We start from the raw sequence: 72,089 nt of genomic DNA, 5'->3' as shown, positions 1-72,089 counted from the left end.
GAGTGGGTCTACTAGATACCACCTTAATTCTTTGAAATATCTTAATAAAGTTTTAATAGCCACATCTTGATATGATCTTCAGTCTCAGACTGCCTTCACTTGAAAGATTTTTACTGGCTAAAGGGATTAGAGATGAGAAGCAGTTTTATTTTCTGTAAATTCCCTCCAGATTCTTTCCTTAGCTCTTTTCTTTCTTTCTAGGCAGCTAAATAAAACCAATCAACACTTTCAACATTTTGCCAGGAAGTCATCTTGCAAGGTCTCTAAATTCATTAAGAAAAAAAATATCTATTTAATCTTCTAAGTTACTACGAGCAACCCTTTGCCAATTGCTTTTAACTACATGATACATGTTGCCATTTTTTTTCTGGCCAGCTATAGCAATTTCCTCGCCTTTTTTTTTCAGCAACCACTAATAGTTTACTCACACTTTTCCTCATTTTTGCTAGTGGATTCTTAATTTTTTTTTTCAGTCTCTGCCCAATTTAGGGACCCAAGGCCACATGTTTTAGGTGTTTGGGGTTTTTTTTTTTACAACAATAACCCACTTTTAGGTACTAATTTCTATATCAGTTTTTACTGTGGAACTAGCCACTTCAAATCTTAGTTGCTTAAAACAATATTTATTTATTTATATTTATTTATTTATTTATTTGTTTATTAGCTCTTGATGCTGTGGGTTGACATTTTGGACTCATTCTTCTGTTGCTCTCAGGTATCCTTAATTATGCTTTCCTGTTCAGCTGGCAGTCAGTGGCCTCACATATCTGGTGGGTTAGCTGGCTTTCATCTGGATACTGGGCCACATATCATCATCCAGCAGGCTACCACAGGCTCATTTATGTGCCAGTAGCTGGAGGGTCCCTAAGAGCAGCAAGGGAACAAGCCCCGGTGTACAACTACTTTTGAAGCCTTTGCTTGTGTAATTTTTCCCACTATCTCTTTGTCTACATGGTCATGTCCAGATTCAAGGCACAGAAGAATAAACTTTACCTCTTCTTATGAGTAGCTGCCATAGTCACATTGCAAAGGGATGAATAGAATTTGTGGCCATTTTTTCAATCTTGCAATAAAATGAAATAAAAATTAAATATTTTTACAATGGTAGTGTTTTGTTTTTTATATTAACCATACATCATAATAATGCGTATAAATTGTTTATTGCAGCATTATTTATAATAGCAAAATTATGGAAGCAGCCCAAGGGTCCATGGATAGATGAATACATAATATATATATAATATATATAATGGAATATTATTCAGCCATAAAAATGAAATCTTGCCATTTGCAACAACATGGATGGAGCTAAAGAGTATAATTTTAAGTGAAGTAAGTTTGTCAGAGAAAGAGAAATGCCATATGATCTCATTCATATGTGGAATTTAAGAAACAAATGAACAAAGGGGAAAAAAAAGAGACAAACCAAGAAAGACTCTAACTATAAAGAACAAACTGATGTTACCAGAGGGAGGTAGATGGAAGGAGGTGCATGATACAGGTGATGGAGATTAAAGAGTACACTTATCATGGTGAGCAATGAGTAATGTATAGAATTGTTGATTCGCTGGGCGCCCGGATGGCTCAATCAGTTAAGCCTCTGACTCTTGATTTTGGCTGTCATGATCTCATCGTTCATAAGTTTGAGCACCCCCTCGGGCTCTGCACTGACAGTGCAGAGGCTGCTTGGAATTCTGATTCTCTGTCTCCCTCTCACTTTGCCCCTCCCCCACTTGCTCTCTCTCAAAATAAATAAAAATTAAAAAAATTTTTTTAAAGAATTGTTGTATCACTATAATGTACACCAATAAGTCATATAACACTGTATGTTAACTACACTGGAATTTAAAAAAAACAATATAAGTGAAACAATTAAGAAGTTTTTAAAAAATAAACACAAATAAACTCTAAAAAGTAAATAAATTGATATTTCAATAATATTCCTGCTGATTTGTAATATGTCCGACAAGAGCCTGTGGTAGGAATAGGAGTGAGGCTCTGCGGTTTTCTGGTTGTTCGTTTGTGCACTATTAGTGCCTTCAGTTCGTTGCCAGAATACGTTTTTTTAAGCACCTATTCATTTTGTGAGAGTTAGTTAGGTTGAAAATAGAGCTAGAATATGTAAATCCACTTAACTAGGCACGGTCTGCCATGTGTGGCAAACCAATCAGGAAGGATGCCAATGTCAGTCAAATTGTCTACCCTCCACTCATCCCTTAGGCTCTCTTTCATACTGTATATGGCAAATGACTAGTAGATAATCACAAGGGCAAGTGTCAATGTGAATATTTAATTTTGTATTTTATTTTAAATTAAAACTACATAGAAAGAGAATGAATATATTCTAGTATTTTCTACCTGCATCTCCATGGATTGTCTGGTTTCCCTTCTGGAAAGTATTTGCCGAAGTGCTTTAGATAATTTCTCATCACCAGGGTTACTCACAACATTCTGTGGAAATCCCACCACTCTAATTAAATCATTTGCACATAATTTTGTAGGCGTAGTCTGTCATCCTCCATCTGAAAAGCAAAGATATCTGCATGTTTTGCCTAGTCTGCCCTATTCCCAGCTCTGGTTTACGTAGAATGTGGACCTACTTTTTTTTTTTTAATTGAGGTAAAAGTGGTATATAGCATTATGTAAGTTTCAGGTGTACATCGTTATAATCTGTATACACCACAAAGTGATCACTACCATTACCATCCATCACCATACAGTTGAGTCCCAACACCTGTTCCACCCACTTCCCAACCCCCTGCCCCTCTGGTAACTACCAATCTGTTCTCCATAAGTTTTGTTTGTTTTGTATTTTAGATTCCATATGTAAGTGAATATATGGTATTATTCTTTCTCCATCTGACTTATTTCATTTAGCATAATACCCTGTAGGTCCATCCACATTGCTGAAAATGGCAAATTTTCCTTTTTTTTTTTTTTTATGGCTGAGTAGTGTGTATACACACACACACACACACACACACACACACGTTTATATGTCTTTAATCAAATATAGATAGATCACATGTTCTTTATCTATTCATGAATGGACACTCAGTTTGTTTCCATATTTCCATATCTTGGCTGTTACAAATAATGCTGTGATGAACATAGGGGTGCATGTGTCTTTCTGAGTTAGTGTTTTCACATTCTTCAACTAAATTCCCAAAAGTGGAATACTGAAAAGTGGGTAGCTATGGTAGTTTTATTTTTAATTTTTTGAGGAACCTCCATATTGTTTTCCATAGTGGATTGCACCAATTTACATTCCCACCAACAGTGTATAAGGGTTCCCTTTTCTCCACATCCTTGCCAACACTTGTTATTGCTTGTCTGTTTGATAACAGTCATTCTAACAGGTATGAGGTGATATCTCATTGTGGTTTTGATTTCATTTCCCTGATACTTAGTGATATTGAACATCTTTTCAATGTGCCCGTTAGGTATCTGTATGTCTTCTTTTCATTTGTTTACTTATTTATTTGGAGATAGAGAGCATGAGCAGGGGAGGGGCTGAGAGAAAGGGAGAGAGAGAATCCCAAGCAGGCTCTGCACTGGCAGCATGGAGCCCAACATGGGGCTTGAACTCACAAACCGTGAGATCATGACCTGAACCAAAACCAAGAACCGGACACTTAACCAACTGAACCACCAGGCACCCCTACATCTATATGTCTTCTTTAGAAAAATGACTATTCAGATCTTCTGCCTATATTTTAGAGTATTTGGGGATTTTTTTTGTGGGGAAGGACTTTTTATTGTTGACTTGTATGAGTTTTTTATATAGTTTGGATATTAATCCCTTATTGGATATATAATTTGCAAATATCTTCTCCCATTCGGTAGATTGCTTTTTCATTTTGTTGATAGTTTCCTTCACTGTACAGAAGCTTTTTAGTTTGATGTAGCTCTATTTGTTTATTTTTGCTTTTGTTTCCCTTGCCTGTGGAGTCAGATCCAAAAAATATTGCCAAGACCAATGTCAAGCAGTTTATTTACCACCTATGTTTTCTGCTAGGAATCTTATGGCTTCAAGTCTTGCATCCAAATCTTTAATCCATTTTTGAGTTAATTTTTGTGTATGGTGTAAAATAGTGGTCTAGTTTCATTCTTTTGCATGTGGTTCTCCAGTTTTCCTAACACCATTTAATGAAGAGATGGTCCTTTCCCCATTGTATATTCTTGCCTCTGTCATAAACTAATTGTCCTTATACGTGTGGGTTTATTTCTGGGTTCTCTATTTTATTCCATTGATCTATGCATCTGTTTTTATGCCAACACCATACTATTTTTTATTACTATGGCTTGGTAGTATACTTTGAAACCCGAGATTGTGATACCTCCAGGTTTATTCTTATTACTCAAGAGTGCTGTAGCTATTCAGTCTTTTGTGGTTCCATACAAATGTTAGAATTATTTTTTCTAGTTCTGAAAAAAATACCACTGAAATTTAATAGGCATTGCATCAAAACTGTAGATTTTGGGGGGGTAGTATGGACATTTTAACAATGTTAATTCTTCCAATTCATGAGCACAGAATATCTTTCCATTTATTTGTGCCTTCTTCGATTTCTTCTATCAGTGTCTTATAGTCTTCAGTGTACAGGTCTTCCAACTCAAATTTATTTCTAGTTATTTTATTTTTTGATAGTAATTGTAAATGAGATTGTTTTCCTCTTTAAATTTTTTTTTTAATATTTATTTATTTTTGAGAGAGAAAGACATAGACAAAGTGCGAGCAGGGGAAGGGCAGAGAGAGAGAAAGGGAGACACAGAATCAGAAGCCGGTTCCAGGCTCTGAGCTGTCAGGACAGAGCCTGACAAGAGGCTGGAACCCACAAAGAGCGAGATCATGAAGTTGGACGCTTAACCAACTGAGCCACCCAGGTGTCCCTTGAGATTGTTTTCCTTTTAATATCTCTTTCTGATAGTTTATTATTAGTGTATAGAAATGCAGATTTCTGTAGATTGATTTTATATTCTACAATTTTACTTGAATTCACTGATCAGTTCTAATAGCTTTTCGATAGTCTTCAGAGTTTTCCAGAGATAGCCTCTTGTCATCTGCAAATAGAGACAGTTTTACTCTCCCTTTCCAATTTGGATGCTTTTTTTTTTCCTCACCCAATTGCGGTGGCTAGGATTTCAACTATAGGCACATCTTGTTTTTATTGTGTTTCACTTTATTGCATCTTGCAGATATTCTGTTTTATACAAATTGAATGTTTGTGGCAACCCTATGTTTAACAGGTCTATGAGAGCCATTTTTCCATCAGTATTTGCTCACTTCATGTCTCTGTGTCACATTTTGGTAATTCTCACAGTATTTCAAACTTTTCATTATTAATATTACATTTGCTATGGTGATCTGTGATCAGTGATTATGGCTCACTGAAAACTCAGATGATGGCTAGCATTTTTTAGCAATAAAGTATTTTTTTAAGTTTATTTATTTATTTTGAGAGAGAGAGATAGTGTGAGCGGGGGAGAGTCAGAGAAAGTGGGAGAGAGAAAGAATCCCAAGCAAGTTCCATGTTACCAGCTGTGGAGCCTGAAGTAGGAATCGAACTCATGAACCATGAGATCATGACCTGAGCCAAAGTCAGACGCTTAACCAAGTGAGCCATCCAGGTACCCCTACATCATTTTTTAATTTGGGTATTATGTTGTTTTATTAGCCATAATGCTAATGCACACTTAATAGATTATGGTGTAAATGTAAATTTCATATGCACTGGGAAACCAAAAAATTTATTTGAATCACTTTTTTGTGATATTGATTTTATTGTGGTGGTCTGGAACCAAACCTGCAATATCTCTGAGGTATGCCTGTGCTATGTTGAATAAAAATGGAGACAGTGGGCATCCCTGTGTTGTTCCTGATCTTACAGGAAAAGCTTTCAACTTTTCACTGTTGAGTATGATGTTTGGTATGGGTTTGTCATATATTGCCTTTATCGTATATTTTAATTAATTTTTTAATGTTTATTTATTTTGAGAGAGAGAGTACAAGTGGTGGTGGGGGGGGGGGGGTGGGCAGAGAGAGAGGGAGACACAGAATCCAAATCAGGCTCCAGGCTCTGAGCTGTCAGCACAGAGCCTGAGGCAGGGCTCGAAACCATGAACCATGAGATCATGACCTGAGCTGAAGTCGGACGCTTAACTGACTGAGCCACCCAGGCGGCCCTTGCCTTTATCGGACTGAGGTATGTTCCCTTTATACCCATCTTGTTGAGAGTTTTTATCATAAATGGATGTTGAATTTTGTCAAATGCTTTTTCTGCATCTATTGAAATGATCATATGATGTTCATCCTTCATTTAGTTAATGTGTTATCTCATTGATTGATTTGCATATGCAGACCCATCCTTGTATCCTTGGAGTAAATTCCAGTTGATTATGCTGTATGATCCCTTTAATGTATTAATGATTTTGATTAGCTAATATTTTCTTGGGAGTTGTTGCATTTATGTTCATTAGGGATATTAACCTGATACTTCTTTTTTGTGTTGTGTCATTGTCTGGTTTTGGTGTCAGGGTAATGGAGGCTTCATAAAAGGACTCTAAAAGCATCTCCTCTTCAATTTTTTGTTTGTCCTACTTCTTAGTCTCAGATAGGTAAATAAGTGGATAGGTATTTATATGAAGAAATGTATCCTTTAGCTGGAAGATCTCAATTAATTTGATTTTTGTTTGCCTTGCCCTCAGGCTTTAAGATGGGGACATTTATATTTACTCCATAGGACTGTTAGGAGAATTAAATGAGTTAATTATAAAATGTTTTGAACAGTGTCTGGCACATAGTAGGCAGAGTACATGCGAGTTACTTTATTCTTTTCTTTAATTTTGACTGCGTTTATTTGGTTCTTGTCCAGATAATACTTTTTGTCTTTCTCCCACACTTATTACTTTGTCTGATTCTTGAGAGCAAGAGCATCTTTGTGTGGCAAAAGAATTGGCCAGAGATATATGGAAGAGTCGATTCTATAGACATGGTAAATAACACCCTGGGTTTGTACTAGAAGGCCAAGAAGAAAGATGATGCATGAATCATATTAAAGTCCTTTTACAAATGCAAATGTTTTTTATCGATTGCTTTAAAGGTAAAAGACGATGATGAAAAGTCTAAAAGATGTATATTTTTCCCCACGGAATTTTGATCCCAGGAACAGTTCCAAAGGGGGATTTGCATGTTTTTATATATAATTTTTGGTATTTGGTAGACTATCTGCTTTTTTGGTGAAAGGGAGTAGGAGGGAGCTTGGGGATTCTTACTTATTTCATCCATTTTTGATGGATTCTTTTATTGAATACAAATAAGCATGGGAGAATTTACCTATATAAAATGTTTTTATTTTATAATCATCATGATAGGCACAAAGTGGCAGTAAAGCAGATTATAAGAGGGTCAGAAGGAGAGGTTAATTTTAACATGGACTCTTAAGAGGATTTTTTCTGTTTTTGGAAGAGATTTTGGGCAAATCCTCAGAGGATTAATAGAACTTTGTCTGATGTGCCCCTAAAAGTGTTATCAAGTATATCTGTCAGTCTATTTTTATATAGAAAAATAAAAATTAATATTTTTATATAATTAACTTTAACTCAGACTTATTTGTTACTCCACAGAATGTGTACAAGATGCTAGAAGAGGGAAGGGCTACATGAAAGAAAACTTTAGTCCATTTTCATTTTATTTTTTCTTGACAATTACTGTTCAGTAATTAGAACCACATGTTACACAATTGATTACTTGATTAAATTGTGAACTTCTATTGTTCCCTTATTGTGATTTAAGATTATATCCCTACCTAGATTGGAAGTTCTTTGAAAGTCATAATGTTTTAATACTTCAGTGCATTTGGTGATTGATTGAAAAACTTAAAAAAAAAATCTGTGTTCTCTTGGGCTGATGGGTTAAAGAGAGAGGAAAGGGAACTAATATTTCAATCATTCTATGCCTTACACTCCATAAACATCCTCTCTCATAATTCTTAACATCCCTCTGAAGTAGATATCATCACCTTCATTTTAGTGATGAACAATTTGAGTGATGCTTGAAAAGTTAGCCAACTGGTCCTATGTTACTGTGCTTCGAATGAAAACCAGATCTGTATTTATCCGGTCTATTCTTTTTCTTTTTATAAACTTGTGAAATTTACTTATGAATCTTATATAATACATAATTATAAAATGTACTCATAATATATTCCAATAAGATCTATTTTTCATATATAAAAGTATATAGTGTATGATTATATATATTATGATATATATATACAATGTTATATGATACATATTATATATGATTATATAATATAATCTTAATATATACATATAGTATATCCCAATAAGATTTATTTTTCACACCTTTGTTTACTCACCATTTTTCTCTGGTCTCAAATAAAACCCAGACTTGTGGCACTGGATTATTAATAAGGTACCAGTGGGAATTTTAGTAATCTAGAATGGAGAAAAGGTAGGGACAACATTTTATTCTTGGTTAGTCACTAAGATTAAACTGAAACAAATTTATGAATTCCCTTCTCTTTCCAGAGGCTTGTATCAGGGTGGGGCAAAGAACCACAATGAAGCCTACTCTCACAAATTATCTTGGTCTGGCCAGACAGACTGGGAACTTTCTGGTTTATTGGCCCTAGAGCAGCCCTGATAACTGGGGCAGAGGGTGAAGCAGGGAGGCTCTGAGTGTTCCCTGCTCTCTAAAGGACTGATTTCCCATCTGCCATTCGGTCAACATGTTTTAGTGTTTGGCCTCACAGGGAAAGCTGCCAGCATCGTTTCCTATCTGGCTCTGCTGTGTCAAGTCCAGAGGAAACCTGTTTCAGTCACTGTTCTCCTGGAACCACCCACATCATTAGGCAGGAAGGGCAGGGGGAGCGTGGAAGTAAGATGTGAAGACGTGTCATTGAAAAGAGGTGGTGTTTGGGAAAACACTTTGGGGCGTGTCCTGGTTACGAAAACAAAGAAGGCTAGGCCCAAAACGCCTGGAACTGGGAGGGAGTTTGTTGTAATCAAGAGCCCAGTCTCTGGAAGAGGATGGGAGGAGGGTATGTCCTCAGAGAAGGTAACCCGTCGGGATTCCATCAGTGACAGCAGTTGAGTTTGGCTTAGTCTCTGCTAGTCCTTTCGGCTGGCCAGAAACATTTGCTCTGTGCTCTTTTTCAGTCTGCCCTAGCATTTATCCTATCACAGCAGAATTGACAGTCATTATAGCTCTGTCCATTTTTCCCTTCTCCTGCCCTATATATTCATTTTTTTTATTCCTTCTTTCCTTGCTTTACTCCCCCCTATTATTGTGTTTGTTTGTTTTTATTCATGTATTCAATTTAACTGCTGACACCTATAGATACTATATGGCTTTCTTAATATCTTCAGAACACAAAGACTAATGGTCACTTGTTTGAGGATATGGACAAAAGCATATTTGTAGTAAATACCATGTGTGTAGTTTATAAGGTTTATAGAATGTTCTTTTGGCTAAAGGGATTATTTTGCCATATGGGAGTTGAATCAGGAGCTTTTTATTGCTGGTGCTTTGAGGAACTGAACTTAATCTAACCTTACCGAGGAATGTTGAAGAATGTGACTAATTGTATATGCTGGTTACACTGTCAGGGGCAACTGTAGGAAGTACTGATAAAGAATCACGAAGAACAAAATGAGAATAAGCTGGCTCAAGAATTATGAAAAACAGGATGTCAGAGTTCACTTGATGGAACTACTGATGCAAACTGAATAACTACTGATGGTTTATGAAAAGTAGGACAACGAATTGTAACTTCAAGTCCGTATTAATAGAGCCTAATATCCATTATAGCTTTGTAGCCACTTGCTGGCTGCCAGCATGAATTCAGGTTTTTGTTTGGTTTAGTTTGGTTTGTTTGGTTTTGCTCAATAGTAAACTTACCTAATTTATATTTATGAATTGGCCCATTCATTTGGACTTCAATTTCTTTTCTCTCCCGCCAACAATGTTGAATAAATATCATTGTGTTGGCTGGTTTGGGCCTGACCTCAAGTTCCCTTTTCTGCAGTTTACCAGCAGGAATATCAGTAAGCTGCTGGTAAGAGGCGTCCTCATTTGCAAATTTGGAATGATAATAGCTACATTGCAGGAATGTTGTAAAGATTAGAGGCACTTATGTAAAGCCTCTGGTATATAGTGGGTAATACCCAGTAAGTATTCTGTAAATGAAAGAAATACTGCTTATGACAAATTAAATAAATTATGAATATTTCTTTGCATGGAATATTATGTCATCATGTAAAATAAAATTTCCAAAGACTATATTACTGTGGGACAAATGCTTATGGTAAAATATAAAGTATAAAGGTCGGCCACCAAACCTGACACATGGTATGATTTAAACAGTACAGATAAAAATTCTGCAAAGAAGAAATATTTGGAAGGACATAGACCAAAATGTAAAAGTGTGTGCGTTGGCTGTGTCCCCCCTTTTCCATGTTGGCAAAGCATGGCTTTTATGAAATGGAAATAGCAGGTACTGCTTCGTTAGACCTGTTGCATGCACCTGTGGCAGGGACACCAGTTCTGGGCAGCGGAAAATATAAGAAAGGATTTTCTGAGAAAGGGTTTTCCTCTCTAACAAAAAGCAACACACGGGAGCCCATTTGGGGGCCCCAAATATTGTCATATTTACACATGGTACCTAGTATGGGAGTGCCATCTTGTAAGCATGATGGTTATCAAGTCAATATAGCAGGTATGGCAGACAGAGTCCTGCCACCTGATGAAATTGTGGAGTTGCTCTAGCAAATCTGGAAATATTTTCCTCCAGAGTTTTTGGTTGTAAAGTAACAAAACCCTATTTTTTAAGCGTCTTTCAGCAGTGTGTTCTGTTACTTGAAGATGAATATTCACTAACTGATTTGAAAATATAGCTATTTAAATTTTTAACTAAAATTTTTTTCTCAACTTTTTCACTTTTCCAGATTTCTAAATCTTTAAATTAGGAAAAAGTATCTTAGGTAGCAAGTTATTGGATGTTCACATAGTAATATATTGGTGTTATTTGACCTTAACTGAAGGATGGTTTCTAAGAGCTCTTGAATAACCAACCATTTCCTCTCTTTCCTTCACACCCTCCTGACTCCTCAAAATACTTTAAATGTCACCCCAGTAATTGCTACCATGCAGATCAAAAGAATGCATGAAAGTCTCTTTTGATTATTTCCATTTTGACCAAATTGTTGGCTCTCGCATATATTATACAAAATATTACAAAATAATAAAGATGAATAGCATTCACCAACTTGGCATTTATGGATGGCTATTTTTTTTTTTTTTTTATGAAAGCTCTACACCCAGTGTGGGGCTTCAACACATGAACCTGAGATCAAGAGTCACATGCTCTACCAACTGAGCCAGTCAGGCACCCCTATTTTGTTTCTTTTGTTCAGTATAATCACCTACCATTACTATGTCTCTTATCATTTATGGTACCAAGTAAAAGTCAACAATCATGATTTAACATGTGATTTTTTTTTTCCAGCAAAGTGTTATTAGAAACCTTAAAATATTTATTTTAAAGTTCCTGTGACCTAATTCTTATCACAGGAGAATTCCCTGCCTTATTTTTTTATATGCTATACAGTTATAGGGATTTTTGCAAACATATTACCTAAGCCTTCATTTTATAGACCAGAAAACTAAGGCTCAGAGAAGTTAGGGGCTGGGGCAAAGATTGCACAGTTGACCAAGCAGGAACCTAATGACCCATACTCTGTGACTACCGACCAAGAACTCTTTTAGCTAAATATTACAAAAAGTAAAAACTTCACAGTAGCTACTTTTCCCATTTAGCTTTTTTTTTTTTTTTTTTTTTTTTTTTTTTTGTGAAACATTTTCTTATTAAATGAGGGATGACACAGATGCCAGGTATTATAGTCACAGTATTAAAATTCTGGGGCCAAACAGATTTATTTAATTTGGTGCTTTTCAAAAAAAAAGTGTTTTGTGATTTTTCTCTTTATACCTTAGTAAAATTTTATATATAATACATTTGCAAATATAGTGTCTTAAAGTTAATGATTTCATTTTTAGTTTAGAAAATATGGACATGGTATTAATGTTAGGGCTCAGCATTTCTCTTCATATTAAGTTGTTCTCAACCTTATTAAACCTCCTTGCTTTCACAGATTGATAGGAAATAATGACAATATAGAGGACATCAAACAAGGGGAAGATATTTTGGCTTTTTATTTGATACTCCAGGAAGATCTGATGTCATATCCCTAAAAGGACAAATCAGACCAAAGTGAGGCTCCAAGACGACTGGGCTTTTTGGACATAATCTTATCAACACACGATCTGGGGAAAAATTACTTCCACCCTGAAAACCTTAGTTTTCTCATGTGTTAAATAGGGACAATCAAATACCAATTTCTGAAGACTGTTCTAATAATTAAATGAGACATTCCTTATAAAACACTTAGCAGAACACCTGGCAAATGTAAGTAACATTGATTGATCTTTGTAAATGCCACTCTCCCATTAGTCACTTTCATTTTATCTTCTCCTTTTCTCTTTCCTCCAATTAATTTTACATCCTTTCCAACTTTTTCCTGTCCTTTCCATTTCTGCCATCTTTCCGTTCTTCCACTCTTCCTTTTCTCAGAATCTTCTTCTCTAGATATTTATATTTTTTTCATTCTTTTCTGTGCAGATTGTAACCATAGCTAAGTAGTGGTGGCACTCACAGAGTTGCTGACTTTCAGTCTCTTCTATTCCTCTGCCTAATGGTTATCATAGATCTTTTTTCTCTGTCTCAATCATACTTCACTTTAAAAAAAAAAAAAAGAGGCATACCTCCTTAGTAGATCTTTTGGTTCCTTGGTAGATCTGTATGTTCTCTTTAAGACCCCAAATATAGATATTTAAAATTTGCAGTTTGCGAAAAAGATGAATTTAATTTCCTATGTAGTAAACACAATAACTAACATTTATTTAGAGCAGACTATGTACCAAGTTCTGTTCTGTGCATTTCATGTTTATTAACTGATTTAATCACCCAGAAGGGCACAACACAAATATTGTACCTAGAAGAGCCCACCATCTGACAGTTTTTATTTTGTATTTCTTTAAACATTTAATTTTTTAATTTTCAATTTCTTTTATTCTTTTTTTTTTTAGAGAGAGAGAGAGAGAGAGAGAGCATGCGTCTGAGCAGGAGAGGGACAGGGGGAGAGAGAGAGAGAGAGAGAGTGAGAGAGAGAGAGAAAGAGAGAATCCTAAGCAGGCTCCTTGCCCAGCATGGAGTCCAAGGTGGGGCTGGATCTCACAAGCGTGAGATCATGACCTGAACCAAAATCCATAGTGAGATGCTTAACCGACTGAGCCACCCGGGAGCTCCTAACAGGTTTTTTTAATTAAATATTTTTAGAATAAAACTGTATGCCCACTATATAAAATTATGACAATATTAATAAGTGCATAGAAAGTAGATTGCTCCTATAATTTCATGATCCTGATATAGTCAGTTACCATTTTAGTATATATCTTCACACATGCATATATGTTTTGTAGACATACATATCATATAAATGAGATTGTGATAAAGTATTTTGTGATAAATATTTTGTGATAAAGTATTTCTTGATGTTGAGGTAGGGACTGTAGATTAGGTTCTAGCAGGGAAGCACAGTGATGCATATTCCCTTTACTGATGAAAGGTCTTCTTCCCTTTGGAAAAGTCAACATTTCCCAGTCACCACACATATTCAAATTACAGTGGCAAGGATGACGTATGGTGGTGACAAATGACAGATTGGGAGGAAGTAAAGAAAGGTTACTACTCTACAATCTCTGTGGGAACTTATTGTTATCTTGGAGAAAGCTAGTGAGGCATCTCTGGATCTCCATGATCTTTATCAATCAGCATGCACCTATTACCATTCTCTAAAAGGTGATTTTTATAAGAGAGGCATCACAGATGTTCTGAGAAGATAGCAAGTGGAAGATAGGTCTCTTCTTTAGAACTCCTAATAGAGTTCCTTCCATTGATGCTTTGTGTTTCATATTACATAAAAATACAGAACTGATAGAGTAGTAAGCTTCCATAAGGAGGTTTCACTAAGAACTATTATCTTTGGCCTAAAACTTCAGGGTTCACCTAGGTCAGCAATGTTGCAGAACAACAGGTAGGGAGATTCTGAAATTCTTACAATAGGTCACAAGGAGTTGACTCACAGACTAGGTTAGACCAGAGGTAGGTTTATAGCTGGAAAGAGGAAGGAGAGAGAATTCTTGAAGTAATCAGGATTAAACCAATTGTGAACCTTCTGCTTTGGGAATGATGTAACTGGCAAATTTTGTGCCCTTCTTTTATGGCCCCACCCATGATTAGTGCTTAAGTCAAGATGGGAATTTCTATTAGATGAGTGATACAGTCAGTGGATTAATCTGAGAAAATCAAGGGCAGTTTGACATTGAAAATATTGACTGAACTTGTCAGAGAAGTCAATTTATAAGTGAGAGGTGATTTATATCTACAAGTGAGGACCTGACATCTTGGTGTCCCACTAATTTTACTGTAAGTCTAGTGTCAACTAATTTATTTATATTTGGGGTAAACATTTTATATCACTATAATAAGATCTTGAAGAGATAGTGTTTTGTTTTGTTTTCTTTTCTTTTCCAGTAACACGGAGTTGCTGGTTACAGACCAAACCTTCCCTTGAGAATGTGACATGCTGGACAACATATAAAGCCATCAATCTGAAGGCAATGGGGAATTCTGAAGCCACAAGGTAGGTCACGATTCCTGGGAGAAAGTGCATTGGACAAACTGAGGAACCTTCCCAAATCTTCTAGGGCCTAACTGTCTTCCAGGTCCTCAAACTTACTGTGGATCTAAGGTCACCACCACTTCATCCATAGATCCACAGACTGCCTCAGCCTCTGCCCAGGTGAGGCTAATCTCCAGCATGGAAACCTTTGTGCTTGATGTGGTCTGAGCTGCTGCAGCTATGGCAGGAGGCCCCACTATACCCAGCAAGTATCTGATTTCTGTCACTAGTTCAGGAATTGGATGAAGCAACATGCTGCAGGCTATAGAATTTTGTTTCCACAGTAGGTCTGAAGAGGGCAGTTGAAAAACTTGGGAATGCAGAGAAGTTAATGCCTTGTGGGGTAAATTTTGACCAATGAAAGAAGTCATTCAGTGGAGGAAGCCCCTGAATAAATTCCTCTTCCTTTCTCCAACAGACTATTCCAAGACAGGCTGCATCCAAGCAGTGAGCTGCGTCTCTTTGTGAAGCTGTGGTCATCTGCGATATTGCACTAGTTTGTATTTGCCCTTCCTTCTTTTTTGCCCAACTTTCTTTTCCCTTTACTTTGGTGTCTCAGAGTTATACCTCCCATTTTTTTCTAGGGAACTTAGGCTAAGACAGAATGAAAGTACAGAGAAGTGAGCCCAATTTAGCTCTGTAGACATTTGTCTATGTGTAAGCAGAAAGCAAGAGGCTGAGATGCTGAGCAGAGTTTCCAACAGTCTTACAGTGTTGATAAGAAAAAAATGGACTTAAGGACCAAGGAGGAGAGGCCCAGGCAAACACTCCAGTTCTAGCTTGTAACTCCAGAAGGGACAGACATTACCTCAAAAATAATGAAGCTGGAATTAAATCAACTAAATCTTTGATGGAATGAAAATTAATCTGCTCTTATCCAACTGCCAAACAAAAATATATTCTCTCTGGAAGATGGTATTGTCTAGAGTCTTAAAATATCTGTATAATTTATCACTTGTATTGTCTTGTGTGGCTGCAAATAAACAATTACTATGTTTATCAGGAGATGAGACCATATGACAGAAAAATAAGAGAAAACCATATTATAGAAACATACTCACTGGAAATCCAAGTATTGGATAAAATTTTAGCATAAAACAGGAAAATATTAAAATTCTTCAAATATAAATTCTATAAATTTATAGAATCTATAAATTGAACTAAAATCTATAAATTGATTGAAGCAGATTAGGTATAATTAAAAGAGAGCATTAGTAAATTGGAACACAGACTGGGAGAAAATATCTACTACAAAGCACAGAGAGAAAAGAAAATGGAAAATACACACACAAAAAAGAGGAAACATACAAGATCTATGGGAATGGTGAAATATTTAACATGTATGTAATTGAAATCTACCAAAAAGAAAAAAGAATAAACAGATGAGAAAATGAAGCAGACAGAAAATTTGAAAATCAAAATGACAGGACTTAACAAAATGTCAAGCCACAAATTCAGGAACTTATAAACACCATTCAAATTAAGTACAGATAAAACAAATATGGGTATATCATAGTAAAAGTGTTCAAAAGAACAAAGACAAAGGCAAAATATTAATACAATCCAGAGGAAAAAGATATCTGATCTTCAAAATAGCAGCAATTAGACAGATTTTGAATTCTCAAAAAAAGAAGGTAGGCCACAAACATAAAATGACATCTTCTATCAGAGCTAGAGGAAATTAACTATACTAGAATTTGATAACCACAGAAAATGTCTTTTTAAAGTGAAAGCAAAATAAAGATATTTTCAAATAAAAAAAACAGAGAATTATTCACCAATTTATACTAAGGAAATACTAATGGGAGTTCTTTAGTAAGAAGGTAAATTATTCCAGACAGAAAGCATAATGAAATTGGAAGAAATAAAGAACAACAGAAAAGATAAATACATGGGTAAATCTAAACGAATGTGTAATGTATAGAATAATAATAATATCTGGAAGTGTTTGAGTTCTATACAGAAGTAAAATCCATGACAACAATAGCACAAAATGTAGGGAAAGGGTAAATGGTGTTAAACTGTTCCATGAGCCTCGTGTGGCTTGTGAAGTAATTTATAGTTTTTAAAAAATATTTATTTATTAATTTCGAGAGAGAAAGCATGAGTGAGGGAGGGGTAGAGAGAGAATCCCAAGCAGGCTTCTCACTGTCTGTCCTAAGCCTTAGGAGGGGCTCGATCTAATGAACTGTGAGATCATAACCTGAGCCTAAATCAAGAGTTGAAGCCTTAACCAACTGAGCCACCCAGGCACCCCTGGGAAGTAATTTAAATATTACTTTTTGTCAGACTTTAACAAGTCAAGGATGCATGTAGCATTTTCCAGAGTAAAAGCTAAAAGAATAGTGAAAATGTATAATTAGCAAGCAATCCAGGTGAAATATATAATAAATAAAAGCCTAATTCAAATCACTGCAGACAAGAGGGAGGAAAAGAAAGGGAGTGGCAGAGAAACAGCAAGAAAATCAAACATTAAATTTGAACTTCTAAACATAAGTAATTGTGTCAAATGTAAACAGGCTAATATTCTAATTAAAAGACAATAATTATTAGACTTGATAATAAAAATATTATGTTCTGCTTGCAAGAGATACATCTTAAATATAAGAATGCACAAAGATTAAAGTAAAAGGACAGAATGTGTAAACCATACGGACACAAAACAATACAGGGCTGATACACTAATATCAGATAATGTAGGTTAAAAACATTTACTTAGGGATGAATAGGACATTTCAAATGATAAAAAGTTTAATTCATCAGGAAAATATAGTATTCTAAATTCAAATGACTTAACAAGAAACTTTTGAAATATATAAAGTAAAACCATACATACAAAACCGCAAGAGAAGAAATAGGCAATCACGGTGGGAAAATTTTAACACAAATCTCTGAATAACTGATGGAGCAAGCCAAAAGAGGAAGGGGGAGGAAGAGGAGGAGGGAGAGGGGGAAGATGAGGAGAAAGATCAGTAGACCTTCAATAGATCTGAACAGGACAATTAACAAAATTTACCTAATTCACATATATATAAATCATTGTAATCAGCAACTGTTGCATGTGCATTCTTTCTAGATACACATAGAACATTTGCCAAAATTGATTATATGGTGAGCCCCAAATAAAGTGTCAATAAATTCCAAAAGATTGAAATGTGGTCATTCTATGATGACAGTTCAATTAATCAAGAGATCAATAAGCAAAAGATAATTAGGGTTAAAAAAAAAAAAAAAGCCTCAACAGTTACCTCCCTCCATAGACAAAAATTAACTCAGAATGGACTATATACCTAAATATAAAGGAAGAAAATATACAAATCTCCCATAAAACATGTAAATCCTTTGTGACCATTGGTAGGCAAAATTCCCTAAAATGGGACACACACACACAAAAAACAAAAAGCGCTAGCCATATATATACATATATGTAAACATATGTATATATGTTTACATATATATACATATATGTATATATGACATATATATGTATATATATGTTATATATATGTATGTATATATACGTATATATACATACATATATATAACATATATATATACATATATGTATATATATGAATGAATTGGGATTGATAAAAATAAAAAATTTCTGCTCTTTAAAATACCCCATTAAGAAAGTAAGACAATATAAAAAGTATATCTGCAACTGAATAATAAGAGAGAACAAAAACCCAGTTTCAAAATGCAAGCACAGGGGCACCTGGGTGGCTCAGTTGGTTAAGCGTCCACCTCTGGATTTTGGCTCAGGTCATGATGTCACAGTTGTGACATGGAGCCCTGTGTCAGGCTCCACACTGGGCATGGAGCCTGCTTAAGATTCTCTCTCTCTCTCTCTCTCTCTCTCTCTCTCTCCCTCTCTCTCTGCCCCTCCCATGCTTGTTCTTGCTCTTTCCCTCAGTATCAAAACAAATAATAAAATATAAGCCTAAAATTTGAACAAATATAGATCTAGAAATGACAAACAAGTACATACAAAATGCTTACCATTATTAGTTATCAGAAGAAATATAAATTAGAAGCATAATGAGATACCACTACAAACCTATAACAACTAAAAGTAAAACGGTTGACAATACAAAGGGTTGGTGAGGATGCAGAGTAACGGAAACTCATAAAGTGGGAATATAAAATGATACAACTCATTCAGAACATGGTTTGGTAGTTACTTATCAAGTACCATTTTACCCAGCAATTTCACATTAGGAAAGACAGGAGGACATATGAGCATACATATTCAAAAATACTTGTAACAGCTTTTTAAAAAAATGTTTTATTTATTTTTGAGAGAGCATAAGTGGGGAGGGGCAGAGAGCGGGGGACTGAGGATCTGAGGTGGGCCCTACGCTGATGGCAGTGAGCTTGATGAGGGTCTTCAACTCAAGAACAGTGAGATCATGACCTGAGCCAAAGTCAGGCTCAACCAGGTGCCCCAATACTTACATCAGCTTTACTCAAAACAGCCCCAAACCAGAAAAAATGCAAATGCCATCAACAGGTGAACGGATTCATAAACTGTAGTATTCATACAATGAAATACTTCTCAGCAGTGAATGGGAACAAACTACCAATGCATGCCACAAAACCACTACGTTGACAAAATAAGCCACAAAATAGAAGATTACATTCTCTATGATTCCATTTATATGAAGTTATACAATAGGAAAATCGTAATCTATAGAGAAAGCACAATAGTGGTTTCGTAGGTCAGGGATGTGGGAAAATTGACTACTGAAGAGCAGGAGGAAACTTTACGGGACATGAATTTGTTCTTGAATTTGTTGGACGTTACACAGGTGCATACTTGGTCAAGATATACTGAACTATATAAGTAAGTATAATTTAATAGTACTTACATTATAATTCAATAAAGTCAGTTTATAAAAAAAGAGACTTGACATATAAATAAAGTAGAAAATTTCCAAATGTTTGGAAATTAAGCAGAATAGTTCTAAATGATGAATAAGGCTTAAAAAATGACAATAAAAATTAGCAAATATTTAAAGTGAATTGATAGTGAATATGCAGAATATCCAGACTTGCTAACCAAACAAAAATAATGCTTAAAGAGGAAATTTATAGCCTTAAGTGCAAATATTAAACTGACTCTAAATTAATTATTTACATACCCAGATAACTAAATCTCTAATTTCAAGGGGTTATGAAAAGAACTGCAAATTAGGGGCACCTGGGTGGCTCAGTCAATTGAGCGTTCAACTCTTTATTTTGGCTCAGGTCATGATCCCAGGGTCGTGGGATTAAGCCCCACATCAGGTTCTGTGCTCAGCGTGCTTAAGATTCTCTCTCTCTCTTTCTCTCTCTCCCTCTCCCTCTGTCCCTCTCTCCTGCTTGCTCTCTCTCTCTAACATAAAAAAAACTAAAATTTAAGTTAAAAATAAAGCTGCAAATTTATAGAAGTGATCAATTAACTCAAAGGTTGGTTCTTTGAAAAGAATTAATACATTGATGAAGTCCTGATAAGACTGATCTAGAAAAAAGAAAGAAGGCATAGGTAATATCAGCAATGAAAAAGGAGACATCACTACAGATTCTATGAATATTAGAAACATTATAAGAGGATATTTTATACAACTTTAAGCCAATAAATTTGAAAACTTAAATAAAATAGATTAATTTCTAGAAAATCAAAACTGATTGCAATGGAAACAATAAGAAATAGAGAGTACAAATAATCCTATGTCTATTTAAAAAAATTAGATCTTTGAGGGGCGCCTGGGTGGCTCAGTTGGTTAAGTATCCGGCTTCAGATCAAGTCATGATCTCATGGTTTGCAAGTTTGAGCCCTGCATTGAGCTCTGTGCGGACAGCTCAGAGCCTAAGCCTGCTTCAGATTCTCTATCTCCCTCTCTCTCTGCTTTCACTCTCTCTACCTCTCTCTCAAAAATAATAAACATTAAAAAAATTTAAAAGTGAGATCTTTGAATCTGTGATTAAAATCCTTCCTGAAAAATATAAAATTCTAGGCCCACAGGGCTTTAGTAGGAAATTCTTCCCAATAAAGAAGAAATAAGACCATTTAAACTCTTCTGGAGAGTAAAAAAGAGGTAACTCTTCCCGATTCACTTTATAAGATCAGTAGAATTTTAATATCAAAACTGAGTAAGACTTACAAAAATAATAAAGGATAATCTTGCTTATGGTCCTAGTTGCAAAAATCTTAATTAAAATATTAGCAAAAAGATGCATAAAAGGACAATACATCATGAGTAGGTACAGCTGTATTCCAAGAACTCAAGTTTAGTTCAACAAAGAAAATCTACCCATGGATTTCACTACATTAACCGAATAGAGAAGGGAGATCATATAATCATTTTTATAGAGACAAAAAATGCAAGAGATTAAATTCAATGTTATTCATAAAAATTCTTTATAAGCTAGTAATAGAAGGGAATGTACTTTATGTGATAAAAATTATCTCTAAAGAAACTTATAGCAAATATCATGCTTAATGGTAAAATATTGAAACATCTTCCCTAAGTTCATAAATAAAATAAGAATCCCTGCTACCATTACTTCTGTTAAACATTATTCTTGAGGTACTAGCTTATACAGCATGTCAAGAAAAAAGTAATAAGCATTGGAATGGAAGAGATAAATAAATGGTAGTGTATGTAAAGAAACCCACAATCTACAGGAGAACTGTTAAAATTAATGAATGCAATAAGTGTAGTAAGATTACTGGATACTGGCCAATATACCCAAATTGCTATTTCTTTTTTGTTTTGTTTTTAGCTTTTATTTAAATTCCAGTTAGTTAAGGGGCGCCTGGGTGGCTCAGTCGATTAAGCGTCTGGCTTCGGCTCAGGTCGTGATCTCACGGTTTGTGAGTTCGAGCCCCACGTCAGGCTCTGTGCTGACAGCTCAGAGCCTGGAGGCTGCTTCGGATTCTGTGTCTCCCTCTCTCTCTGCCCCTCCCCCGCTCATGTTCTGTCTCTCTGTCTCTTAAAAATAAATAAACATTAAAAAAATTCCAGTTAGTTAATACACAGTGTATTAGTTTCAGTGTACAATTTAGTGATTCAACACTTACATACAACACATAGTGCTCATCACAAAACGTACACTCTTTAATCCCCAGCACCTATTTAACCCATGCCCCCACCGACCTCCTCTCTGGTAACCATTGGTTTGTTCTCTATAATTAAGAGTCTGTTTCTTGGTTTGCCTGTCTCTTTTTTTCCCCTATGATCATTTGTTTTGTTTCTTAATTTCCACATATGAGTGATATCATATGGTATTTATTTTCTCTGACTGCCCTATTTTGCTTAGCATATTACTCTCTAGTTCCATCCATGTTGTTGCAAATGGCAAGATTTCATTCTTTTCGATGACTAACATTCCATTACATAGCTACATATATTATATATATTGTGTGTTTGTGTGTGTGTGTGTGTGTGTGCATAATGGATATATATATACCACCTCTTCTTTATCCATTCATCAGTTTATGGACATTTGGGCTCTTTCCACAATTTGGCCATTGTTGATAATGCTGCTATAAACATTGGGGGTGCATATATCACTTTGAATCAGTATTTTTGTATTCTTTGGGTAAATACCTAGTAATGCAGTTGCTGGGTCGTAGGGTAGTTCTATTTTTAGCTTTTTGAGGAAGCTCCATACTGTTTTCGAGTTCTGCACCTGTTCGCATTCCCACTAACAGTGTAAGAAGGTTCCCGTTTCTCTGCATCCTCGCCAACACCTACTGTTTCCTGTGTTGTTAATTTTTAGCCATTCTGACAGGTGTGAGGTGATGTATAATTTACTGTAGGGTTTATTTTTTAAGATTTTATTTTTGAGTGATTTCTACATCCAACATGGGGCTCAAACTCCTAATTCTGAGATCAAGAGTTGTACGCTCCATCAATTGAGCCAGCCAGGTGCTCTTCATTGCAGTTTTGATTCGTATTTCCCTGATGATGAGTTATGTTGAGCATCTTTTCATGCGTCTGTTAGCCATCTGGATGTCTTCTTTGGAAAAAATGCCTTCATGTCTTCTGCCTATTTTTAAACTGGATAATTTGTTTTTTGGGTGTTGAATTTTAGAAGTTCTTTATATATTTTGGATACTAATTCTTTATCAGATATGTCATTTGAAAATATCTTCTCCCATTCCGAAGGTTGCCTTTTAGTTTCATTGTTTCCTTTGCTATGCAGGAGCTTTTTATTTCAATGAAGTCTCAATAGTTTATTTTTGCTTTTGTTTCCCTTGTCTCAGGAAATGTGTCTAGTAAGAAGTTGATACAGCAGATGTCAAAGAGGTTTTGTTTCCTCTCTCATGTTAGGTCCTTCACCCATTTTGAATTTATTTTTGTGTATGATGTAAGAAAATAGTCCAGTTTCATTCTTCTGCATGTTACTATCCAGCTTTCCCAACACCATTTGCCTTTTTTCCATTGGATATTCTTTCTTGCTTTGTCAAAAATTAATTGGCTTTGTAGTTGTGGGCTCATTTCTGGGTTTTCTATTCTGTTCTATTGATCTACTTCTCTATTTTTATGCCAGTCCCATACTGTCTTAATCACCACAGCTTTGTAATATAACTTGAAGTCTGGAATTATGATGCCTACAAGCTTTGCTTCTCAAGGTTACTTCAGCTATTTGGGTCTTTTCTGGTTCCATACACATTTTAGGATTTTTTTTTCTGGCTCTGTGAAAAATAAATGGTGGTATTTTGATAGGGATTGCCTTAAATGTGTAGATTACTTTGGGTAGTATAAACCAAATCTATGTTTCTTAATACTGAGAACAAATAAAAATTTGAGAAGTTAAAATTTCCAAAAGCATCATAATAGTAAAATCTAGCTAAAAATAACGAAAGCTATAATCTCTCTCTATAAAACTACAAAACATTATTGATAATAAAGAAGATACAAACAAATGGAAGAAACACAGTATTCATGGTTTGGAGACTCAACATACTAAATATGTAAAATACTGCCTAAACTAACCTATAGATTTAATGCAATTCCAATGAAAGCCCAAGACGTTTTGTGAAAAAATTGGCAGGCTAAAATGCATATGGCAGTGCAAGGGCCAAGAAGAGGTAAGATAATCCTGAAGAAAAGGAAAATAACTGGAACACTTATAATACTTACTATAATATTAGAATAGTTAAGAATAGGCAGTTGACAACTGGAACAGACTTAGAGAATCCAGACACACACACGCCCAATAGATTGGTAAGAAAAGTGGCTCTGCAGAACAGTGAGAAAGAATATTTTTTTACAAATATATGGTGCTGACTCAATTGGATATATGTATGTAGGAAAAAAGTGAATCTTAATCTCTGTTTCAAATCACACACACACACAAAAAAACAGTTTCCAGGTAGCTTTAGACCAATATGAAAGTCACAAAAATAATAACACTTCTAAAAGAAAGCATAGGAAAATATCTGCATAGTTTTTGGGGTAGGAAACAATTTCTTTAGCATCATGAAAGCATTAACTAGAAAGGATGAGACTGACATACATTAGGCTTTAAAACTTGTTTTCATCAGAGACACCATTAATACTGCAAATAGGCTAAAAGACTGTATATAAAGAACTACTAAACAAATTTATGGGTAGAAAGACAACCCAATACAAAAATGCTCAAAAAGACTTTTAAACAAGCACTTCACAAAAAAGGATAGCCAAATGGTCAGCAAATGTGTGAAAAGGTGTTCAGCTTCAGTAGTTGTCAGGGAAGTGTCCACAGCAAGATAACAATCTATCCCACACAGAATGGCTAAATTAAAAAAGAAGCAGCTGTCAATACCAAGTGCAGAGATGTAGAACAATGGGAAATCTCATACTGCTTTTGAGGTAGAAAATTGTCACAGTCTCTTTGGAAAACTGGCAGGATATTCACATATTCAGATGCTGTTCATATAGATACATTATGGCCCAACAATCTGACCCTTATGTATACTCCCAACAGAAATGCATGCCCGTCAGTACAAATTACCACAACGCTATTCACAATGACCCCAACCTGGAAACAACACAAACGCTCACCAGAATAAGAATGGATATGATGTGGTATATTCAAACAATGGAAAAACTCTGTAGCAATGAACAGGAAAAAACTTCCATTTAATGCAAACTATGAATGAATTTTATCAATGTAAGTGAAAGAATGCTGATACATACTCTATGGTTCAATATCTATTACATTAAAAATCAGACCAAACTAAATGATGGTTTGTTTAATCAATAGGCAAAATGTGTCAGTTAAGCAAGATATGTAGGTTCCAGAGATCCACTACAGCATTGTATCTATAGCCAACAATGTCCACTTAAAATTTAAGAGGATATATCTCATGTTGTGTCCTTATCACAATAAAATCTAAATCAAACAAATGAGAAACTAAATGATAGCGTTCGAGGTAAGGTAGTGGCTATATTATGGGAGGAGGTAGAGGAAATAACAACTGGGATTGGACAGGAGAGGCTTCCCTGACCCTAGTTGTGTTCTATTTCTTAATCTCATGGTGATTTTATGCATGTGTTCCTGCTGTTATAATTCATCAAGCTCTATGCTTGTGGTGTACTTTTCTTATATGTCAATAAACTTATTTAAAAATAAAGGCAATCATAAAGAAGCCAATTGTGGTTAGAGTAGAGGATAAATGAGCATTTATTTAAGGACTTGTGCTTTTAAGTGTGCATTCATTTTCTTTTTCACCATAACCAGATGGAAAATATTCTCAATATCATTATTTTATAGATCAAAATGCTGAGCCTGAGAGGAAGTAAGCAAATTGTCCATGGTCTCACAGCTTGTTTTTCTGCCTCCAAAGGTCTTGTTTTCTGCACTATGTTTATATCGCCTCTTGTAGTTTTTTTCAGAATTCACAAATAGCCTGGGTGGCTCAGTTAGTTAAGCGTCCGACTTTGGCTCAGGTCAAGATCTCACCATTCATGGGTTTGAGCCCTGCATAGGACTCTGTGCTGACAGCTCAGAGCCTGGAGCCTGCTTCAGATTCTGTGTCCCCCCACCCCCACCCCCTTTCTCTCTGTTCCTCCCCTGCTCGCTCTCTTATTCTCTCTCTCTCTCAAAATAAATAAACATAAAAAAAATTTAGGGGCTCCTGGGTGGCTCAGTTTGTTAAGCATCTGACTTCAGCTCAGGTCATGATCTCTTGGTCCGTGAGTTCAAGCCCCGTGTTAGGCTCTGTGCTGACAGCTGAGGGCCTGGAGCCTGCATCAGATTCTGTGTCTCCCTCTCTCTCTGCCCCTACCTCCCCACTCATACTCTGTCTCTCTCTCTCCTTCAAAATTAAGCATTAAAAAAATTTTAAATACAAATGTAAAAAGATAATCCATTGTATATAAATTTGTCTTTGCTTTCCAGATCATCCCTTTAGAATGTAACTTTTCAAGGTAGCAGAAGTTACCAGAACTTCTCAATAATTAGCCTAAGATAGTTGCTAGAGCCTTGAAAGTCAAATGTAGCTGAAATAGGAAAGTAACCATGATTTACTCCATTCATTCAAAGTGAAAGAAATGTAACTTTTAAACATTTTTTCTAAATTAAATCAATGTGTTCTCCCACACACCCATCAAGTTTAGAAGAAAATCCAATTTTTGTCTGACAGAAAATCTAATTTTATTCATGGAGTGAGTGGGTGGGACCCCTTTTCTATTTCAGGGTTCCATAAGGAATTATGGGGCCTAGTGGAAATTTGAGATGGGCTTCTGACCTTGATCTCACTGTCAAATGTTCTCTGTCCAAGTTGAACAATGGATTCTACACGAAACTTCACAGTTAGGAATCTCACTATTGCTTGATCATGCAGGTCTCCCATGAGACAACTGGGCAGCCCCTCCCACTTGCAAATTCTTTTCTGCCACCTGCTTCTCTCAAGTCCAGGCACCCTACTCTCTTTCCACTCTTAGAACTCTGACCTTTTCAGACAATTCAGTCCCTGGACTCCATTCTGGGAAAACTATGGATCTATAGCCAAAATGCCTTAGGCAGCACTTTGGAAACATCTCAAAAATGTCCGGGTAAATGCAAGCATAAGCAGGTGTGTGTGTGGAAATTTCCAGAAAAAAATATTGATAGGGCTCCTGCCAAGGCAGTAGAAGTTTAACTTTATTCTATAGTCACAGACTTGTGTGCCTGGGTATTCCCCCAAGGAACAATACCAGCCTTTAGAATTTCCCAAAAGCTGTGGTTTAGGAAAAGCAGAACCATATGCTTGGGATAAGGATGGAACTTTGTTGGGGCAGGTCATCAGTGGTAGAGGAAGATTTGTGTCTGTAGATGGAGATCAGCTCCAAGGATGTGCATGTACGCATGCATGTGCAGAAGGAGGAGGTGGTGGGGCTCCCCTCCTTTCTAGAATGTAAACAGCCTGAGTGGTGGTGCAAGGAAGGTCCTCGGAAAATGGGGCATTGAAATGATTCCTTGGGAATAACTCATCCCCTTAATTGGTTTTCTCAGCATTGGTGTGGTCTGAGAAACAAGACTTGCACGTATGTTGGTCTAAGCTAACATAATAGGATTAATAATTATAATAATTACAGCAGTGAGTGAGCCTCATCATCATTCCACCTACAGTGCTAAGTGCTTTAGATCCATCATGCTGGTTACCACCCTGAAAGTGAGTACTATTAGCCAAGCGAGCTTCCGAGTAGTTAACAAATAGCAGAGCTGGGATTCAAATCCAAAGTCTAGATCCAAAGGTTGTGTGTTTACCATTATTGCACATTTATTTTTGAGAATATACCCAATGTATATGATGTTATTCCCTTCTTCTTACCAAAGCTCTGGGCCCCCAAATTGATAGCAGACATGGTGTCTTTGAACTGGTAGGCCTGGTTGGGAGAGAATACAAACCTTATGTGAGCTGGCAAATAAAGAGGTAAATTACTGCCAGCAATGAATTTGAACTTTGTTTTTTTTTTAGGTTAGTAGTGTTCTTTTTTCTTTTTAATTGTATATTTGACATGTAATGATAGATTAGTTTCAGGTGTACAACATAGTCATTCAACAAGTTTCTATATTATATTGTACTCACAAATGTAACTACCATCTGTCACCATACTATGCTATTACAATATCACTGGCTATATCCCCTTTATGATATACCTTTTATTCCATAACTAGAGGCCTATATCTCCTATTCCCCTTCATCCGTTTTCCAATCTGCCCACCCACTTCTCTCTGGCAACCATCTGGATTTGATTTTTTTTAAGTTTATTTATTTATTTTGAGAGATAGAAAGAGAGTAAATGGGGAAGCGGCAGAGGGAGGGAGACAGAATCCCAAGCAGGCTCTGTGCTGTCAGTGCAGAGCTCAGTGTGGGGTTTGAACCCACGAGCCGTGAGATCATGACCTGCATGGAGATCAAGATTTGGACACCTAACAGACTGAATCACCCACACGCACCTGGAATTGAATTTTTTAAAAATCTTGTTGGATAGACTGGACATCTATTTGGATACTAGGCAGAAATTATGTTCATTGCATGGATGGAATGGCAATGATATGAAATATTGTTCTTAACAAATTAGAGTGTGACTCCTTTTTTTTTTATTGGTCCCAGGCAATTAGATCTACTGATCTCTTGCCTCATCTTAAAAGAAAAATAGGAGGGGCGCCTTGGTGGCTCAGTCGGTTAAGCGGCCGACTTTGGCTCAGGTCATGATCTCACGGTCCGTGAGTTCGAGCCCCGCATCGGGCTCTGTGCTGACAGCTCAGAGCCTGGAGCCTGTTTCAGATTCTGTGTCTCCCTCTCTCTGACCCTCCCCCGTTCATGCTCTGTCTCTCTCTGTCTCAAAAATAAATAAATGTTAAAAAAAAAAGAAAAATAGGAAAAGTTCAGTGTGTATATATATATATATATATATATATATATATATAAAGTACTCTATAAATGAACTAAAAACCATTGTATTGTACACTTTAAACAGATGAGTTTTTTTTAAAGAGGAATAAAAATGTTTTAATTATTGAAATACCCTGGTAAGTTGAGTAATCTACATTGCCGTACTAAATGGCTATACATGGTCATCATCAAATTAAGAACTTTCTAGATACCCCATCCACAGGTCCTTGAAAATAGTATAGGATTAACTTGATAAGATGCTGTGATCACACAAAGGAGAATGGGAGAATCAATGGCTATGAAGGATTGCTGGTGATGTAGTTCTTTCAACTAAAGAAACTATAGAAAATTAATCAGAAATGTGCAGAGGGCATGCAAATTTCAGTGGCTTATTTTTAAATATTGTAATGTATACACAGTTCCTAACAAAAGAAATTCTCTGACACTTAAATAAATCCGTGTATCGTTTACCCAATTCCTTTCTAGCACCACAACATTCAACATGTTCCTATGGTTTCAACTACAGACTTAAGAATTTGGGTGGGGAGGGGAGGCAGACTAGTCAACTGTTTATATGTGCATGCTACGATGTCCACAGAGTGAAATTCCTCCCCAATCTTAATGAACAAGGTTTTGATTATTGAGGCATGATATTTTCTTTTTTTTTAAATTTTTTTTGAGTTTTTTAAATTTATTTTTGAGACAGAGAGAGACAGAGCATGAGCAGGGGAGGGGCAGAGAGACAGGCAGACACAGAATCTGAAGCGGGCTCCAGGCTCTGAGCTGTCAGCACAGAGCCCGACACGGGGCTCGAACTCACGGACCGTGAGATCATGACCTGAGCTGAAGTCGCACACTTAATCGACTGAGACACCCAGGCGCCCCGAGGCATGATATTTTCTTTTAATTTTTCTGTGCAGTGTTTGATTGGATACCATATTGACAGCTTCAGATATTAGACCTACATATAATCGTCCACAGTTTCTCCTCTTGTCCTCTACCCTTATCGATTCTTCTTTTAGCATCTTTAGCTGTTCCTGCGGGCCACTGTGGAGTTCCTGCAGCCCATAGAGCCACTGGCCGGGGAAGCTCAGCTCGGGAGCTGGCGGCAAAGAGGGGAGCGGGCAGGTGCAGCCCAGGGTGGAAAACCCTAAATAGAGGAGTTTTATGGTAAGTAACTCATATCTCCCTACACTGTTAAACGTAAAAGTATACTTTCATATTAAAGAATTATTTATATCTGTAGATAGCTTCTTCAGTTATATTTATGCATGCATTGACTTTATTGTGTCATAATTACCTTATGGTTGTTTGTACTAAGATAGTTTTGCATTCACTTTTCTCCAGTCGTGTATTTGTATTGTTAATAGTTGCATAGATTCCCTCATATCATTTGTCATTGTTCAGGCACCCATTGCATGCTGCTGCACAACTGAGCATTTCCAGGGCTTTGCTATTATAAATGCTACTGTTTTACAGAAGTATGTATATATAGCTTTTCCTTTTTTTTTTAAGATAAATTCCTAATAGTGGAATCACTGGGTCAAAAGCTATGACTCTTTCAGGGTTCTTGTTATATGTTGCTAGAAATAGTGCAGTTTTAACACCACTGCCAACTTGGAGTTCACACATATCTTGCTGGTCTTTCCAGCCTCTTCCTTGATTTGATATCTTTGAGTAGCTAATATCATGATGCACTTTATAATATTGGAAAAGTTCAACAAGTTTTCCTTATTTCTCCCCTGTCTGCTAAGAAATTTTTCTGTGAGTAAATATTTTAAGGATGAGGTATTGCTAACTCTCAATCAAACTAAAAATAAAATCCATTTTTATAAGCTTTCTAGTATTGAAAAAATGAATAAAAATAGTAAACATTTTTTTACTTTTCTTCCTTACTTGTTTTCCTGTGTCACTCTTTCCTTGTCATTATAAAGATGTCCATAGCATCTGCGAGCACTTAAGACAATACTGAAGACTTAAAAGTATAAGCATTCCCCACCTCCTCCCTAAAATAAACACTAAAAATAAAAGTATGAGCATCCCATTTCCTAAAGGAGGTTATAAATGATAGAGAATGTTGCTGTAAATGCCCATCTTTGTTGTTATTTAGCTATTATCTTCATCTTATGTACCTAAATCAGGATTAGGTTTTAAAAATGGGGAGTGGGAAAGAAGTTATTAATGTTTTTTTTGCATTAGGTACTGAAGAATTTTAGACTCCAGGGTAAGTTGTGGCACTCAGATTATGAGAAATTTAAAGGCTAAAATAATGTCTTCTTCGTATCTTGAATCTTTCCAAGTCTACAGTAAGTGCTTAATAGGTTCTCATTAAATAACATTAACTTTTCCCTTCTGAGAAATTTCCCATGATTCCAATCAGTAGGAAGAAATTTCAGGTGTGGCCTGAAGGTTGGTTTTACCTATATTAAGAATAAGCATCTGCTCTTGAGGTGCAAAATAATAGGGAATTGTCTAAATAGCATTTTACCATCCAATAACAATATATTTGTCATTAAGAAGTTACTAGCCCCTGTGTGAATTGAACAAAGCAGAAAAACATTTACCTTTGTATTATAGTTTGCTGAACAAAGGTATAAAATAAAAATTTCAGAGGAAAATGAATAGTTTCCAGGTACATAAAAATACTTAAATGCTCATTAAAAATGAACCTTCTTTATTCATTAAATCAAGAATGCATTGTTAGAATTAAGAATTACTATTACCATGGTGCCTGGCTGGCTCAGTTGGTTAAGCATTCAACTCTTGATAGGGGCTCAGGTCATGATTTTGCAATCTCACAATCAAGCCCTGCATCAGGCTGCATACTGGGCATGGAGGTTGCTTGCGATTCTCTCTCTGCCCCTTGCCCTAGTCATGCTCTCCTCTCTCCCTCTCTCAAAATAAGTAAATAAACATTAAAAAAAAGACTCTTGACCTTAAAAAAAAGAGAATTGCTATTATTGTATTTCTGTGATGAAATGACATTTCTTAAAAAAAAAAAAAGTCACTAGCGCAACCCCATCAAAATAACACCAGCATTCTTCACAGAGGTAGAACAAACAATCCTCAAATTTGTAAGGAACCTGAAAAGATCCCAAATAGCCCAAAAAATCTGGAAAAAGAACACCAACATTGGACGCATCACAATCCCAGACTTGAAACTGTATTACAAAACTGTAATCATCAAGACAGTATGGTACTGGCACAAAAACAGACACTCAGATCAATGGAACAGAATAGAGAACCCAGAAAAGGACCCACAAATGTATGGCCAACTAATGTTTGACAAAGCAGGCAAGAATATCCAGTGGAATAAGACAGTCTCTTCAGCAAAAGGTGCTGGGAAAACTGGACAACGACATGCAGAAAAATGAACCTGGACCACTTTCTTACACCATACACAAAAATAAACTCAAAATGGATGAAAGACCTAAATGTAAGACAGGAAGCCATCACAATCCTCGAGGAGAAAGCAAGCAAAAACCTCTTTGATCTTGACCGCAGCAACTTCTTACTCAACACGTCTCCGGAGGCAAGGGAAACAAAAACAAAAATGAACTACTAGGAACTCATCAAAATAAAAACCTTTTGCACAGCGAACGAAACAATCAGCAAAACCAAAAGGCAACCGACAGAATGGGAGAAGATATTTGCAAATGACATATCAGATAAAGGGTTAGTATGCAAAATCTATAAAGAACTTATCAAACTCAACACCTAAAAACAGATAATCCAGTGAAGAAATGGGCAAAAGACATGAATAGACACTTCTCCAAAGAAGACATCCAGATGGCCAACAGACACATGAAAAAATGCTCAACATCACTCATCATCAGGGAAATACAAATCAAAACCACAATGAGATACCACCTCACACCTGTCAGAATGACTAACATTAACAACTCAGGCAACAAAAGACGTTGGCGAGGATGCGGAGAGAGAGGATCTCTTTTGCACTGCTGGTGCAATTGCACCACTAGGTATTTATCCAAGGGATACAGGTGTGCTGTTTCGAAGGGGCACATGCACCCCAGTGTTTATAGCAGCACTATTGACAATAGCCAAAGTATAAAAAAGAGCCCAAATGTCCATCGATGGATGAATGGATAAAGAAGATGTGGCATACACACACACACACACACACACACACACACACACACACACACAATGGAGTATTACTCAGCATTCAAAAAGAATGAAATCTTTCCAATGGAACTAGAGGGTATTATGCTAAGTGAAATTAGTCAGGGAAAGACAAATATGACTTCACTCATATAAGGAATTTAAGAGACAAAACAGATGAACATAAGGGAAGGGAAGCAAAAATAATGTAAAAACAGGGAGGGGGACAAAACATAAGAGACTCTTAAATATAGAGAACAAACAGAGGGTTGTTGGAGGAGTTGTGGGAGGGGGGATAGGCTAAATGGGTAAGGGGCATTAAGGAATCTACTCCTAAAATCATTGTTGCACCGTATGCTAACTTGTATGTAAATTTAAAAAAATAATAGATTATAAAAAAAGTCACTAGCTTTTTTTGTATCTACTGTATTTCTGGGATGTATAGCTGATTATTCATGATTATCATAAAATGAAGCTGAGACTTCAGAGATCCAGTGTCCTGCTTAGCTAAGGTCACACAGTGAGCTGCAGAATTAGGACTAAATCCCAGGTCTCCAACTCCAAATCTCAGATTCTCATCACACAAGCACACAAGCTTTTTTTAAACCACTGTCCCAGGAAACACTGCTTCAAGGAGAACACACTGTTTGCACTATTACCCTTTTAGAAAGCCACATCAGAAGATTTTTTTATATCTTGGCATAAAGAAATCAGTTCAGTTTAGTTTACCTTGGAGTAAAGGACTTAAACATATCAAAATTTATTTTTTTAAAGAAAAATTTAAGAATTATTTCTATTTTTCCTTGTGAGATAAATGGCAATTACTTTACCCCATAAGCTTGTAAATACTTTCAGGAATGTCATGTCAAAACAGGCCCACATAAACCATAATTGGGTAGCTGCCCCCCGGCCCCTTATGCACAAAGGATATGTCCCAAGGCTCCCAGTGAATGTGTGAAACTGGGAGTAGTACCAAATCCTACATATGCTCATTTTTTTCTTTTACATCCATACCTATGATTAAGTTTAGTTTATAAATTAGGCACAGTAAGAGAAGAACAATAACTAATAATAAAATAGAACAATTGTAACAATATACTGTAATAAAACTTACATGAATGCGGTCTCTCTCTTTCTAAAAATATTTTACTCACCCCTCTTCTTGTATTAACGTGAGATTATAAAATGCCTAGGTGATGAGATGAAGTGAGGTGAATGACGATGTAGGAATGGTGACCCAGCGTTAAGGTCCAATTGATCTTACCACACATCAGGAGCATCGTCCGCTTCAGGAGTCTGGTTGACCACAGGTAACAGAAACTGGGGAAAGCAAAAGTGTGGGTAAGGATGGGCTACTGTACTAGATACTCTACTAGATGCAAATAAAGGTCATTTTCTGACCTCTTATTTGACTCTCAGTGGACTATATTATGGCCCCTCATGCTATGTTAAAAAAAAAAACCAACAATAAACAGATATTAAATAAATAAATAAATAAATAAATAAATAAATCTGCTTGCTCTTTGCTGTATGTCTCTGAAAGTGTTTTTGATTTTCCTCATTTTTAAAAAATACATAAAATCTTGATTTTTTAAATAATAATACCTACTATATAAACATTCTTGTTTTCAGCTTTAGTTTCTTTTTTTTAATTTTTACTTTTACTTTTATTTTTTATTTTTTTTTAAATTTACTTCCAAATTAGTTAGCATATAGTGCAACAATGATTTCAGGAGTAGATTCCTTAGTGCCCCTTATCCATTTAGCCCATCCCCCCTCCCACAACCCCTCCAGTAACCCTCAGTTTGTTCTCCATATTTATGAGTCTCTTCTGTTTTGTCCCCCTCCCTGTTTTTATATTATTTTTGTTTCCCTTTCCTTATGTTCATCTGTTTTGTCTCTTAAAGTCCTCATATGGGTGAAGTCATATGATTTTTGTCTTTCTCTGACTAATTTCACTTAGCATAATACCCTCCAGTTCCATCCACGTAGTTGCAAATGGCAAGATTTCATTATTTTTGATTGCCGAGTAATACTCTAGTGTGTGTGTGTGTGTGTGTGTGTGTGTGTGTATACACACACATCTTTATCCATTCATCCATCGATGGACATTTGGGTTCTTTCCATACTTTGGCTATTGTTGATAGTGCTGCTATAAACATGGGGGTGCATGTATCCCTTCGAAACAGCACACCTGTATCCCTTGGATAAATGCCTAGTAGTGCAATTGCTGGGTCGTAGGGTAGTTCTATTTTTAGTTTTTTGAGGAAACTCCATACTGTTTTCCAGAGTGGCTGCACCACCAGCTTGCATTCCCATATATAAACATTTTTAATAAAACCATTTTTTTTTTATGTGGACATAGTCCGTTTTCAGTTGGATATGTCTGTGAGCTAAGCCATTTTTTTTTTCCTCAAATGAGATCATGAGATGATCATCTACTATGTGTGTCATGGTAGGAAAGGTGTACAGAATGGATGAGCCAGATCCCCTCCTTATTTTATAGGTAAGAACTCTGATCCTAGAAAGGTAACAAGCCTTGCTAAAATCATTGACAAAGATAGGCTTTTCACTGGGACTTTTGTTCTATGTGGTCCTTTTCTATCCTTTTAGGGAGGCTTTCACCCAACCCAAGATACAGCATCATTAACAAATTTAAGTTCTCGGAGGAAGCAAGTATATGAGTATCTTTTAAGAAAATATTTTGCTAAAAGGGAAACACAGAGAAATTTTAGAATGGCCAGTCCTAAACTACAAATTTCTACTTCTCTTTTTCCTATTTTCAGCCAGAATTGCAGTTTGCTCTCAAGGGCCTGAATATAATCAAGGGTAGGCAGATAATGCAGTTAATGGCAAAAAATGGAAGCAAATTCTTTCTTCTTGCACCATGGCTAATTTGAAAAAAAAAAAAAAAAACAGTCATATAATATCATGAAATCTTACATTTCATTTCTACTGGGTTTCTAATTCAGTTAGTACTGTAGAGATACGTTAAGTAAGATTTGGCCTTTTTTTCTTGAAATCATTTTTGTAAATTTTATTTTATTTTATTTTATTTTATTTAAACTCTTTAATGTTTATTTACTTTTGACAGAGAGAGAGACAGAGCATGAGCGGGGGAGGGTCAGAGAGAGAGGGAGACACAGAATCCGAAGCAGGCTCCAGGCTCTGAGCTGTCAGCACAGAGCCCAACGCAGGGCTCGAACTCACAAACCATGAGATCATGACCTGAAGCGAAGTCGGTTGCTCAACCGACTGAGCCACCCAGGTGCCCCATTTTTGTAAATTTTAAATAAGAGAATTAGAAGTTGAAAAGTTCATGAGTAAAATTTAATAAGACTCTATCAGGATTAGATCTGCTGATAGTTTTCAAAACTAAATTGCTCGATTTTTATAAAATGGTGAGACAAATTATCTACCAACTAACTGATACTATCTTGGAGCAAAAAACATGCCCCATTAGCAAATGTCTGGTTAATTCCAACAAAAAGGTGTTTTCTAAAGCCAAATAAAATAATTGGAAATATTGCAAAAATACATGACACCAAAGTTATTTTCAAAAAGGTAGAATATATTTAAAATGCTGTCAATATGGTATGCATGTGTCTATTCAACTATAACTTCTCTTGCTTTGGTATTATTTGAAAAAAAAAATAGCCATTATGTTTTTTGTTATTATTGCTCCAATCCAAAAGGTAAGTAACTGATTTTATGTATGAACAGATTTTATTCCAATCTGGAGTTGACAGACTATGCAAATTTATATGACCAGATATTATATGAAGTATCTATATGGAGTATTAAGTAGGAGAAAGGGATACTTTGTATTAGTCAGGGCTCTCCAGGAAAACAGAACCAATATATATGATAAAGTTTATTATGAGGAATTAATCTCACTTGACTATGGAGTCTGAGATGTTCCACAATCTGCTGTCTGCAAACTGGAGACCCAGGAAAACTGGTGGTGTAGTTCAGTTCAAGTCCAAAGGTCTGAATTCCATGGAACTGGTGGCATAAGTCCCTTTGAGGGCTGAAGATCAATGTCTGGTTCATGCAGTCGGGCAGACGGGGCAAAGTTTCAATTCCCCATGTTTTTTTATTTTATTCAGGCCTTCAATGGATTGAACGATGCCCACCCACCTAGGGGAGGGCAATCAACCCTACTGAGTCCACCAATTCAAATGATAATCCAATCAATAAACACCCTCACAGATATACTCAGAAAAAATGTTAGCTGAATGTATGGGTACTGCATGACTCAGTCAGGTGGACACATAAAAGTAACCATCACAAATCCACCCCTTTTGAACTTGGCACCTATACACATCTCCTTAACTTATACTTAATCTCAAAATAAAGGCAATAACAATGTCATAATTCTGCTTAATGTGGTACAACTATCCTGCATACAACGAAAAATGCACTAGTCTTTTCCCCACAAGAGGAGGTATAATACTTGAGTGATGTTTACTCTTTACTCTGATATCCTGCAACTTAAATATTATTATGTCAAATTAACATTTATATACATCAATTGAAAATGGTGATACAAAGTTAATACAGTTTATGTTACATTATAGGGGAATAAGATAGGGGAAGAAACAAAGATACACACAGATATGTATACAGCTGTATTCATGATAAACAATAAGGAGGAAGTGCTCCATATTAATGCTCTTTAATAATAAGGAATAAATACTCATGACCATTATAGTCTCTGTTTCTGACTGGTCATGCTGGTATTTATAACTACCTCCTTCTACTACCTATTCTGTGTTCCCTTTGCCTTCAGCAAACACCTAATCTGGTCATGATTCTTTACCTGGTAGGGTGACCCAAACCTTTATTACTGAAGGATGTGGGCCTCCTTAGTAGTCCTGCATGCACTGGATTGTTGCAGTTTTCCATTTCTTTGTTTTTGCAACAGAGGGCATTCTAATTGATTCCAGTTTTCGGTTCTTCCCGTTGTGGGCAATATTCTTACCATGTGTAAGTACTTGATTCTATCACATGTGTCGTTTTTATCCATTCATTGTTCTATGAAATTTACCTTTGTCATCTGTTGGCAGTCAATCCTTCTAGCAAATCACGAAGCACTATATTTTATGGAGTGCCTGCGGAATAGAGACTTCAGCTCACCTGTGCTGTATGAAGGACATAAACACAACGAAGACATGGCATTGAACCCCCAGGGATGATAAAAATCACTTCTAGGTAAATTGGTAGCTCCAGTCTTACATAAACTCTTATATTGGTAATTCCACTAAAAGGAAATAACATTTAATTTACTATATTCTTATTTGGCTCCCAGATTACTATGTTATAGATCTTCATGGTATTTTAAAACAAGGAACAAATATTAAAAAGTATTCAGTCCAACTGAACACCTCAGTTAGGAGTTGGCTCTCTCGGTCTGGGTAGAGGAGATGAGAAAAAAAAATGGCCATCTAGAAAAACCTGGTGGGGCACATGTTCCAAGAGAGCTCCTCGTTACTGAAATGTGGGACAGTGACTTTACGGCATGGCACAGCCAGTTCTGTTTCCTGCCATGGCTGCTCATACATCTTTATTATGATCCCTTTCTTTCCTTAGGGCACTGTCCTGCTGTTTATTTTCCATGGAGATATTTACATAAGGAATCTTAAATCTTATCTGTCAGGTTCCTGAACCTTTTACTTAGCTCTCTCTAGGAGATGATATTTTACTTTTAAGAAAGAGAACACATGGACTGTCAGTGTCAGGCAGCTGCAGCTGGGTCTCATGTCAGTCGTTATCAAGGTGACCATGCACAGAGCACTGGACCAGCTGCTGAGGGCCGGGCTGTCTGCCTATCACTCATGGGAGAGATAACTCAGAAGAAAAACAGTACCAATACATACCAACTATAAAATGAGTTATTATTTGTGATATACTTAAAACAGTGCTCACCACATATTGTTTGGTAAAGGTAAAACAAGTCAATTTGGAGGGGACAAATGCGGCTCCTAGGGTCTTAGTCACAAAGAGGCATTATGGACGTTGGAGTGGGTCAGATAGTGCACACCCAAACTCATGTCCACCCACAACCTGAAAATATAAACCTATTTGGAATAAGTGTCTTTACAGCTATAATTAGGATAAAGATTGAGATGATATCACACTGGATTAGGATGGACTCTAAATCCAGTGAAAATTCTAAGAGACAGAAGAAGAGAAATACAGGGAAGAAGGAATGTGAAGATGGGGGTAGAGATTAGAGTGACACATCTACAAGCCAAGGAATGCCAAGAATTGCAGGCAGCCACCAGAAGCTAAGGAAGAGGCATAAAATGATTTCTGCCTCAGAGCTTCCAGAAAGACCAACCCTGATGACACTTTGAATTTGGATCTTTGGCCTACAGATTTGTGAGAGAATCAATTTCTGTTGTTTTAGGAACCCCAGTTGACGGGAGTTTGTTGTGGTGGCATCACAGAAAACGAATGCAGATTTCTATCTCAAGTCTATGTAAATTCTGCATTTGTTAGGTAATGGAAGAATACAAACAGGTTTTGTTCTGGAAGGGTAAACTGTCTGCAAATATTCCTATGATCTTAATCCAAATGGACCTGTACATGCAAAGAATAAGAATATCAATACAGTGAACACATACACCAGTCTAAAAATACAAGATTTCTTTTTTCTAACCCATATACTTCCCTCAAAACTACTTTCTGTGAACCCTGGTAGCCATTTTTATGATGTGTGACCTTGCCTTTCTTCTGTAGCCTAGCAGCTATTTGTCACCAGGGGCAAGGGATTCCTGACTTCTCAGGCTAAGCAAAATCTTTTTCCTAGTACTTTGGAATTAGAACTTGGTCAGTTTTTACTGGCTTTCCAATGAAGGACACATCAAGTTGAGAGGGCTCAGGTGACTGTGAGCCAACAATATGGAGAAACTGCAAAGAGAAAAAGAAAGAAGCAGACATATGGCTACAGTTTGGATAAAAGACCATACAGGGGAGCCTGGGTGGCTCAGTCTTGATTTTGGCTCAGATCATGATCTCACGGTTGTGAGATCGAGCCCTGTGTTGGGTTCTGTGCTGGGTGTGGAGCCTGCTAGAGATTCTCTCTCTCCTTCTCCCTCTGTCCCTTCCCCACTTGCTCTTTCTCCCTGTTTCTCTAAAACAAAACAAAACAAAACAGAACAAAAACTATATAGCCCTAGAGAACAAGAGACCAAGAGGATCTTCATAACAGATTGATTACCACTGAGAGGCAGTTAGGGGATGGTGGTTAAGAATGGGGGCTCTGGAGCCAGATGGATTTGGGTGAGTTACTTGACCCTCTCAAGTTCCTCACTGTAGTTGGGACTAATAACAGTAGCTCCAGGAAATAGTTGTTCCTTGGATTAAATGTAAAAAACACTTTGGATGAGGTAAGGCAAATTAAGCGCATTAATATGAAACACTTAGAAGTGTACGTCATATGTACTCAGGAGATGTTGGCTGTAATTATTATTACCCTATCCCCCCAAATGGCTTTTAAACCACCTCATGCTTCTTCTTTTTTTTTTAAATTTTTTTTAACGTTTATTTATTTTTGAGACGGAGAGAGACAGAGCATGAATGGGGGAGGGTCAGAGAGAGAGAGGGAGACACAGAATCTGAAACAGGCTCCAGGCTCTGAGCTGTCAGCACAGAGCCCGACGCGGGGCTTGAACTCACGAACCGCGAGATCATGACCTGAGCCGAAGTCGGACGCTTAACCGACTGAGCCACCCAGGCGCCCCCCCTCATGCTTCTTCTAACATTTTATGCTTATTGGTAAGTCGCACATTTAAGTGGCTTTTCTATGTATGTTTATACTTTTAGTTTTGCAGTACATTAACTTACCATAACAAAGACTAAAAATCAGTCACAGCACGGAAGTTTATCTCTCTGACAGTATTTTAAGTCAATAAGCATCCTATAACACAAAGAAAATAGTAAAAAGCAACTTAGTTTCTGGGTATATTTACTGTGGACGTGTTTGTTTATACCTACTGGTTCTCTTTCAATGGGCATAGTTGGCACAATCTTATTTTATTACATCATTGTATAAAACAAGTCACAGTGCCTACTCTGGTTTTAACAGAAATACTGTGTAAGGAGGGGCATCTGGGTGGCTCAGTGGGTTAAGCATCTGACTCTTGATCTCGGCTCAGGTCATGATCTCACAGTTCACGAGATCAAGCACCTGTTATCCGGGAGGTAAGCAATAGTTTCAGCTTACTAGCTTGGGAGGGAGGCAGAACTCCTATTAGAGAGACAGTTGCACATCTGTTTAGGAAAATACGTGAACAGATTTTGGTCTTCTAGGTCAGGTTCAGACAACGAAGAGTTTATGACTTTGTATATTACAGAAACGACAATATTTAGTTTCTTCCTGAGTGAGTCTTGGAGATCCAAATACTCAGATGTTGGAGGAATCCTGGAACAGAGAGGCCTGGCCCCACAATACCCTGGTTAGCCCCAAAGGGAATCTGCTAGAGGTGGCAGGACAGCTGAGATAGCTGTTACTCTTTTGTAAATTGGTGGCTTTTGGGGCTTTGCTGTAATTCCATTTCATCATCCCCAAATCTTCGGTAATATCTGTTATGCACTAGTATTCAGGCACAAGATAGAGCTGTTTAGAGCCAGAGATAGGAGGCACATGGGCTACTCAGGAAGCCATCTTGACACAAATGGTATGTGAGAGCCTCTCAATTTGATGTAAAAACTGGAGACATCAGGGAAATCTGTGTTTGAGCTGTTTTTTTAGGGCTTCTTTAGAAACCTGTTTATCTTTTTACAGAAACTAGGCAGAACACAACTACTCTGATAGTTAAATAATCCAGTAGCCCACTTACTGGTGGCAATCTGCACTGTGCTTTACTTAAGGAATACTACTCAGAGCTGAAAGAGAATGAAATCTTGCCATTTGCAACAATGTGGATGGACCTAGAGTGTATTATGCTAAGCAAAATAAGTTAGTCAGAGAAAGACAGATATCATGATTTCACTCATATGTAGAATTTGAGAAACTCAACAGATGAACATTGGGGAAGGGAAGGAAAAATAAGATAAAAACAGAGAAGGAGGCAAACCATAAGAGACTCTTAAATACAGAGAACAAACTGAGGGTTGCTGGAGGGGAGGTGTGAGGGTGGGGATGGGTTAAATGGGTAACGAGCACTAAGGAGAGTACTTGTTGAGATGAGCCCTTGGTGTCATATGTAAGAGATGACTCACTGGGTTCTACTGAAGCCAAGACTACACTGTAGGTTAACTAACTTAAAATAAGAAACCAGACATCCTTGCAGTGATAATTGTAGCAACTTGAAAAGGGCTAATGACTAATTTCCAAACTCTGACACCTCTGCAAGCACAATGGCGTGAACATTGATGCAATGACTATTCCAATGAGCTCTGTGACAGAAAGATGGAGATGTTGTCAATAAATGTAGGGTGCTAACATCAGCGTTCAGAGGTTACAGTAAATTGGCCTCCCCCCAATCCAGATATTAGGGAAATAAAATTACCCTTTAAAAGCAATAATGTTTTAAAAAGCTATTATTGAAACATATACAGAACAGTGAATAAATTCCCAAGGACCCCATCACCCAGTTTTATTACTAATCAAGTTCATTTCATCTTTATCCCATTCTCTACTCCCCTTCATAATTTTATCATTTCATTAATAAATATTTCAGACTGATGATTCTTATTTTATAATGATAATGTAATCATCACATTGAAAAAAATTGGTAATTTCTTAATGTCATCAAATATTCACATTTTAAAAATTTGTTTCAATTAGGATCATTGTTTCAATTAAGAATTCTTTTTTCCATGTTATTTATTTGTTGACAAACCTGGGACATTTGTCCTGTAGTTTCCCATATTCTGGATTTTGTTGAGTGCATTCCTGTTGTGTTGTTCAACAGATTCTTCTCTCCTGCATATCGTATAGAGGGTAGTTAAATCTTGAGACTGGTTATGATATAGTTTAACTCTTTCCTTTTTTTTTTTTTTTTAATTACTTCATGAGTAGTAGTGTATAATTTCATCAGGAGATACAAAATGCCTGACTGGCTTTATTTTTCTGTTAATAGCAGCCATGGATGATCATTGCCTAGTTATTTTCTTTAATATTTATTTACTTATTTTGAGAGAGAGAGAGAGGGATAGAGAGAATCCCAAGCAGGCTCCGCACTGTCAGCACAGAGCCCAAAGCAGGGCTCCAACTCATGAACCGTGAAATCATGAGTTCAGCTGAAATCGAGTCGGATGCTCAACGAACTGAGCTACCCAGGCACCCCATTGCCTAGGTTTTTTTGTTTGTTTTTAATTTTTTTTAGTGTTTATTTCTGAGAGACAGAGTGCAAGCAAGGGAGGGGCAGAGAGGGGAGACACAGAATCTGAAGCAGGCTCCACGCTCTGAGCTGTTAGCACAGAGCCTGAGGCAGGGCTCCAACCCATAAACCGTGAAATCATGACCTGAACTGAAGTCAGACGCTTAAATGACTGAACCACTCAGGCATCCCTTGTTTAGTTTTGTTGTTGTTGTTTTTTTGTTTGTTTTTTGTTTTTTGGCTTTTTTTTTACCATTTAATTTAATTTATTTTTTTTTAATTTGGCAAAAAAAAGTATTATGCACACTGTATTATTTTGTACAAAGATAAATTCCCCTTATTAACTATTAGGTTATTCCAAAGTAGTTCATATAGGAAAGATAAATTAAATCCTTGTTACCAGTTTTCAGAGTTTGAGTATGAATTAGCTATTATCCTCCAAAGGTGACCACTTTTTTTTAGTGTTATTTATTATAATTAGTATATTATAATTATTTAACAATCACCTATTGTTATTAAGTATTTATTATTTAATATTTTACCAATAAATTTAAGCATATTTGGCATGGTCCAGTCCATTGTGGTTATTTTTCTCATGAAATTGGCTATCCTTACTGAAAGGAAGCCTCTTCAAGTTGGTTCTGAACTCTTTTTGACAACCTTGCTTTCTAATATGATAACATCTTTCAGGATTATTAGTATATATCCTGACTCAGAAGGACAAGCAGCCATTTCTCAAAGGAGCCTTAGCTCCGTCTAGTGACAAATCATATTTAGAGACCATACTGAGGGTGTCAGAGTGCTCATTGCTACTTATTTCCAGGTCTTTTCCTTAGACAGTTAGGACTTTTTTAAAAAGGTAAATATATCATGAGCTCATTCTGATATTCATAATTAAGCATCTATAGGATTTTTACTTAACCTCATTGATCCTACATTTATTTCTCCTTTATTCCAGACAAGAAATCCCAGTTCTCAAAAACACCAACATAATTACTTACTTGTTTTGTCACGTGATAGACACAGACAGGAGTGTCAAGAACAACACCATTAGCTACTATGCTACAAGGTCATTGTTTTAAATTGCAAATCTGATTACATCACATCTACCTCTAAACTCCTCATTGCTCTCCCATCCCCTGAAGAACAAAGCCCAAGCATATTAACACGCCATAACAGACACTTCTTGATCTGACCCTGTTCCATTGACTTGGCCTGAAATGCTCTGTTCCTCCTTCCCTCCTTCTGTTGAACTCTGAGTCATCTGTCCAAGTACAGATCAGAAGCTTTTGTATCCACGTCCCTTCTATCCTAGCACAAATGGTCGCTCTTTCTCTATGTTCTTCTGTGCCTCCTACAGGCTTTTATTCATGCTTTTACCAAACTGAATTCTCATTATTTACATTATAAGTGTATTCTCTTTGGATTGTGCATGTCTCAATAGCTAGGGCCCATTTAATTTTGTATTCCCAGGATCTAAGTTAAGTCCATGAAAAATAGAAGATGCTTAATAAATACTTGTTTAATTGATATGATTTAGTATGACTGAAGAGGTGCAAAATCTAGCAGTTTTGTTTTCTGATGTTTAAAAAATTGTCTATAGTGTTTTTAAAAAATTTCTTTTCTGCTAGTTACCAGCACATTGCTAGCAATTAAAAAGAGGCACAAGAAAATTATTCACAAAGTCATAATTACTCTTGTATCATTCAGGCTTAAGGTAAATGCAATGAGAATAGTAACAGTAATATCTGTGAGCATCGGCAAACCTCTTGTCAATGACCCCAGTAGCCATACCTCTAATGCTAACAAACAGGATACTAGAGGATCTTCAGTGTCTGCGTTTTGCCCATCAAATAGATTGCATTTGTATTATTTCTCTTTATCAGGCTCAGTTCTGCCTCTACAGAGAACCAAGGCAGACAGTAAATTTATTCTCCGATATTCTTTTCTAACAGCTTTAAGCATTTGCTTTTCACAGTCATCACGGAAATGCAAGTTAAAACTACCATAGGATGGAGGGGATTGTGAGGTTTAAATTCCCAGTTGTGGAATAAGTAAGTCACAGAGATGGGGGTGCAGCATGGGGAATATAGTCAATAATATTGTGATAATGTGATATGGTACAGATGGTGACTTCTCTTATCGTGGTGAGCATGAGTAACGTATAGAATTGTTGAATCAATGTGGTACATCTGAAACTAATATAACATCACATGCCAATTATACTTCAGTAATAATAAGCTACAATAGGATACACTGTATACCCACTAGAATAGCTAACATTAAAAAGTTAATTCATAGTTTTCAACTGTCCACGTAAAAATATTCTTCATATGTTAATAAATTGTGTTTTATTTCCCCTTCTTTTTCTCTAAAAGCATCTATGTAGATGCCATGCCTCTTCGGCTCTCTCCCCACCTTCTTTCTTCTTTTGTATTTGTCATTGTTGTTTGAGTTGGAAATTTCTGGGTCATCTATTTTCCAGTTTCCTGTAGGTGAGAAGGTGCCAGAATAGCAGTCTAGGCTAAGTGACTCTCTTTTCGGTAGTCACAAAATCAGCTGCCTTCCTCCAACCTAATTTGTCTTTATGAAGGCTTGCCTTTTTGCATCTATGTACCTAGTAGTTCCAGAAGGGCCTTCTACTAGACCAGTCCTATTCCTGAACCATCTTTAGCAGAAAAAGGATATGGTTTTTGTGCTCAGGAGTCATTGCTCACATTTGGGAAGCAGACATTTTAGTATGTGTGCTTTTGATATATATTAGTACTGGCTTCTCTGTCTTCCACTTTCTTCCTTTATGTATCTTTATCATTTGAAGTCAGTAGGTTTAGTTCAGGAAACCACAACAGTGCTGTGTTTCTGAGAATAGGTGTGCAAGAAGAGTTTTTTAGAAGTGCCAGATGTTAGACATCAATAGTAAATATTTGCTCTCAAAAGGATGGGGCCCCTCATCAGTGACAACTGCTGTGATCAAAGAGGGTGGGTGTGATGGGAGAACTGAAGACAGTAAGTTTAGAATGTGTTTGGGTGAGGATTCACACAGAGGTGGCAGATTCAAGAAAATAGCACTTCTTAAAAAAAGGGGAGTTAGAAAGTTGCAGTTAGAAGCAGGATTCCCTGGTGAAAGTGACTTCTTCGCCAGAGGTGGTGAAGGTACCATAGAAGTTTGCGGCTGATGATAGGAGCCTTTTTGAACCAAGTTAGGATCTGAAATTTAAGTGAGGCGTGGTCCCAGAAGTGGCATTTATCATAGTAATAGAGGAAGGAGCTCTTTAGCTGAGAAACTGGGAAAGCTACCCCTTCCCTTACTTCAAAAGATCCTCCTTTCTAACTGAGAAAATCCAACTCATTCAAATATGATTAGCAAAGTAATTGTGCAGCTAGAACTAGATGCAAAGAAAGCTACTCTAGGAAAACAAAAGAACACAAAAGAACTAAAAATAAATACAAAACTTCTGTGCAGACTATAAACACTCATTAGAAAAATATTGCTCCAAAGCCGAGAAATACTTCAACACAACATCCCAACATGAATAAAGGGAGAAAAAATTATGATGTAATTACAACCAGGAAAGAAGATAATAAAAAATAAATAAATACAAGAAGTCAGGGAAGACAGAGCCAACAAAGAGAAGGCGATGGTAAGTCAATGAAGTATGTGAAATGATTAGTAAAATTTAGGAAAGAAGTAGAAGACACAGGCAAAATCACTTTGAAAAAAATTTTTTTAATGTTTATTTATTTTTGAGAGACAGAGCGCAAGTGGGGGAGGGGCAGAGAATGAGGGAGACAAAGAATCCAGAACAGATTCCAGGCTCTGAGCTGTCAGCCCAGAACCCGACGGGGGCAATAGAACCCACGAATGGTGAAATCATGACCTGAGCCAAAGTCGGACGCTTAACTGACTTAGCCACCCAGGTGTCCCCAAAATAATTTTATAAATAAAGACCAAATTACAAGGAACATAAGAGGAAATAGATACTATATAAAGTGTAACACAAAACAGAGAATATATACACATGGGGGAAGTGAAGAAAGTGAAAGAGAAATAAGCAAAAATATTTTTTTACTTACATTTTAGTTACTTAACACACCGTGCAGTATTGGTTTCAGGAGTAGAATTCAGTAATCCATCACTTACATACAACACACACTGCTCATCACAAAAAATGCCCTACATAATACCCATCACCCATCTAGCCTGTCTCCCACCCACCTCCATCAGTCTTCAGTTTGATGATAGAGATATCATTAGTCTTTTGTGGTTTGTTTCCCTCTTTTTCCTCCCCCTTCTCATATGTTCATCTGTTTTGTTTCTTAAATTCCACAAATGAATGAAATCATATGGTATTTCTTTCTCTGATTGACTTATTTCGCTTAGCATAATATATTCTAGCTCCATCCACATCATTGAAAATGTCAAGATTTCATTCTTTTTGGTGGCTGAGTAATATTCCACTGTATGTAAATATACCACATCTTCTTTATCCATTCATCAGTGGATGGACATTTGGGCTCTCTCCATAGTTTGGCTATTGTTTATAAAGCTGCTATAAACATTGGGGTGCATATACCTCTTCGAATCTGTATTTTTGTAACCTTCGGGTAAATTCCTGATAGTGCCATTGCTAGATCATAGGGTATTTATATTTTTAGTTTCTTGAGGAACCTTCCTACTGTTCTCCAGAGTGACTGCACAAGTTTGCATTCCCACCAACAGTGCGAGAGGGATTTCTGCATCCTCTCCAACACCTGTTGTTTCTTGTGTTGTTAATTTTAGCCATTCTAACAGGTAGGAGGTGGTATCTTATTGTGGTTTTGGTTTGTATTTCCCTGATGATGAGCAATGTTGAGTATCATTTCATGTGTCAGTTGGCCATCTGGATGTCTTCTTTGCAAAAACGTCTATTCATGTCTTCTGCCCATTTACTAACTGGCTTATTTGGTTTTTGGGTGTTCAGTTTGATAAGTGCTTTATAGATTTTGGATACTAAGCCTTTATCAGATTTGTCATTTACAAATATCTTCTCCCATTCCATAGGCTGCTTTTAGTTTTGTTGATTGTTTCCTTCGCTGTGCAGAAGACTTTTATCTTGATGAAGTCCCAATAGTTCATGTTTGCTTTTGTTTCTCTTGCCTCCAGAGATGTATCTAGTAAGAAGTTGCTGTGGCCGAGGTCAAAGAGGTTGCTGCCTATGTTCTCCTCTAGGATTTTGATGGTTTCCTATTTCACATTTAGGTCTTTCATCCATTTTGAATTTGTTTTGTGGATGGTATAAGAACGTGTCCCAGTTTAATTTTTCTGCTTGCTGCTGTCCAGTTTTCCTAACACCATTTGTTGACGAGACTTTTTTCCATTGGATATTCTTTTCCGCTTTGTCAAAAAGTAGTTGACCATACAGTTGTGGGTCTATTTCTGGGTTTTCTATTCTGTTCCATTGATCTATGTGTCTGTTTTTGTGCCAGTACCTTACTGTCTTGATGACTATAGCTTTGTAATCTAGCTTGAAGTCTGGAATCATGATGCCTCCAATTTTGTTTTTCCTTTTTCAGGATTTCTGTGGCTACTTGGGGTATTTTGTGGTTCTATACAAATTTTAGTATTTTTTTTCTAGCTCTGTGAAAAAATGCTGGTTTTATTTTGATAAGGATTGCATGAATTGCGATGGGCAGTACAGACATTTAACAGTTTGTTCTTCCAACCCAGGAGCATGGAATGCTTTTCCAGTTCTTTGTGTCCTCTTCAATTTCTTCCATAAGTGCTATATAGTTTTAAAAGTAAAGACCTTTTACTTCTTTAGTTAGGTTTGTTACTAGGTATCTTATTGTTTTTGGAGGAAAAAGATTTTTAAAAAGAGAAAGTGAAAGTTATAAAAGATTAGGCAAAACAATTAAAAATGAGATTAACAGGAGTTGTTTCATTGGAGAAAAACCAAAAGAAGAGAGTGAAACAAAAATTATAAAATGTTCTGAAATAAAACTTGTGTTTGTATATTAAAAGGTGCGTTGAAGATATAAGAAAACTGTCCCAGAATGACCACTACCAAGACTTCCTACTAACATATATCATACAAACATTAGATGTATCTTACTAACACTAGTAGCAAACTTTGGACGTCTGGTAAAACCACTGTATCATTTTTCAAAGTTTATTTATTTTGAGAGAGACAGAGGCAGGGTGAGCAGGAGGAGGGGAAAAGAGAGAGAAAGGGGGAGATAGAGAAAGAGAGAGAGAGAGAACCTCAAGCAGGCTCCATACTGCCAGTACAGAGCCCACAAAGCCGCAAGATCATGACCTGAGCCAAAACCAAGAGTCAGATGCTTAACCAACTGAGCCACCCAGTTGCCTCTCATTTCTTTTTTAATTCTTTAAAAAATTTTTTTAATGTGTATTTATTTTTGAGACAGAGAGAGAGAGAGAGAGAGCATAAGTGGGGAAGGGGTAGAGAGATAGGGAAACACAGAATCCAAAAGAGGCTCCAGCTTCTGAGCTGTCAGCACAGAGCCCACTGCAGGGCTCAAATTCATGAACCTGAGATCATGGCCTGAGCTGAAGTCGGTCGCTCAACTGACAGAGCCACCCAGGTGCCCCAGGCACCTCTTATTTCGAAGTGAAAGAAAGCCACGTTGGCACAGCTATAGTCCATTCTAACAGAAATGAAACAATACCTATCAGGTACCTAAGGAAAGGAAGTTTGAACCAACAATTTTAAATCCATTCAAGCTGTCCTTCAAGTGTCAAAGCTATAGGCAACAATTTCTGCAAATTCAAGGACTTGGGGAATACTGTCTACATTAGGTCTTACTGAAGCATCTCCCAAAGAACAAAATTCATTCATTCAAAAGATGATCAGGGAAACTTCAGCAAAAAGACTCTGGGTGAACATTTGAACTAGGGCTAAAACAAGAGCTAACTTAAGGGGAACAAAATAAAATATACATATGAACATTTTATTTATATAAATTTTCAATATGGAGGCTATTTTAAAAATTATAATTCTTAATATATTTTTATTCTAGTGCTTGCCTTTATAATTAGCCTTTTATATAATACCCTTAGAACCCTCTTTATTCAGACAATATCTATTGATTCCTATTATGAGCATCAAGTGAGTTAACTTGAGTTAACTTCTTCCTCCTATCTTTTCTCTATAGCTTGCTGTGCCCAATTTTAGTCAATAATATCATTTGTTCTGGAATAAATTGTGTTCTCCAAAAATTCATGGGGTACATGTATGCTTAGTTTTACAAGGAAATATCCTACTGTTTTCCAAAGCAGCTGCACCACTTGTTCCCACCAACAATGTTGAGAGTTTCAATTGTTTTATCATCTTGCCAGCACATGGGTGTTGACAGTTATTTTAATTTTAGCCACTCTGATGAGTAGGTAGTAAGTTAGTATCTCTTTCTGGTCTTTGTATTTCTCAATGATGTTAAGCAAGTTTTATGTATGTTCTCATGTTTTTCTCTGTGATGCTTATTTCTTAGTACTAAATTGTCTGAACCCTCAAAATACTGTTGGGATTATGATCCAGATTGCTTTAGTCCTATACATTGATTTGGAAGGTGTCACAAATTTAATCTTTCTCTCCTCTTAACATTATACAAAGCTTTTATCTCTTTCAGGAAGCATTTTTATTTCATATAGTCTTCAAGTTACTTTTTAAGGATTATTCCTAGGCCTAGCTACTTTATGTATTTGTGGATATTATAAGCAAGAAATATATTTTTAATGTTTCCCTGTTTATTGATCATGGGAAAGATTGGCTTGTAGATATTTTTCCTATATCCAGCAACATTATTAAACTTTCTTGTAAGTTATAATGGTTTTTCAGTTCTAGTTATAATCATATCACATTAACTAAGTCTTTTTAAGCAGATATAGCTTCTTTTCCTTTAGTTTTTCTATTACATTGTTCGGAATAGTGGTTCTCAAGCAGAGAGACTTTGCCCCTCAGACATTTAGCAATGTCTGGAAACAGTTCTGATTGTCACAGCTATCTGGTAAGTGAAGGCCAAGGATGCTGCTAGACATTTTGCAATGGGTAGGACCCTCCCCACAACAGAGTCATTTGGCTCAAAATGTCAACAGTGCTGAGATTGAGAAACCCTGCTCCAGAACCTCTAGTAATATACAAAGTAGTGAAGTTAAAGCAATCTTGTCTTATTCCTGATTTTAATGTGAATGTCTATCATTATTAGGTATAAAATTTGACATAGTTAGAATTATAAAAGAAGGAATTTATTCAAGAATACTTTGTAAACTAGTAATTCTCCAGTGGTGATAAGTTAATCATGGCAGTGGTTCTCAAAAAGAGGAAGTTATAGAAGAGGTGTGAGAAGGTAGGTAAAGAAGTCCATTATGTGGTTGATGATTGCCAAGGAACATGCCCTTCCTCACTGGAATTACTAAAGCATAAAGTACTATGAAAGATTAGTTAGTATCACCTAGATTACATTGGACCTGCACGCCTTTCTATTTTGCCATTGAAACAATGATATCATTCGCAGTGAAGGTCCTCTTTAGGTTAGAAACTTCTGTGTACTCCATATTTTTATGTATGAATGGGTCAGACTCAACTCTTATTTTTCCTCATTAGCATATTAAAGACATTTTTCAATTTTCTCTTTTCATCTAATATTGATGAGAAAGCTGTTATTAATATGTCAGTTTTCATCCTTTATAATCTCTTTTATGGGGAGCTTTTTTATTCTTGATGCTGTAAAATTTCACTACAATGGATCTTTTTCCTCACTTTCTCTTTCCTCCCAGAACTCTAATTAGATCTTTTGTTTGAACTACATGTCTTAACATCTCAAGTACCATTTCTTTGTTCCTTTGGCTGAGAATTTCTTAGCTTACCTTACATCACTTGCTTGATTAGCTGTGTTTGAATATTCAGTGCATTTGTTAACTTGATTTCTTTTTACCCTAAGATATCTAATTGGCCCTTATCACTTTTTCTTGCTTCAAAAAAATATTTTTTTTTCCCCCAAGATTTTTTCTCACTTTCAGTGACCTGTTTTCTTGTAATTGCTTCTGTCATGTATTGACTTTCCTCAAGTTTAAGAATTTACACTATTTTGGGGTGCCTGGGTGGCTCAGTCAGTTAAGCATCTGACTTCAGCTCAGGTCATGATCTCGCGGTTTGTGGGTTCGAGCCCTGTGTCAGGCTCTGTGCTGACAGCTCAGAGCCTGGAGCCTGCTTCGGATTCTGTGTCTCCCTCTCTCTCTGCCCCTCCCCACTCACACTCTGTCTCTCTCTCACTCCCAAAAATACATAAACCTTAAAAAAAATTTAAAAAGAATGTACGCTATTTTACAAACAGAATACATAATCTGAGTAGGTACTGTTCTACATATTTTACATATTAATTTACTTAATCCTCTTATTAACTATAAACTAAATACTATTAACCCCACTCCATAGACAACTAAAGTGAGTCTATGATTGAAGTAAAAAATTTATTCAAGGCCTTGGAGCTAGTAAGTTTTGGAGTGACAACGTAATCCTATAGAGCGACCTTTCTTCCCAGGTTGTATACGAGTTACGTGAGGCCCTTGGGTCTGACCCAAGCTTCCATACTCATTATTTCCTCCTAAGCAATTATGCTGGTAGCTATCAGCTGGCCCACAGTGGAGAGGGTAAGGGCATCCCCATAGTCTTCAGTGCCTACATTGCCTGTGTACCCTCCTATTCGCTACGCCTACCTTCAGCTGTGAAAGGACACTTTGGTTGCAGCTGCCTATCCCCTGTACACTTTCAGGTGGGAGTCACCATTTCTAGACCAAGAGCTCTTGTTAGCTTTGCATTCAATTAGGAGAAAACCCTCCTATTTTCTAGACTTAAAATACGCATCCAAGCTAGAGGGGAAGGGAGCTATAGTAAGACCTAAGGAAATTACTACTTTCTATTATATCCACTTGGACTGGCTGAATTTATCAAATCCTGACTGCATCTGGGTGTTGTTTGAACTATGAGGGAAGGCTTTTTTTCAGTGGGAACGTACCCACTGTTCCAGGAAGCTTTCACCAAACTCACATTGATGGAAATAACCCTTCTTGTACTCCAATAGCAATTTAACACATAATTATAATGCAAAACCAATTTATTTCCATGTGTAACAATGAAGATGGGATACTAGATAAAAAGGAAAGCAGTCTTCTGTCAAATAGAGATCAAGATTCTTAAGTAGCTGCCTTTGAAACCTATTACAGTGGAACATTCACTGTGTCGCCTTCAGATGTTAAGCCTCTTTACCTGATGCTTCACCAGGTTTTGCAGATGTGACCTCCTTCTCAGTCAGCCTGTCTAATTCCTTCTGATAGCTACGTTGGTATTCCAGATAGTTTATGTTCCTTTTCTGTTTAGCCAGGAACTTTTTCAGGAAGCTTAGGAGCTACAAAAATAAAACCGGGAAGGACTAATTGAAGACCTTTGTCTGCGATGGGAGATGATCTAAGATCTTGCTACCCAACTTATAGTGCGTGGACCAACAGTCCTGGGAGTTTGCCAGAAATGCAGAATCTCAAGCCTCACCCAGACCTAAGAAATCAGATTTTAAGAAGGAACTAGGCTATTCATATGCATATTGAAATCTAAAGAGCACTGGTTGAAGACATTCAAGACCGCTAGGTGAATACAAATATCCACTTTTAATGAATATGAGTGTTAGAGCATCTCCTCAGGAGTACAGATTAATTTAAGTAATGAGCTCCTACTGCAATGGTTTTCTACCCTGTTTATCTGAATCACATGGAGGTTTTGAGTAGGCACCTAGGCCCCATTCCTAAAGTTTTAGATTTAAGTGGTCTAGCATAACACCCAGTCATTTGTAGCTTTTCAGAACTTGTCAGTGAGTCCAATATCTTCTAAGGTTGATAACTTTTGTACTAGGACTTTTTTTTTTTCCCCACTGACTCTGAGAAGCTAGGGAGTTGGCAACAAAGTTACCACTACAAGGTAGGGTATTCACCATCAACCAAGAAGACTTCAGAAAAGTCTATAGGATAAGGGGTCATCATTAATATTCAGTTTTTCAGGGACACTCAAGGATAGTGGTTCTCAAAGTGTAGCCCCTGACCAGCAACATCACCTGGAAACTTGTTAGAAATGCAAATTATTGGATACTACATAAAACAAATTGAATTAAAAACTCTGGGGGGGGGGGGGGGGAGTAGGGCCCAGCAGTTTGTTTTAGTAAATCCTCCAGGTGATTCTGTTATCCATTAAAACGTAAGCACTTTTGGCCTAAGACATTTACAAGCCAGCAACATTATCTAGAGTGTATCATTCCCAGAAAGTCTTCTCCATCTTGTGTTGAGTTGCACTCCTCCTTGCCGGTACACCTACTCTTCCCACACCAACCTACTCCCAGAAATGAGTTCATATATGTGCTTGAGGAAAACAAGCACATATGGGACGATCTATTTTTTTGGACCCATTTCTTAGAAGTCTTCATAGAAGTGAAAGATAACCTTGCTTTCAGAGTTAACTACTTACGTCAGTTTCACTATTTTGAGAAGCCAAGTTCATCAGGTCTTGTAGGAGCTTGTTTAATGTGTTTTCCAACTGCAGAGCAGACTCTATAGCTTGAATGCCAGTTCCCCAGTTATCAATGTCAGGCCTCTGTTGAAGAGGAACAAGGAAGTCACTTTTCTACCTCAGAAACTTTATTACACTCTACACCCTGGGTTCCATTATGACTAGGTTTACATAAGCTAGTAGTTTCCAAACTTTGTGGCACAATGGAATCAGCAGAGCATCTTAAATACTCATGTCTGGCTCTCAAATGCAGAAATTCTGGCTTAATTGCTATGGGGTGTAACTGGCTATCGAGATTTTTAAAAGCCCCTCATGTAATTTTAATTTATTACAAAGCTTGACTACTACCAGTACAGTTACATGGGCTTTGGGATTCCATGATAGCGGTTCAGTTCTATTACTACTAGACATTTAGTTCTCTTTATAAAGCTGGAGTTAAAAGAACCTGTCAGATTAGTAGGACTGTTTCTACATATAATAGCCCCAGTTAAGGTTTAGATGGTCCTTTTGGAGTGTATGTCCCAGTGAAAAAGAATTTGTTTTACTACATTGAATATAGCCATATTAGATACCTGAGCGTGCATCTGAATTAGACTAAAGATCTAACATAAGATGCTAACACATTTAGGAAGAAGTCATTAGAGGAGTGCTTCTCAAACTATGCAGAGCATTAGAATCACCTGGAAAGCTTGTTAAGATACCATTCCTTGGGCCCCACCCCTAGAGAATCTGAATCAGTTTGTCCCGTTTGGGTCCAAATATTTTCAGTTTTATTAAATTCCTATGTGCTCCTGATGCTGTTGGTCCATTAAAACAAACAAACAAACAAGGGGCCCCTGCCTAGCTCAGTGGGAAGAACATGAGACTCTTGTTCTCAGGATCATGAGTTTGAGCCCCACGTTGGCTGTAGAGATTACTTAAATAAATAAAAACCGAAAGAAAAAAAAAGAAAGAAAAACCAAACAAGCTTTTGGTGGCTAAGATTTACTCACAAAATATGAAGAGATTACAAATAAGACACATGCTTGCCCTCAAAGTCCGTTGCTATGATCCCATCTAAGAACATGAGTTACCTTACAAGTTAGGTAGCAACTAATCATTTAGCTCTCTGGACCCACGGAGTTGATCCTAACAAAGTAACAAAGTCATACAGTCACCTTAATCACCGGAAGGCAGATTTTACTCCGATGCTCTCTTAGATAGGTTATGAACTGCTTTGCATGTTCTTTCTTCACCTCAATTTGGTCTTCAAAGAAGGGGAGATAAAGAGGTGCTTCCGTCTCTTCATCGTAGTAATAGGACTGGAACAGGGGTGAGAACGGGGGCAGAATGGTGGTGAGAGAAACTGAATTTCAAGACTGAAAAATCCTACACAAGCTCACTTCATTATTTCCGTGTGGTTCAAAGGAGGCCTTCTTTGTTCTTTCCGTAGTTTGTCCTTTGATTTTCAGAAGGCCCAGGCTGTCTTTCTGAACCCAGGCTACCTCAAGGAGAAGCCACCCAGATTCTAATGTGCTGGTGCCTAATCTTTGGTCATTATGGCCTTTTTAGGGGTCAGATTTGTGAACCTGACATGCTGGCATTTATTTCCAGTTAAACATGTAGAAATGCTGGCAGAAGTCCAGCATAAATTGACATTTTAAATGTCAATCTAGTTCATCAATCCTCATATATCTACATTAACTCTCTAAGACTATATGGGTGAAAAATTGTTTATTTCGTTTTCCCACATAGTTGATGCTCATATAGCATTGGGAAGCCACAAGAAAGAACTGTGATTCTCCCTATCACCTCCCATAGTTTGTAATCGCAGCTCTGAATCATTGGGCCTCAGTGCGACAAAACCCTAGCCTCTAAGTTACTCTCTCATCTAGTATCAAACCACAAACATGCAATAGCTACCATTACTAAAGATATAGAGGATATGTCATCACCCCAACCAGAGCTAAAACCTGCCTCCCAGAGCCTCAAAAACTCATACTAACCATAGTTAAATAAGCATCACTGACATTCAGCTCATAAGATGCTAGATAATTAACAGCAACCCTACAGGCCTCAGAGAGGAGTTTTTGAGCCTGGGATCCCATCTCAGCTTTAGAGAAAACCAGGCATAAAAAGGGCTACCCATTAAGGTAGGAGACTTCTTAAATACCAACAGGCATATAGCCAGCCCACTTCCATCCAGCTGAAAACTAGATGAAATTCCATCCAGCTGAGATTAACAGCTACTAATCTACCAATGAGGATGTTGTTTCTGCATGAAAACACCAGTCTGACCTAAGAAAAATGGGGGTGGGGGGCAGGAACCCTAATCCTCCTAACCCAGCAGCGTTCAGTTTTCTCCCTCACATTCACTCTGAATATGAGAAAGTTAATACATTTCCTGAACAGGGAAACATTAACAGAGTAGCTGCGTTACATTTCATTTTCTTCTTTCTTCAAAAACTATTTATGGCACATCATGCTAGGTCCTGTGGGGAATCCAGGAAGACTGACTAAAATACATTCCTTGCCTAATAGATGACATATCCCCCACCCCGTAAGGTCTCAACACACACAATTGATCTTATGGCAGGATATGATGGGAGTTCTAAAGTGTCAAAAGCACATTTAGCTGAGAGGATTGGGGCAGATTTTATTCATAAATTGACATTTGAAATTGGCCTTGGAGGGTGGGTAAAATGTAGAGAAATGGAAATGGAAGCAGGGCGTCCACCTGGAGAACAGGCACACAGAGGCTGTAGGGACAAGATATACAGTGGTTTCTCCAAACTTCAGAAGACTGCTTCGTTTAGCAACCTTTTGGCTCCTTCCTCAAACTGTCCTCAAAAGTCCCTACCTGTCTCATCACACACCTTCTTTATTTGCCTCCTTGGAGGGCAGAGACTGTTTTACTTATTTTGGTATTCCCACAGCCCATAATGAAGTATTTTGTAAATAATAGGTACTAAGTCAACATTTACTAAATAAAAATATATTTTATATGTGCAGCCCTGTAAAATTTCTCCTGGTCTGGTGGATTCTTAGTTTGAGCCTAAGCCATGTTTAGTTGAGCTGAAATAGACGTGACAGGTCATCAAAACTCTATGAGGCAGTAAGGAGTGAGAGCATCTCCCAAGGGAGAGGTCTTCCTAAGAGAAGGACCCAAGATTCCAAGTTTGGCCCAATCACAAAGATAAGGTCATCAAAGGGAAGGAATCATTATAAAAAGTCCTATCATTTGTCACTTTTGTTCCCTGACCCAACATTGCCTTTGTCCCCACTTGAATTCATGCCTTTAATCCCAGAGAAGTACTTTAGGTGCTTCTCAAACTGTTATTTGAATATGAATCACCTGGGGTTCTTGTTAAAATGTGCATTCTGATTTTGGAGCCTGAGATTCTGCATTTCTTTTCTCCATTCCTTCCTTCCTTCCTTTCCTTTCTTCTTCCTTCCCTTTCTTCCTTTTTCTTTCTTTCTACTTTTTCTTTCTTTCTTTCTTTCTTTCTTTCTTTCTTTCTTTCTTTCTTTCTTTCTTTTTTTCTTTCTGTCTGTCTTTCAGGGAGAGAGTATACACAAGGAGGGGAGAAAGCAGAGGGAGAGAGAATCTTAGGAGCCCGACATGGAGCTCAATCCCACGACTCTGGGATCATGACCTGAGCAGAAAACGAGAGTTGGATGCTCAACTGTCTGAGCCACCCAGACACCCTAAGATTCTGCATTTCTAAAAAGCCTGCCAAATGCTACTGAGTAGCAAAGTCTGCCACATTTTGAATAGCTAAGGTGCCAAGACATGGAACACTTATGGCACTGCTGAGGAGCCCTCTACTAGGAGAGGAGAAGGGGGCCTTCCACGCTGCTTCTCCACACACCTGCACTGCTCTGGCCTGTCAGGGCTTCCAGACCCCCCATGGCAGCAGCCTGGGAATGTAGCAGTGCCAGGGCGCTCAGCAACATCTGGCCTGCAAAGGTTAGAGCTGGGGAAGAGGAAAGAAAATGACAGCTAACCACATGGTCAACTGGTGGTGCTCATAGTATATGTAACATATTGCCCGAAATCCCAAAAGAATTTGGGGAAACTTCAGGAGATTAGGGTCCTGTGTGAACAGATGGGGAAAAGTGACAATAAAATCTGGGCTATTACTTTAATATGACCCCATTTCCAAAACAGTAAATTTGGAAGATAAAGATCTTACTTACACGGACATAATATGAGAGTTGGATAATTTCTAGGTTATCTATAACATCTTTTCATGTAAACATTCCATAATGCTACCATTCCAAAACACAGAACTGGATATGTATGAACAAAATGTTCCTGGTCTTGTGGGTTAAACATTATTAAAAAACATTACCATCTGATCACTTAAAAACAAACTTGCCAATATATAGAAAAAAAAAGGGAGGAAAGAAATACATCATCAACATCAGTAACTGTTGTGTGAATATGGGAGCTTTACAGGTGATTTTTTTCTTTTTTCTATTTTTCATATTTTCTCAAGCTTCTATAATCTCTCTCTATATTTTCATTTTGAAAAGTAACCTTAAAACCTTTCTAGAGAATTAACACAATGCTTTTCCCTAATGGAAGCTCCACATACATATTTATGAACATATCATTTGTTTTCTAATTATAAATGTAGTGTATGATCATTATAAAGTATTCCAAAATTACAATATATAATGTAGAAGTGAAAGTCCATGGGGAACACTGTAGTTCCTATATGTATTTTTAAATATAATTTGATCCATAATACCATCATTAAATTTGGGTAACCTAATGAATTGACTTTTGAATTATAGAAAGTGATCAGACTGGTCTATGTGCCCTTTCCCCTGGAATGTGCTGGAAATACAAAGACACTTTTTTTTTAATTAGATAACTCCTCTTAAAGTTTTTTTAAACCTAATTCACACTTTCTGTCCTGTTAGTTCACCTTATCATCTTCCTGATGATTAAGAAAGAAGCAAGGCTAATCAAGAAATTTTTATCTTAAAAATAAAATATCTTTAGTGGAGCAATTATTGTGTTCTTTGTGCACATGTTGTCCCTATTCATTTTCAGTCTCATGAGGAGAGAGCCTACATTTCAGTCATCTTTGTATCTCCCAGAGCATATAATAAAGTGCCTTGGCCCATAGAAAGCACTCAGTGAATTATAGTGACTGAACAATTTGAAAGTAAAAAGGAACCTGAAAGTTTAAAGTTGTTGCTTGTCAAGAAAGGAACAATGGACAGAGCCGAATGAGTGCTTTGCACTTTGGAAAAGCAGATTTCAAAAGTTCCCAAAAATCACGTGGGAGGGAGAAAGCAGGGAATTCCGTCATAGGTCTTTGAAAGAAAAGACAATATTTAACAATCCCAGTCACTGAGTGGGTCTTTAAAAAGTGTTCATGGGTGAAAGAGTAAATGAGTGAGGTAATTTATTGAAATAGCTCAATAGTAAGCCTTGACGCTAAGATTCACACATGAGTCTGGTGAGAAAGAAAGGGATGGTATCTACAGAAATCCTTGTGCCTGCGCACATATCCTGCAGCCTCTACTTCCAGACTTAGCATGGCTGTCATATCCTCCAAAACATGTTTTCTGACTTTTACAGTTTGGGTTTAGCATCCCCCGCTTTGCGCACCTTGGTTATAGTAATTCTTTCCACACCTTTGCAACTGCTTGCTTACTTGTATGTCTTCTCTATTAGTGTATGAGCTCCTTGAAAGTAGTCGCTTGGGTCATGACTTGGCCATCATCTAGGAAAGACCAGGACATCGCAGGTTGCCAATAGCTATTCATTCACTATGAAACAGTAAGTAAATGGTCAAATGTTTAAAGGGCAAATACAAAAAGATGGAAGACAAATATATGACGGGAGTGAAAATGTAAAAAAGTATCAGGAAATATAAATTTTCGTGTGTGTTGAGGGTTAGGAATATATATATATATATATATATATATATATATATATATATATATATATTTAAAGCTAACACCAACAAATCTCAAATGTTAATAGAGAAATACAAGCAGCATAGTAGGGACATAAGAAGTAGGAGGGAAGTCTAAGTAGTGTAAAAGGGAATAAAAGAGTACCTAGATAATTTAAATCAGGGCACATGTCCAAGTCTAAGTGAACTTTACTCTTTGGGTGAAATAATGATTTCTGGAAGTAACTTAAGAAAAGCACTATTGGTAATATTTAAAGAATAATGGAGAGAAATGCCAAAATACAACCAAAGGCTTTTATGTCTTGGTGGAAGGATACAAGAATTTGCACTAGATGATGATATAATTACCCCCATCAGCATCTGAAAATCAGAGATGCTGTTTATTGGATTGGGAACCGCTTAGCATAAGGCTCTGGTGGCATATTACAAGGCATTATACTCCATCCTATCTTCTTTTCCTTTTATTTTTCTTAAGTCAACATTTTGGGTGAATAGAGTTTGACACTTTAATCACTTAGCATGCATAATGACAGATTAGGGGCCAACAGAACTCAACAGGTAAAATCAAATTGGCTAAAGTTAATATGATAAACTGTAACTAAAGATGAATGTGAAATCCTATGTTTTAGTTCAGTAATTTAATAATCCATAAACAGAAAGAGGGAGAGCTTATTCAAAGACTTAGATTTTTTAATTGGTTGAATTAAAGAGTTGGCAGAAAAACAAATGCAGTTCACTTTTGACCCCTCAGACAGATAATGGCTTATTTTATTGGATAATGATGGAGCTACAGAATTGCTGAGGCCACATGTACAGACAAAACAGGGGGAGCTTCAGTTCTCGGTTTCAGTCTTGATCTCTTTACCTGGAGCTGTTCCTCACAGCACTTAGGTGCTTCCTATGAGCCTCAGCCTGGTCAGCCTTCAGCTTGTGGATGTGTCCCTTAAGAATCAGCTTGTTTTGGGGCACCTGGATGGCTTAGTCGGTTAAGCGTCTGACTCTTCGTTTTGACTTGGGTCATCATCTCACAGTTCATGGCTTCAAGTCACGCGTTGGGCTCTGCACTGACAGAGTGGAACCTGCTTGGGATTCTGTCACCTTCTCTCTCTGCCCCTCCTCTGTTCACTCTCTATCTCTTTCTCCAAATAAATAAATAAACATTAAAAAGAAAAAAAAAAAAAGCTTGTTTTTAAACACATTCCCCTTCTCTTTCAGGTACAGGCTGTGATACCTGCGGTGGGGAGTCTTATATTCACCATATCTTCTAAGCTGCCAGCTTGCATTCTCACCCAGGCTGCATTCTCAGGCATTTGAGAGTGCCCTTTGCATACTCGTGCCCATTATACTTGCCCTTACACCAGGGCAAGGTGTTTCTTCAGCACTGAGCATGGGAATGGGCAGTTACAGGCTTCTGAGTGATCAGCCCATCTTTGATTAGCTTCCAGATCCACTGATAGGAGTTGGCATTGACAATTTCATTTGTCCCACTGAGTTCCAACCAAGACCTTCTTTTTGCCACAGTGAAGGATACTAGAGATGAGCATTTTCTGAATCCTCATGGCTGCTGTTCAGTCTTCAATAAGCAATTCTAGTAACCAGATCACCGAAGATAACCAGTCCTGCTCTTACTATGTACTGACTCATGTTCACAGGGTCTAGCCATCCAACACACACTTACCTAGCACCTCCCAGAAGTGGCTAGCTGGCCAGTGCTGCATGGTAATAAAGACAATTAAGGACTTGAGGAGCTTATCGCCTAGCATCTTATCATATTTTTGTTTAATTCTGGTGCCACACTTCTGAGATGTTGATGAACTATAGCATAACTAGATGCAAGAGAGTTTTATTTATTTCAATATTTGTTTTATACGATAGTAGGATTTATAAATGCTTGAAACGTTGATGAAATTGATGGGTAAAAATTCTTCACAACAATCTTGCCAAGCAGGTGTTTTATTCCTTCTTATGAAAGTGAAAAACAGAGAGGTCAAGTCACCCACCTACAGTCGCGCAGTTAACTAGTAGCAGAGTCTGGGTTTGACCTCATCTCTGTTTGACTCCAAAAACTCGGGCTTTTTCTAATGTGCTATTCATCTCATTGTATTCAAATAAATGCTTTCTTTTTCTGGTTTATTAATGTAAGAATATGAAAAGACTCACAAACCCAGAACTAAAAATAAATATATGGTCAATTAATTTACAACAAAGGAGCCAAGAATATACAATGGAAAAAGGACAGTCTCTTCAACAAATAGTGTTGGGAAAACAGGACAGCCACATGAAAAAGAATAAAACTAGACCACTATCTGACACCATATACAACAATGAACTCAAAATGGGTTAGACACTTGAATGTCAGATCTGAAACCATAAAACTCTTAGAAGAAAACAGGCAGTAAGTTCCTTGACATTGATCTTAATGATGATTTTTTAATCTGACAGAGAAATTAATAGTAACAAAAGCAAAAAAAAAGACAAGTGAACTACATTAACTAAAGACCTCCTGCACAGAAAAGGAAACTACAGCAAAATAAAAAGGCAACCTACCAAATGCAAGAAAATATTTGCAAATCATATATCTGATAAGGGGTTGATATCCAAAATATACAAAGGATGTACACAATTCAATAGAAAAAGAAAAATTGATTAAAAAATGAGCAGAGGATCTGAAATGAGCAGAGGATCTAAAGAAGACATACAGATTGTCAACAGGTACATGAAAAGATACTCAACATCACTAATTGTCAGGGAAATGCATCTCAAAACAACAATGAGATACCACTTCACACCTGTCAGAATGGCTATTATCAGAGAAATAAGAAATAAGAAATGTTGGCAAGATGTGGAGAAAATGGAACTCTTGTGCACTGTTGGTGAGAATGTAAATTGGTGCAGCCACTGTGGAGAAGAGAATGGAGGTTCCTCAAAAACTTAAAAATAGAGCTTCCATATGACCCAGCAATTCCACTTCTGGGCATTTATTTGAAGAAAATGAAAACACTAATTTCAAAAGATACATGCACCCTTTATCTTCATTTCAACGCCATTTACAATAGCCAAGATATGGAAACAACCTAAGTGTCCATCAAGAGATGACTGAATAAAGAAGTTGTGATGTATTCATACATTGAAATACTATTCAGCCATAAAAAAAGAAGGAAATTTTGCTATTTGTGACAACATGGATGAACCTTGAGGGAGTTAATGCTAAGTGAAAAAAGTCAGAGAAAGACAAATAGCATATGATCTCTCTTATACATGGAACCTTAAAAAAAAAAAATCAAGCCCATGATAAAGAGAACAGAGGGGTGGTTGCCAAAGGTAGGGGTTGGGGGATGGGAGAGATGGAGGAAAGGGTTAAAGGTAAAAAACAAACAAACAAACAAAACATTTACATAGAAAGGTAAAGCAACTAGCATAGTCAAAATAGTTTTGCAGAGGAAAACAACCTGATTTCAAGACCTACTTTAAGGCTAAGGTAATCAAAACAGTGTGGTGTTGACATAAAGATGGACATACAGATCAATAGAGCAGAATAGAGAGTTTCAAAATAAATCTATACATATGTGGTCAGTTTATTTTCAACAAGGTACCCAAGGTAGTTCATTACCAATAAAACTTCTTAAAAGTACACCTCAAGAAGTTAGAAAAGTTTTCATATATGAAGTTCTGAGCATCATAATGAGAGATAAGAAACATGTAAAACTAAATAATGATGGAATTGTCTAAAGAATCCACCAAGTTTTTGGTAGCATTGGTTTCTAAAGTACTTACATATAATAAGGGTATAATTCCACACATTTGATTAAATCAAATATCGAGTCCTCTACTGTGTGAATAATTTAAGTAATAACAGAAGAAGCTATATTTAAGAAAATTATTTTCTTTAATAATGTATTAATATATGACACTTCTGTTGCATATTTTTCATATTTATTTGTCAAAAAAATTGTGATCTCTCAGAAAAGACTTTGGTGTCTTTATTATATGAAATTGTACTGTAATCACTTTTCTTAAAATGAGAGCACACTATTGCATGAACTTTTCCACACAGATTTCATATGCATGCACACACACACACACACACACACACACACAATCACCAACAGCAACATCCCACCATCACCACCAGCAATAAAAACTTCTAAACAGTGATCTGTAGTCTTGATCAACCTCCCTGAACTGCTAAGGCTCCTGGACTACTGGGAAAAAATGCTCAGTATTTAGTGGGAAAGCCCCAGCTGTCTGCTTCTTAGAGGAACATGTATTTGGTTTGATGTCAGCTAACTATGACTTAGTGGCTGTAACACAACTGCTGAATCGACAGCCAACACGGACATGTCTTTCAGCTGGGAGAGGGTCATGAAGGATTAGGCTGAGATGTTGAGACAAGGGTTATGAAGGTAAGTTTCTATAATCCGTGAAGTTCATTGGTAAGGACCAACATGGCGACTAGCAATGACAGGAACACAATCTTACACTGAGTGGTGTAAGAGAAGTGTTTTACAACATTCTTTAGGCCTTTGGTTTCTCTCATCTGCCTTTTCTCAAGACATCTAGATTAATGGATGAAATTTTAAAATTAATTTTCATTTTCCCATACTTTTGTTATAATTCTCATAGCCTGGACCTGAATAGGGAATTGAAATTAATGAGAAATACCATAAGTTGTATCATGACATAGTTAACAATACAATCGTCACCAGAGACAGTGTGGGTTTGAATCCTGTCTTTGCCACTTGAGTCAATTAAGAGACACTTTTCCAGGCACTGGGAATGTGGCAGTAAACAAGAGACAAAAATCCTCGCCTTCACAAGCAATATTTAGTAGCTTTAGGACATGAACTACCCTGTAACTCAGCTTCCTCCTCAATGGGATCTATAAGGAACCTACTTCTTGGGCGTGTTTTAAGCCTTAATTGAGTAATATACACAAAATGCTTAGACCAGAGTTTAGCACATAGAAAGCATTTAATAAATGTTATCTATTACATCTAAGACCTTTTTGGGGGGGATGTTGTTAACTTGTACTTTTGTAAAGTGTCACATAAGCTTTTATACCCTGGTCCTCTTCTTAGGCTCTGCTTTCAGGAGAACCCAAACTTTGATACAACTCTTCATTGATAGTGTGTGTTCCCTGTATTTTCACCTACTCTGTCACTTGCAATTTACCTTTTTATAGAATCTTTTAATGAAAAGTTCTTAATTTTAATATAAACCAATTTCTCAATCTTATGTTAAATGTTTTTTGTGTCCAGGTTATGAAATAATTTACCACCCTAATATCATAAAGATGTTCTATATTTTCCTCCAAAACTTTATTTATTTTTAGAGTTACAGCTCATCGGGAATCAATTTTGTGTATGGTAAGACGTAAAGGAAGTATTTCTTATTTTTTTACATAGGGATGCCTAGTTGACTGTTGTAGGCAGAGTGATAGCTTTAGAAAGATGTTCGTGTCCCAATCATGGACATTTTCATGGCAAAAGGGATTTTGTGGATGTAACTTTGAGATGGGGAGATTATCCTGGATTTTCTCAGTGGGCCCCATACAATCAAATGAGTCCCTAAAACAAGATAACCTTTCCAGGCTGTGGTCAGAAAGAGATGTGATTAGGGAAGAATTATCAGAGAAATGTAATATGACTGGCTTTGAAGATGGAGGAAAAGGGGCCATGAGTCAATGTGAAACAGTGAGTGGGGAACACGGGTGGCTTCTAGAAACTGGGCATGGAAAGGGAATGGATTTTCCTTTCAAGTCTCCAGAGAATAACATAGCCCTGCCAATACTTTGATTTATCTCATTGTGACTTGTGTTGGACATCTGACAGAAAGAGCCATAAAAAAGAAATTTGTGCTGTTTTAAGATAAGTTTGTGGTTATCTGTTATGACAACTACAGAAGATTAATGCATTGACCCAGCACCATTTATTGAAAAGACCATCTTTTACCTACTTTTCTGCAGCACTACTTTCGTCATAATTATGTAACCACCTAAGCATTATCTGTTTCTGCATTTTTTATTACATTCCAGTTGTCTTTTTGTTCATTTTTGTGCCAGCACTCCTTTAACTTGTATAGCTTTTTAATATCTTGAAAATAATTTAAGGGGTGCCTGGGTAGCTCAGTTGGTTGGGAGACCAACTTTGGCTAAGGTCATGATCTCGCAGTTTGTGAGTTTGAGCCCCACGTCGGGCTCTGTGCTGACAGCTGGGAGCCTGGAGCCTCCTTCAGATTCTGTGTCTCCCTCTCTCTCTGTCCCTCCCCCACTTGTGCTCTCTCTCTCTCTGTCAAAAATAAATAAAACATGAAAAAAATATTTTTTTAAGAAGAATTTAATAATTCTCCTAACTAATTCTCAGTAGGGCAAAGTTTCCCTGGTGGGAAAACCTGGTGGTCTTTAGCAGTGTTTTGGCTCCCCTTACCTCTTTATATTTCAACATAAATTATATAATTGCCTTGCCAATTTCAACAACAATAACAAAAACTTACTAGAATTTTGGTTGGTATTGCACTTGCTCCATAGATCAATTCAAGAAGTTGATGTCTTCAAAATACTGATTTTGAAAAATCCATTTATAGCACTTGCATTTATTTGATCTTCTTAATTTTTCTTAATGATGCTTGTAGTGTTCTATGTAGAGGACTTGCACAACTTTGTTAGATTTATTCTTAAGCATTTAATCTTTATTATAAACAAATAAGTACAAATTTATTGCATTTTAGATTATTTCCATTTTTTGCTAATGCATATAATTTATTTTCGTATACTGTATATACAGTTTTTATATATCGACTTTTCTAGTGTCTTTGCTAATAATACATTTATCAAAATTAAAATTTATCTGTAGATTTTTTTGGAATTTACATATACAACCACATGATTCGTGAATATGACAGTTTTCTAAAAATATTTTTTAATGTTTTATTTATTTTTGAGAGAGAGAGAGTGAGAATGGGGGAGGGGCAGTGAGAGAGGGAGACACAGAATCTGAAGCAGGCTCCAGACTCCAAGCTGTCAGCACAGAGCCCGATGCGGGATTCAAACTCACAAACTGTGAAATCATGACCTGAGCCGAAGTCAGACACTTAACCGACCGAGCCACCCAGGAGCTCCATGAATATGCCAGTTTTCTATTCTGTCCTTATAACTTTTATTTTTTGTTTTGCTTTATTCCTCTCATACAGTGGTGAATAAAAGTGAGGAAAGCAGGCATTTGTTTTGTTCTTTATATTAAAGAAAAGTTCAATATTTCCTCAAGAAACACGATGTTTGTTGTTACGTTTTTTAGAACTACTTTTGATTAGTTTTGGAAATTCTCATCTATTACTAGTTAGTTAGGAATTATTTTTTAATGACACTTTTTATTTTGAGGTAATTTGTAGGTGAATATGTAGTTGTAAGAAATAACACAGAGAGATTCTTTGTACCCTTTATTGCGTTCCTTTCAATGATAACATCTTGCAGAGCTATCGTATAATATTCCAGTTAGTTGACATTACAATCTACCCATTTTATTCAGATTTTCCAAGTTTTATTTGTACTCATGTGTATTTATTTCTATACAATTTTATCTCATATGTAGTTCCTGTATATACCACTGTACTCAAAATACAGAACAGCAGCATCGCCACAAAGATTGCTTCTGGTGCCCTTTTGTAAGCAAAACTTTTTCCCTTCCATTCTCCTCCTGCTTACTATCGCTAACTTCTAGTAAGCACTAATCTGTTCCTTATTTCTAAAATTTTTAGTTTTAAAATTTTTATGTAAATCAGGGGCACCTGAGTGGCTCAGTCGATTAAGCTTTCAACTCTTGATTTAGGCTCAGATCATGATCTCATGGTTTGTGGGTTCGAGTCCCACATCGGGCTTTGCGCTCTATCACGGAGCCTGCTTGGGATTTTCTGTCTCCCTCTCTCTCTGCCCCTTCCCCGCTCACACTCTCACCCTCTCAAAAATAAAATAAACATTAAAAACTTATATAAATTAAGTCATACAATATGTACTCTTTGGGGCAGGGCTTTTTTCTTAGTGTAATTCCTTGGAGATTCATCCAAGTTGTTTCATATATAAATATGGTACTTCATTTCTTTTTATTGCTGAGTAGTAGTCCATAGTACAGATACATCACATTTTGTTTAATATTCACACATTGAAGGGCATCTGGATTGTTGCCATTTTTGACTACCATCAGTAGAGCTGCCGTGAACATTTATGTATAGATTTTTGTACAAACCTAAGTTTTCATTTCTCTGGGATAAATGTCCATGAGTGCAATTGTTGAGTCATATGGTGCCTTTATATTTAGTTCTGTAAGAAACTGCCAAATTATTTCCCAGTGTAGCAGTACCAAAGAGGTGTTTTTTGTTTTTGTTTTTGGTTTTTTTATTATTATTTTTTAATGTTTCTTTATTTTTGAGAGAGAGAGAGAGAGAGAAACAGAGTATAAGCAGGGGAGGGGCACAGAAAGAGGGAGACACAGAATCTGAAGCAGGTTCCAGGCCCTGAGCTGTCACCACAAAGCCTAGCGCAAGGCTCCAACTCACCAACAGTGAGATCATGACACGAGTCAAAGTGGGACGCTTAACTAACGGATCCACCCAGGTGCCCCTGTTTTTTGTTTTTGTTTTTGTTTTTTGTTTTTTTTAAATCAGGAATAAATGTTGAAGTTTGCGTGCTTTTATCTTCTCTTGTTTAGATGCTTTTTTTTTTTTGTTAATGTGCATATTGTTTGAAGGAAAGACAGACAGAGAGTGAGTGGGGGAGGGGCAGAGAGAGAGGGAAACACAGAATCTGAAACAGGCTCCAGGCTCTGATCTGTCAGCACAGAGCCCGATGTGGGGCTCAAACTCATGACCCATGAGATCATGACCTGAGATGAAGTCGGTCACCCAACCAACTGAGCCACCCAGGGGGGGCCCCTCTTGTTTAGATGTTTTACGATTTTTCTCCTTTATTCTGTTGCTGTGATGAATTATGTTGCTTAATCTTTGAATTTAAAGGAACCTTACATTCTCGGCTAAATGTATCTTGTTCAGGATAGATCATCCTTTCTCTATATTTTTGGACTTTGTTAATGTTTTGTCCAGAAATTTTGCCCTGTGTCGATTAGTGCAGTTGTCTTCAAATTTTCCTTTCTCATGGTGTCCTTGTAGTTTGGTATCAGGGTTATGTTGCTCCACAGAATGAGTTAGGAAGTATTTCCACTTTTTAAAATGCTCTATGAGTAAATTGGTGTGAGATTGGTGTTACTTTTTTTTTAACGATTTGATAATATTCACTGCTGAAGTCTACTGGGCCCAGAATATTTTGTGGAGAGGTTTTATATTTCAGATTAAGTAATCACAGATTTATTCATACTTTTTATTCATCGTATTTGGAAAGTTGTGCTGATTTTGACATTATCAATTCCATGTGTATGTTCAAATCCATTGGCATAAAAGTGTTCAGAATTTCATAGAACCCTATCTTTATTGTCTGTTTAGTTTGTCCATTTTTTATTCGTTTTATTATCTCTTTGTGCTTTCCTATTTTTTCTTAACAGTCTTACCAGGGAATTGTAATTTTTTTCAGAGAAACAACTTTGACTTTGTAAACTTTTTAAGTTGAATTTTGTTTTTTCTATTTCATCATTTTCCATGCTCATTATGATTTCATTCCTTCTGCTTTCTTTAGGAATAAGTTGCTTTTTTTTCACTTGTAGAGAAGAATGCTTAGATAATTAATTTAAGGCTGTTTTCTTTTTCTCATCCTTGCATCCAAGGATATAAAATTCACTCTAAGCCTCTTAAGTGGATTTACATTTATCTGAGGAGTTTCTAAAACTGTTAGCAATGCAAGTTCATTTGATATGATATCATAATGGAGATACTATAAAGCTAGGCTAAATCTTAATCTCTATATTCGTATGGTTTAGACTTCAGGGTATTTACTAGGACCCCCTTGGCCCCTGCCCCATTCTTTGGTTAGTCCTCTTATTCAGTTTGTGTCCTCCATCCAGATGAGGGTATCAAAAACTCTATTCAACTTTTTACTCATCTCTTCCATAGTTGGTATATACCCTTAGGACAAAATGCCTAAACTGGCAGGTTCATCTCTATTATTCCACCCTTATTCTTTTCCTTCCTTTCCTCAATCTTGGCCCTAATGATCTTCATGCCTTGTTAGCTCTTAAATACCTACAAGGAATTTTTTTTTTTTTTTTGGAAAAAGCTTGTCTAGATTTTCTGATTATTCTCTATGGGAGCAATTGGTCAAAATTATTCTGTCGGTCATTACCAGAAATTGAAAGTTCATTATGGATTGTAAGAAATATACCCCCTCTAGCTGTCTTTCAGCTTGCCAAGGTCCCTATTGTAGGCTACTACTTCTTAAATCAGTTCCCAGAAAGTGTGTTAGATCCTTAGATGTTTTAACAAACATTTAATCATTGTTAATCTAATTTTAAAGAAGAATTCATTGGTCACTTACAATATGTGTCACCTAGGCTAGGCCTTATCGGAAATAAGAGAAGTATAAAACTAATTTTATGCTGTTCGGTGTCTAAGAAACAGGGAACAAAAAGCAATTTCTATGCAATGAGGTATTGCATCATCCCACTGGGATCTATATAATAAAAAAGACAAATAATAATGAGTCTCAACAAGGATGTGGAGAAATTGAGATGCTGGTGGGAATGATACAGTTCCTTTGCAAAATAGCCTGGCAATTCCTTAAAAGGTTAAATAGAGGGTTACCATATGACCCAGCAATTCTACTCCTAGCTATATACCTAAGAGAAATGAAAATTTATGCCCCTAAAAAAACTTGTATATGGATGTTCAAAATAGTATTATTTATATAATGGCCTAACAGTGGAAACAACACAAATATCCATCAACTGATGAATAAATACATAAAATGGGGTATATCTACACAAGTGAATATTACTCAGCAATAAAATACAATGAAGTACTGTAACGTACTACAACATGGATGAATCTGGAAAATATTACACCGAGCGAAAAAAGCCAGTCACAAGGCACCACACATTTTATGATTCCACTTATATGAAACGGTCAGAATAGGAAAAATCTTTAGAAACAGAAATTAGGTTATTGGTTACCTAGGTCTGAGGGGATTGAAGAGAATGAGAAGTTACTGTAGTGGGTACAGAGTTTCTCCTTAGGATCATGAAAATATTCTAAAGTTGGTTATAACAATGATTGTACAACTCTGTGAATGTGTTAAAACTAAAAAATAATTACCCTTTAAATGGGTGAATTGTAGAGTATGTGAATTCTATCTCAATAAACTTGTTATATACAAAAAGCAGAAATAAGTAAGTTATAAAATTTGCTATTGACTCCAAATTCAGAAAGTATGAGATCTGTGGTATTAAAAGGAAAAAAAAAAGCTAAAATCCATGCTACATTCAATAATCTCTCTTCTGTTGGTTAAAATGAGATGTTTTTCATATGTGTATCTATTTTATACTTTTTGGGTAAA

The 72,089-nt window shown here is 36.7% G+C and overlaps 1 protein-coding gene and 1 long non-coding RNA gene across 2 annotated transcripts; one reads left to right on the top strand and one right to left on the bottom strand.

Moving 5' to 3' along the window:
• The first annotated feature begins 12,122 nt into the window (after positions 1–12,122).
• On the top strand, positions 12,123–15,743 carry LOC122198369. Its single transcript, XR_006192954.1, has 4 exons — positions 12,123–12,491; positions 14,679–14,787; positions 14,870–14,946; positions 15,245–15,743. It is a non-coding gene; the product is annotated as an uncharacterized LOC122198369 (long non-coding RNA).
• Positions 15,744–33,981: 18,238 nt separating this feature from the next.
• Positions 33,982–62,364, bottom strand: LOC122229256 (soma ferritin-like). The gene is made up of 5 exons (XM_042954341.1): positions 62,280–62,364; positions 58,535–58,639; positions 55,841–56,028; positions 54,642–54,767; positions 33,982–34,126 (listed from the first exon to the last, which is right to left on the bottom strand). Exons 1-5 carry the CDS (start codon positions 62,362–62,364, stop codon positions 34,067–34,069), a joined length of 564 nt encoding a protein of 187 aa, XP_042810275.1. The 3' UTR covers positions 33,982–34,066.
• Between the last annotated feature and the right edge of the window lie 9,725 nt (positions 62,365–72,089).

This window comes from Panthera leo, chromosome C2, assembly GCF_018350215.1.
Source record: "Panthera leo isolate Ple1 chromosome C2, P.leo_Ple1_pat1.1, whole genome shotgun sequence".
NCBI classification, from domain to species: domain Eukaryota; kingdom Metazoa; phylum Chordata; class Mammalia; order Carnivora; family Felidae; genus Panthera; species Panthera leo.
This window is presented reverse-complemented; position numbering and strand designations above follow the sequence as displayed.

Bases quoted from the DNA above. Each gene is read 5' to 3' on its own strand.
- LOC122229256 (XM_042954341.1), bottom strand. From the start codon at position 62,364: ATGCTAGGCGATAAGCTCCTCAAGTCCTTAATTGTCTTTATTACCATG. The intron at 56,029-58,534 runs GTGTGTGGAGAA...CTTGAAATTCAG, and splicing joins GACAGGCCAGAGCAGTGCAG to TTTCTCTCACCACCATTCTG. The intron at 34,127-54,641 runs GTAAGTAGTTAA...TGCTTTCCCCAG, and splicing joins CTCAAAATAGTGAAACTGAC to TTTCTGTTACCTGTGGTCAA.